This window comes from Myotis yumanensis, unplaced genomic scaffold, assembly GCF_028538775.1.
Source record: "Myotis yumanensis isolate MYYU_CA2020_CCGP unplaced genomic scaffold, mMyoYum1.0.hap1 SCAF_3, whole genome shotgun sequence".
Taxonomy (NCBI): Eukaryota; Metazoa; Chordata; class Mammalia; order Chiroptera; family Vespertilionidae; genus Myotis; species Myotis yumanensis.
This window is the reverse complement of record NW_027223754.1, coordinates 28,012,765-28,084,853: the sequence shown is the minus strand read 5'-3', so window position 1 is coordinate 28,084,853 and position 72,089 is coordinate 28,012,765. Positions and strand designations below refer to the sequence as shown.

Sequence of the window (72,089 nt, the reverse complement as noted above, 5' to 3'; positions counted from 1 at the left end):
TTATCGATTTTTGTATAAGAAAGGAAGGGAGGGAGGAAAGAAGAAGGAAGGAAGGAAGAAGAAGGTAAATTAAAAGAGAATGAAACTTTAACTTTCTACTTTGTTTTTAGAAAATTCAAATAATATAGAAGTGTATAATTAGCATATATTACTGTCTTGTAACTCTTTTTTTAAATCCTCACCTGAGGATATGTGTGTGTTTTTTTATTGATGAGAGAGAGAGAGAGAGAGAAGAGAGAAGAGAGAAATGTCAATCAGTTGCCTCCCATATGCTTGTACTCATCCCGACCGGGTGTTGAACCTGCAACCTGAACATTTTCCAACTGCAGAACAAATAAACTAAAATCTATGAGTACCTACCCCTTACCTCACCAAGTATCTTCTCTCCTTTTATCTCTGAATCCCTTCCACTTGGAAGGACATTCATTGGTGTAGTGCTCTGCATGGTCTTCTATGCTGAATACGTACAAAGGCCTGCCTCAGTGGGAGACGACCAGTGACTAGCTGAGAAAGCTTTCTAACGATGGGGTTCAGTGTTAGAAAGGTGATTGGCTACAAGTGTAAGTCACAATCTCCTTTATCAGCGTACCCTTTGTAAAGCTGATAATTTGGTCTCCCCTAAAACCTAACTCCATTGTTTTCTTTTTCAATTGATTTTTTAATTGGATGGGGAACATGAATGCTATACCTTGAGCCCTGTCAACCAACTAAGTCATTATATTAACCCTTTTTTTTGTTAGACTTTTAGTCTTCCTTTTTCCCTCTCTTCACCAACAACTTCCAGATCAGAGATCATGTTTGGTTTTTACTCTTTCTTTAGCAATCTGAAAGGTACAATAATATTTCTTTTTTGGAAAAGTTAGAAAATAGTTTTTTCTCACAACATCACATTATCTATAAACCAAAGACATCTTGTCATATTCCCAAAGTTATTAAATCTGAAAAACACGTGTCAAGATGTACCTAGAGACACTTTAAACCTCAGAAAAGCATGTCCATTCATTCATACTGGTATTTAAGAGCATTTGAATATACTATGCTAAACCTAATTTTTATTTTGCACTGCCAAGCTCTTTTTGGCTAGCTTAAGTACATAATATAAGAATGATTTTTAAAGAAAATAATTTATGCCTATGAAGAATTTAATTATGTTTAAGTATCCTTAATCAATTTAGACATACTCATTTCCATTAAACCATGTAAGTTGATTAGTTTTCTGAAAATAATTAAACCAACTTTATTATCAGATAAACTTCATATTGTATTATCAATTTGACTGACCCCTTTGATTAGTCTGAATTAGTGAAGTTTAGTATAGCATTTCATATCTGAAAAAATGGGATGTTCCAGAAAGATCATCATATAAACATCAATTCAAATTCTAAGTACCTGCTATGAGCCAAGAATTATGTTTGGCATTTTCTCAAAATTTTCCTCAGAAGATGAAAATCTAGTTTTTACTTAAAAAGACATAACTCTAAATTTAAACCTGACTGGTGCTTTTGAAAAATAATTCATTTTGCCACTGTAAAAAAAGCCGCATATTCTCTCTTACAAGTGGTAGAAAGAGCCTCAGAAAATAAAAAGGATCTGGAATATAGACCTCCAAATTTATTTAATAAAACTTTAGGAAAAAAACACTGAGAAAAATGCTGACAAGTGAATAAAATAAAATCTCTTCTTAGTATAGAGCACAGGTTACTACAGTTTATGGGCCACATATGACCCAAACCTGTTTTTGCACACCCTGCAAGCTAACAATGGTTTTTACATTTTTAGATTTAAAAAAATAAGATGAATGACAGTTCATTGTACATGAAAGTTATATTAAGTTCAGATGTCAGTGTTCATAAGCTTTTATTGGGAAATAGCCATGCTCACTCACTTATGCATCATCTGACTGCTCTGGCTCTACAATGGCAGCATTCAGTTATTGCGACAGGTCTGGTGAACACAGCGGGTGGGTTAATACTTCCCAGGCAAGGTCTTTTAACGTGTCTTTAAGTGGTTTTGAAGTGTGTGATGGTGCGTCATCATGAAGCAAAATTACTTTGCTGTGTCTTCTGGCACATTCTGGTTGTTTCATGATCAAAGCGTGGTTCAGATTGATTATTTGTTGTTGGTAGCATTCAGTATTAACTGTTTTACCTGATTTTAGAAGCTCATAATACACCACACCTTCCTGATCCCACCAAATGCAGAGCATTGTCTTCTTTCTGAAGCGATTTGGCCTTGCAGTCGATGTTGATAGTTGACCTGGATCAACCCATGATTTTGTGCATTTGGAATTCTCAAAATAAATCCACTTTTCATCGCCAGTCACAATTTGATGCAAAAAAGACTTTCTTTCGTGCTGTTGAAGCAACATTTTACTGATGACTTTTCGGTTTTCCATTTGTCTTTCGTTCTGTTGATGTGGCACCCATTTTCCATCCTTTAAAATCTTTCCCATTGCTTGTAAATGATCAGAAATTGTTTGCTGAGCATTGTTTAATCTTTCTGCAAGTTGTTTTTGAGTTTGACAACCATCTTCATCCAATAATGCTTATAATTGTTGGTCTTCAAACTTTTTCGGTTGACCTGGACGTTCTTTGTCTTTCACATCGAAACCATCACTTTTAAAGCACTTAAACCAGCGTTCACAAGTATCTTGAGATGAAGCATATTCACCATAAGCTTCCTGAAGTATACAATAACTTTCAGCAGCACTTTTATTCAAAATAAAGTAATGAATTAAAACTTCCCGCAAATGCTCTTTGTTTGGCACGAAATTCAACATTTTTAAGCATAAAAATATCTATGATGTTAACACCTTCAGCAAATTTGATATATGAAGTTTTGAAGCTTGTTGTCAATACAACAAAATAGCATACATATCAAATCGCATACATATCAACATACGTGTAACTCCATCTATTGAAAAAAATCCGCATTATTAACCGGTACACCATGGTATGTAGTCAATACCTCAAGAGAAAAGGGTAAAATAAATTCTAGCTTTAAAAAGACCACTGGGACAATTATTTATGTGTTCCAGAAATAAATATAGATGATTCAGATGCTCCAAAATTATTCTTACCCTTCTCATTTAAATAAATAAATAAATAATCTATTTCCCTATATTTTTCTGTTTATCTCTTTTGTATCTCTTTTGTACTCTCCTTCATGTAATTGTCATAATTTTGTTGTTTATCACATTCTTATAACTTCTTCTAAAAAGGGGGATGGGATGCTGTTCTTACTGTATAGAAGTGACTTCTATATTCTTACTTTTCTTATTTGTTTTTAGTCTGTTTAAGTACCATCTACTACTTCCAGATTCCACATTTAGACTTTCTGCTTTACAGACTTTCTATCACTTCTCTGTACCCCTTCCCAGTCCTGTTCCACCTCCACAACTTCCATTTTCTGGTGGATTTCCTTCTCCATGACTCAGTCTGTTTTCTCTTCTCCTTCTCCTTCTCCTTCTTTTTTTTAGCATTGAACCTCACCAGCACCTGCTCATCTAATCTCTAGTTTCCACCCTCAGATCCAGGATCCTATCCAAATGCAAATTCTTCTCCCACACCCAAACACACCTGCCAACTGCTCAGCACCACTTCACACCATCCGAACGCCTCTCTGCCCCTGCTGCAATTAAGCCACCATCACTTCTGTGAGCATATGGTCCCACACTGTGTCCTATTCCCTGTATCCGGGAAGACATGTCCTGCCAAGGACACATGAGGAGCAGACACTGGCACTGCTACTTCGTTTTCTTTTATGTGAAACTACAATACGTTAGAGGCAATTTAAAAAGATTCTTTTGATATTATTAGATTGCAACCTGCTCTAGAGCAGACAAACCTTGCCAAAAAAAAAGATTAGTAATTGAGGATTAAAGGGAAAAAAAAGTAAAAATAGATAAATTGGACTACTTCAAAATTAAAAACTTCTGTACATTAAAGGACACAATCAACAAAGTGAGAAGATGACCTAAGAAATGGGAGAAACTATTTGTAAATACTATATCCAATAAAGATTAATATCTAAATATATAAAGAATTTTTACATCTCAACAATACGAAACCATATAACCCAAGTAAAAGTTGAACAAAGGATTTGAATGTATATTTCTCCAGAGTTTATATACAAGTGGCCAAAAATCATGTGAAAAGATGCTCAACATCACTAAACATTAGGAAAATCAAAGTCAAAATTACAATGATACTATCATCTTATACCCATTAGGACAACTACTATAAAAAACACACAAAATAAATATTGTCAAATAACATGGAGAAACTGGAAGGCTTGTGCATTATTGGTAGGAATGTAAATTGAATATCTGCTTTGGAAAACAATATGAAGATTCCTCAAAAAATAAGAAATAAAATATGATCTAGCATGTCCATTTCTGAGTATATACTCAAAAAAAATTGAAAGTAGGATCAAGAAAAGATGTTTGGGTATTCATGTTCATAGCAGCACTAGTCTACTAGTAAGTGTCCATCGATGGATGAATGGATAAACAAAATCTGGCATATACTACAATGAAATATTATTCAGCCTTGAAAAGGAATGAAATTCTGACACATGCTAGTACATGGATAAGCTTTGAGGACATTACACTAAGTGAAATAATTTGATCACACATGCACACACACAAACACCCAAACTCCTTAAGGTTCCCCTTAAATGAGGTATCTGGAGTAGTGAAATGAACAACAACACGAGGTAGGATGGCAGCTGCATGGAATTGCCGGTAAAGGGAATGAGGAGTTGTTGTTTAATGTCTATAGTCTTTCAGTTTTGTAAGATATAAAACATCTGGAGATTGGTTGCACAATAGTGTGAGTATACTTAACACAATTGAACTGTATAGTTGGAATGATTAAAACGGTAAATTTTAAGTTATGTGTATTTTAGCACAATTTAAAAAAGTTGATAGAGGCTAAGAGCCTCTGGTTTTGTAATATAGTTCACATGCCACTCCCATGCAAACCCCTTCCTAACCTTAATACCCCTCATCCTATATAATAAAAAGGTAATGTGCAAATTGACCCTAATAGCAGAACGACTGAGAATGACTGGTCACTATGACACACACTGACCACCAGGGGCAGACGCTCAATGCAGGAGCTGCCCCCTGGTGGTCAGTGCGCTCCCAAGGGGGAGCTCTGCTCAGCCATAAGCCAGGCTGACTGCTGCCAATATAGCGGTGGTGGTAGGAACCTCTCCCACCTCCTCAGCAGCGCTAAGGATGTCCGACTGCAGCTTAGGCCTGCTCCCCGCTGGCAAGTGGACATTCCCTGAGGGCCCTCGGGCTGCCAGAGGGATGTCTGACTGCCAGCTTAGGCCCACTCCCCCTGGGGAGCGGGCCTAAGCCAGCAGGTGAACATTCCCTGAGGGGTCCCAGACTGTGAGAGGGCACAGGCCGGGCTGAGACCCCCCCCCCACCCCAAGTGCACAAATTTTTGTGCACCGGGCCTCTAGTCCTTTTATAACAAGTAGTGAGCCAATTTTCATGAAAGGGAACACAGTGAGCTTTGGCATTTGCCTGTGACCTTAACCAGTGATCTCCAGGACCCTGGGCTTGATAAAGTATGCAGTAAGGCCCAATCTTGATGGCTCAGAGCCATAAATATGGTCCCCAAATACCAAGATTACAAAAATACGCTTAGGAAAGGTGTAGGACCCTGTTCTAATTATATCCCAGTCACAAAGAAAAACTGTGAAACATTCCAAAGCTCAATCCAGAATGTGGGCTGACATCTGGTGGAGTATGCCCATCCCCAAAAGCACTTCACATCAGGGGAAAAGACTCTTAGCAACAAAATAAAAACGAATGATGTCCATGTCCACTGCAAGGGAATTCTATGGCCCTGGAATTCCCTCTGCCTGGAATACTCCACCCTCATCCCATCTCCTGTTTAAACCCCATTCATTCTTCAGGTGGTAGCTTAGTCATTTCTCCCCTGAGAAGCCTTCCCTGACCACCGCCTCCCCCATCCACTCACACACGCTTAGTTAGATCCCCTCTTCTGAGCTTCAGTCACATCCTCTTACTTAACCTTTTGTAGTTCACACTTGTTTACTTCGATTTGACTTGTTTACTTCTTGTCTTCCCCACTAAACTGTGAGTCCCATGGTAGCAAGGATCAGGTCTATCATATTCATCACGGTTACCAGCAACCAGCACAGTGCTGTTCCTACTCAATGGACATTTCTGAGCGCCTCTGTCTTAGACTCTCTTCTGGCAGGGACCCCACCACTGTCTCCAGTAGAGATGTGACGCCGAGAGTGATGAGTGGAGAAAGATGTTTAGAACTGTCCTCACAGTCTTCCAAGAGTCCCCAGTTTTTTCCACCCCCAGGATGCTGAGGCTCCTTCTGCCAATCATCCCACAAGGTGCTTCGAAGTGCAAAAGCATTCGTATTAAAACATTGATCATTCTTTCCTTGAAAAAGGCTTCTCTTCCTCTGACACCCGCACAGCAATTTCAATCATTCCCCCAGCTGCTTTCTCTCTGTGACAGGATGTCTCCATCTGCCAGGACTGGGTTCACTGCCTTCCCACAGAACAATCAGGCGCGGCTACGCACTGCCCAGGGCGCTGGCACTTCAATGAACCACATTCTCTCTTTTCACATGTTGCTATTTTCGTTTTTTCATTATTAATAGAGTCTTTTCTACTCATCAATATTTCAGATATTTCATCCACCCTATGCCTGAAGACAGAGATGAGGTAGAGGACCTTCCCAGAGGGCAATTACGTATCTGTTGCCGGGAGCGGTTTGTATATGCACAACTCAGTTGCAGACCCCAGAACTGAGTTATGAAGGCAGAATTTGGGGCACCAGGAATTATGTAACCCATTACTACCATCTCAGTGTCAACAACATGATTTAGTTTGGCTTAAAATCTAGGTAAAATTTTACAAAGCCATTTCCCACAACTATCACGGGACCAGTCACCTACAGAGCACCGAAAGAACCCAGATAAAAAAGTACCTACCTCCACCTTATCATTATTCCTTAATACTTCTTAAAGCAGATGCTGCCTGTTTGTCAAATACATTTGGCACTTCCTTTCACTCAGTGTGGAATTTTTAATGTTCCTCCTGGCAAAGAAAAATCAGAGGTGGACAGTATTAAAGCAGTAAAAATTTTTATTTGGGACTATTGCCATAGGGAGGAAGAGAAGACAGTATAGAACCAGGCTCAGTTGTGAATGCAGCATGGAAAAGTGGGAATTGGCAGTCAAGGAGCAGGGTGGGGGTTAGAAAATATGCAATCACTGAAAGGAAACATCAAGGGTAATGGAGACCCTGACTAGACTGGCCTAACAGTATCTCTGCTGATGACAGCAAGGGTGATCGAACCTCACCTGGGAGGTGGTGGAGGATGAGGAACCCAGTTAGATGCTGAGGGTGCTCAGAGATGGAGGATGGGAGACTCTGGATAAATTGACTTAATAGGGTTCTTGCTAAAACAGAATTTTACAAGGGAGAACACAGATGGGCCTAGAACAGGGGTGGGCAACCCCTGGCACGTGTGTCAAACATGGCACGCCAGTAACTTTTGCTGGCACGTGAAACCCTCTCTTATAATCTTCCATTTACAATTTTTGAGAACATTTGAATGACTTAAATGTTAAATTACAAGGAACTGGCAAGACACTTGATGTTATGTCTGGTTACAGAAAGGCTTTTGAAAAGAAACTGGAAGTCTTTAAGAGGGATGTGGATGGTGAGAGATTTAGATATTTCCCAAACCTCAAGAGGCACATCAAAGACCTCCCAAAAGATGACAGAACAGACTATCAAAGCCTTCAAAAGCTGTTTTTAAACATCATCGAGTCAACTATTGAGCAGTTCTTCTCAAGATTTGTGAAATTCAGAGAACTGGAAGAGACAGCAAAATTCATGAGGTTTCCAGACAGCATGAAACTGGAGGAACTAAACTTACAAATGTTTTCATGGATAGACATGGGTGACTTTGAAATGCAGTTGATTGAATTTCAGAGTAGCTCAATTTGGAAGCAGAAATTTATTGTCCTTAGAGTTGACTTGGAAAACATTGAAAAAAAGCGATTAGAGACAGGAGTACCAGAGAGAAGTGTCAAAAACAAACTACTGAGGACTTGGAATGCCATTCCAGAAAATTTTTCCTGTTCAAAAAACTTTGCAACAGCGTTACTCTCCATGTTTTCATCCACATACACTTGTGAATCTTTGTTCTCAGTGATGAATTTTGTTAAGTCTCGTAATAGGAGTAGCCTGATGGATGAAAGTAGTAGCTCATGCATATCTCTAAAGGTCACAAAATAAAAACCTGATGTAAAATCTCTGTCATCAGTGATGCAGCAGCAAAAGTCCCACTGATAATATCAAATGGAGTCATAAAGTTTTCTGTCAGACTATCAGTGTACATGTATACATTAAAAAATAAATGTATTTTTCATCATCATATACTGTGTTTTTGTCGCTCGAATGAATTTTATTATTTCTTCAAGGCTCTTCACATACATACACCTTAAGAGATATCAAGTAGGTGTAACATGTTCTCAAAAAATTAGGGTTGGCACACAAAGGAATTTTGAGTCAGAGGTTTTGCTGGTTTTGGCACGCACTCACAAAAAGGTTGCCCACCCCTGGACTAGAAGAAGGTTCAGGAGGCTGATGACAGTTTGATCAAAGGATTTCTGTCACTCTCTATCCTCTGCTGCCGATTGCATGGCACACAGAGAGTGCTTACTAAGTGTTCATAGGCTGAATTTCATTGAACTCTTAGATTTGTGGATTAAGAGTTTATGGTATTCAACATTTATTCTGGACCTGCCTTTCTATTTCCTAATTTTTTCTGACTCACCCATTACCCTGCCTCTCCCTCGGAACTTGGAGTCTATAGAGAGGAGTCTTCATTGTGGAAAATGAGATTACCAGAATATCTATATTTCCAGAATAAGCATATTTTAAAGGATAGTTGTTGTTTTTTTTAAGCATTGTGCCTACAATAAGATTTAAAACTTGCAGCTACAGAAGCTCTGATTACCAATCATTTTGAAGTGAATCTTTTCATTTGGAACAAATAACTTTTTATAAAATAATGCCACTTGCTTTTAATTTCCTGATGTCTTCTGTATGTAGGAAAGGTGAGTGTGATCTTGCCAATGTGTGTTCCATTAGCAGAGGGACCTATACAGAGTTAAGTGAAGCCAGCTCTCTATCCACGCCATGAGATGCTTCAAAGAGAAAACCCATTTAAATTAAAAACCCAGTTAAATTAATTCCAGTATAACTCAGGTTTTTCATCTATATCAATGGAATCAATGTAAAGGTTTATTCTTTCAAAGTTTAAACATCTGACATTGTTGTAAATTATTCTGTAAATTCAATTAAAAATTTAAGACTGAAAACAAAATTGTGTGCTTGTGTATTTGTGTTGATTATACTAATTTATGCTTTGGTAACACAGAGTCTGAGAAAAAAAATATGCTTACTAAAGTAAGCAATCTAGGGAGCAGATATTTATACTCATATTTGGTTGTAGTGCACATATACTTCATACTTGTGTTCAGATAAGCTTATGATATTTTATTAATCAAAGAGAAGTTGTACTTCCCAATATTTACATAAGTGTACCCAGAGTTAGACTTACTAAACTACAAAATTATTGCCTAATTAACTTCCACCTTCCCTCTCTCTCTCTCTCTCTCTCTTTTTTTAAATTTCCTTCTTTAACATTATTCCAGAAGTCCTGGCTAATGCAAAAACCTAAGGAAAATAAAAATAAGTACTGATATATAAACATCTCAATCATCCTCTTAGGAGAGACACATGTATATACATGCATCTGTGCACAAAAAGAGGGGGGGTGCTGTAATAAACGGAACTGAAAGTAACCTCACAGGGTGATCTCATCATAAATTCCTACCTGGCAGGTCATGGTGGGTAGTCACACACCAGGCATAGAACTTCTTTAGTAAAAGGTTTAATCTTTGCTGAAAGCAAGCACTGTCCATTGTTTCTGGGCATTAGGTTAACTAAACACCTTGGAAATGCCTCTTTTCAGACCTCTCAGAAGTGAAAATACCCTCAAGAAAACATAATTCCCCACCTCAATTTCTCCCACTTCCATGTAATCTTCTTAATGCTAAATGCACAAAAGAAGCTGCATCCCATCCAGCCTGGCTCAGTGGTTGAGCATCAACCTATGAACTAGGAGGTCAGGGTTCAATTCCTGGTCAGGGCACATGCCCGTGTTGCAGGCTTCATCCCCAATGGGGGGCATGCAGGAAGCAGCCTATCAATAACTCACTCTCATCACTGATGTTTCTATATCTCTCTCCCTCTCCCTTCCTCTCTGAGATATATGTATGTGTATGTGTGTGTGTGTGTGTGTGTGTGTGTGTGTGTGTATTTATATATATATTTATATATATGAAGGTGCAAACCACTTTTCTGAGAAGCATTTTCTCAGTCTGTTGAGATCTTGCTTCCAGGTATATCCTCTGTTTGACACAAATAAATTTATTTTTTTTAATTAAATCTTTACTGTTCAGATTATTACAGTTGTTCCTCTTTTTCCCCCCCATAGCTCCCCTCCACCCGGTTCCCCTCCCCCCCTCCACCCTCCCCCCTCCCCCCCACTGTCCTCATCCATAGGTGCACGATTTTTGTCCAGTCTCTTCCCACATCCCCCACACCCCTTTCCCCTCCAAGAATAGTCAGTCCACTCCCTTTCTATGCCCCTGATTCTATTATAATCACCAGTTTATTCTGTTCATCAGGTTATTTATTCACTTGATTCTTAGATTCATTTGTTGATAGATGCGTATTTGTTGTTCATAATTTGTATCTTTACCCTTTTCTTCTTCTTCCTCTTCTTAAAGGATACCTTTCAGCATTTCATATAATACTGGTTTAGTGGTGATGAACTCCTTTAGCTTTTCCTTGTCTGTGAAGCTCTTTATCTGACCTTCAATTCTGAATGATAGCTTTGCTGGATAAAGTACTCTTGGTTGTAGGTTCTTGGTATTCATCACTTTGAATATTTCTTGCCACTCCCTTCTGGCCTGCAAAGTTTCTGTTGAGAAATCAGCTGACAGTTGTATGGGTACTCCCTTGTAGGTAATTGACTGTCTTTCTCTTGCTGCTTTTAAGATTCTCTCTGTCTTTTGCTCTTGGCATTTTAATGATGATGTGTCTTGGTGTGGTCCTCTTTGGATTCCTTTTGTTTGGGGTTCTCTGTGCTTCCTGGACTTGTAAGTCTATTTCTTTCACCAGGTAGGGGAAGTTTTCTGTCATTATTTCTTCAAATAGATTTTCAATATCTTGCTCTCTCTCTTCTTCTGGCACCCCTATAATTCGGATGTTGGTGCACTTGAAGCTGTCCCAGAGGATCCTTACACTATCTTCGTATTTTTGGATTCTTTTTTCATTTTGCTTATCTGGTTGGGTGTTTTTTGCTTCTTCGTATTTCAAATCTTTGACTTGATTCTTGCGATCCTCTGGTCTGCTGTTGGGAGTCTGTATAATATTCTTTATTTCAGTCAGTGTATGCTTAACTTCTAGTTGGTCCTTTATCACAACCTCGAGGGTCTCACTAGATTTCTTGAGGGTCTCATTAAGTTCATCAGAAGTTTCTAGAAAATTCTTGAAAAACCTTAAAAGTGTCATTTTGAACTCTATATCCAGTAGTTTTCTTTCCTCCATTTCTGTCATTTGTGTCCTGTTTCTTTGTCTTGGCATTTTTTATGCTTCGCTGTGTCGATAGAGTGGCTTTCTGTGCTAAGTGTCCTATAGGGCCCAGTGGCTCAGCTTCCCCAATTACCTGAGGTAGACACTCTTGGTGCACAGTCTTGTTGGCTTTGTGCACAGTCTTGTTGTAGTTAAGCCTTGATTGTTGTAGGTAACACTGAGATGGATTGACTTCCAGGCCAATTGGCTGTGAGAATCAGCTGTGTCTGCAGTGGGAGAACTTCTGTGCTAGAGACACCCTTATGGGGCAAGACTTGCTTCAGTGGGGCTTTGGTGCTCACTGAGTCTGCCCCCTGAGTGTGTCCTTTATGGATCCGAGGAGCTACAATCTGGATGGTCCTACTCTGACCACCGGGTACTCTGGCTCCTGGATCTCTAAGGAGGTGCTAATCTAGCCTCTGCCTGAGGCTACCCAGCAGAAGCCAGCTGTGAAGCAATGCAAGTTGCCCTGGGGCCTTGGGCCAGCTGCAGTTTGTTAAGTAATTTTCAGATTGCAAAGGGCCGGGCCTTTCATATGCAAAAGCCTCCGTGAAAGGCTTGGGTGGGGCGGGGTCCTAGGGGATCAACAGGGTGGAGCAAGCAGATATGGCTGCTCTCAGTCCTGCCCTCAGAGGCCCTGCTTCTCAGTGTCCCGGCAATTGCTGCGAGCACCTCTGAGAGAAAGCTGCCCTCGAGTTCCGACCGATGCCAGACAGCCCCGCTTCTCCAGAGACTCGCCCAGAACTGGAGCTCAGAGCCTGAGACTCCCTCCTGATTGAAAAAGACAATTGTGTCCTCAGCCGCCAGCCCTCTCTTCATGCGCCTCCACACCTTTGTATTTTATTTCCCCACCGCACCTCCTCTGAGTCTCGGTATGCTTTTCTCTTTCCTCCTAGTTGTAGAATTTCCACTCAGCTAGCCTTCCTGTGGTTCTGGATCATGTCCGTTCTGTCTTTTAGTTGTATTTTTTAAGTGGTTGTGCGAGGCAGCAATCTCCGGTGTTTACCTGTGCCGCCATCTTGGTTTCTCTCAAATAAATTTCTATAAACACTCTTTACAGATTTGGATGGTCTTATTTCAACAGAATACAGTTGATTTTTATTATGCATCCTCTAACAGTGGTTCTCAACCTTCCTGCTGCAACCCTTTAATACAGTTCCTCATTTTGTGGTGACCCCCAACCATAAATTTATTTTCGTTGCTACTTCGTAACTGTAATTTTGCTACTGTTATGAATCGTAATGTAAATATCTGATATGCAGGATGTGTTTTCAGGGGTTGCGACCCACAGGTTGAGAACTGCTGCAAGGGAGAAATAAAGGGATTTTATATAATAAGCATCTTATGGAAAACTTTCCCAATATCCATTTGAAACATTATTTCTTCTCCCCAATGTTCCACACTCAAGGCAGCGAATAAAAATTTCCTCTGCTCTGTCACCTGCGGAGGCTCTGTCCCAGCACACTGCTCTCCTCACTTAGCTCCTCTGCCCTTTTGAGGCAACCACACCTGAAACAAATTCCCTAAAATAGTTGAGGGCCACATGATTCATTTTCACAAAGAAATTTTGGAAACAGTAGTTTTTTTCTCACCCTGAAATCGCCTGTAGGGTGAAGTTTCCAGTGGAGGAGGCCCATTTCTCCCATCTATTAAAACATAATTTTTAGATCCTAATTTGGCAGTTAACACGATATTTCTTGGTGTTTTAACAGGGTGCTTGGAGACATACACATACTGGTTAATTGACAGCTTGTTGCTTCTTGGTGAAAAGTGAGAGCTGCTATGCAGATACTCAATAATGAGACTGTATATACACTCAACCATCCACATCTGGCAGAATAGGCTTATGAATTACTGAATGCAAAACATTTAACCATCAGTGCTCTGAAGTTTAGAGAGAAAAGAAACCTATATAATGAAACCCTAATATGCAAATCGACTGAACAGTGGAATGACCGGCCGCTATGATATGCATTGACCACCAGGGGCAGACGCTCAATGCAGGAGCTTCCCCTGGTGGTTGGTGTGCTCCCACAGGGGGAGCACTGCTCAGCCAGAAGCTGTGCTCATGGCTCACAGCTCACGGCTGATGAGGCTGGTGAACGCAGTGGCGATGGCTGGAGCCTCTCCTGCCTCTGCTGCAGTCAGGCAGTAAGGAGTGAGGGGTCCCGGACTGCAAGAGGGAACAGGCGGTGCTCAGGGACCCGCCATAGTGCACGAAATTTCATGCACCGGGCTTCTAGTGTGAAATAATGCCATTGTCTCTGGAAACTGTGCGTGTATGTGCATATGTGTGTGTGCGCAGGCATGTACATTCTGACATGTGTGTTCTATGTCCTCCTGACTGAAAGATAATGAGTTCACTACTCACTTGGAAAGTTATTTTACAATACCCCCAAGTATCTCCTTTTATCTCATATAAGTTTCCAAATAATGAATGTAAATTTCTTTTCTTTTTAAATATATTTTTATTGATTTCAGAGAGGAAGGAAGAGGGATAGAGAGACAGAAACATCAATGAGAGAGAATCATTATTCAGCTGCCTTCTGCACTGCCTCCCGCACACCCCACACTGGGGATTGAGCCAGAGCCTGCCACCTAGGCATATGCCCTGACCGGCAATTGAACCGTGACCTCCTGTTTCACAGGACAATGTTCAACCATTGAGCCATGTCCGCCAGGTGACCCCACTGTATGACAGACAGTGTGCTAGGTGCCTTGGCTTTGTATTTTTTAGGACACAGGAAAATGCCATAAAATGAACCAAAAAATTCAAAGGGCACTACAATATGGCTTGTGTTATATTTAGGGATGACTTTCAGAATCCACAAACCTATTCTCTTTATGACTGAGAGCCCCACTTATCAAATATCCAGATGAATCTCAAATATTGATCAATTAAAAAGAAGACATTTCAGAGAGAAGGCCGAGTGGGTGGTGGGTGGGAAGTGATTAATGGAGAAACTTATATGCATATATGCATAACTCATGGACACAGACAATAGAGTGAAGGCTGGGAGGGGAGGTGCAGGGTGGAGGGGGTCAATGGGAAAAAAACACAAATAAAGGGGACATCTGTAATGCTTTCAACAATAAAGATAAATTTTTAATATAGAAGACCTTCATTTTATGAAACCAATGAATACAAACTAGAATGCAGAAACACCTATTTTTACTGGGTTTAAATAAGTATCTACACGAATAAAAGACAAAGATGCTAATTGACCATACCTTCGCTATGCCCACCAGCCAATCAGAGCGAGTATATGCAAATTAACCCAACCAAGATGGCGGTTAATTTGCATATGCCAGCTGGGAGCAAAGACTGAAGACAACATAGAAGGAAGCCAAGTGCTGCAGAAGGGAGCAAAGTGGAGGTGGTGGAGACAGGAATGGAGCCAAGGCGGCAGAGGCGGGAGGCGGGAGCGGAGCCAGGGTGTGGCGGGCGGTGGGTGGCGGGAGGCAGCGGGCAGTGGGGAGGCAGAATAGGCCCTTGATGTCAGGGAGGGGCGGTACCTGAGCACTTGGTGCAGAGGGATAGGACAGGGTCCATGGGAGGGAACAGAGCCGAGCTGCACTCACACTCAGCCTCGGACTTCAGTTTCCTGGTGTGTCAGGTGGCCCTCCCCACCCGCACCAGGTTGCAAGGTCCGGGCTCCAGAACTGGCTCAAAAGACTGAGAGCCTCCAAGGTGGTTGGGAAGGCAGTTGCAGGGGAGGTGGGGGGGTGTGTGAGGCCGGTGGGCGAGCGGATTGGCTCTAGGTGGGACAGCAGGGCTCCCGGATTGGCTGGATTCGACAGGGCGGGGCTAACCTTTGAGAGGTGCAGGGGGGAGTGTAAGGGAGTGTGCACTCGCGTGTGCCACCGGCCTGCCTGCTTTACTCTTACACGGTGACTGTGGTGGTGGCAGCGGTTACTACCCGAGCAGAGGCTGGTGGAGCAGGACATCCCGGCATCCTGATACCAGATGGCATGGCCTGCGGGTCATGGCCAAAGAGGAGGGCGCCGAGAGCAGCTCCACAATGGGGCTGCTGCATACAGGCATCCTCCAAGTGGGCGAATGCCAGGCCCAGGGAAGGTGAGAACCTGGCACCTGGTGGAGGGCAAGGGGCGGCAGCGTCCGCGGAGCATGCGAGGTGTTGGGGGCAGTGGACATGGCCCTGATGGCAGGCTAGGCCTAGGGGACCCTACACGTGCATGATTTAATCGTCCGCTGGGCCTCTAGTATAAAATAATTCTTTATGATATATGCTCTCTACCTGTCCCATGGGTTTCTTGCAATTCTTATTATTCTTAGAATGCCTTAAATCAGTTGTTACCACATGCTATGGTTTTTGTAGTGGGTTATTATGCAAACATGTTTTATAATTAATATTTACATACATGAATGATTCAATTGTTGATTAAAGACTACAAGAAGAGACAAAACTGTTGGTAAGTTAAAAATTACTTTTGAGAAAAATGGGTTTTGAAAACAATCTGGTGAGCTCTTCTTCAACTTGGACTGATTTAGAGCAATTTATTAGAGCAGTTTTGTTCATTCCCAAGTGATTCACAGGTTACCAGTTTAAGCAAGTATAATAATTTTAATCAAAGTACTGACAGTGTCAAAATTAAGACTAAGATTATCACTAATACCAGAAATACTTGGAAATACCTCCCCTACTGTCTTGCTCAATAGAATGAATTTGTTGGCTTCTCTTTGGTACTGCTTACTGAACCTTCTGATATCATGTTAGAAATCGCACAGGGTTCAGAAAGTCAACTTGTCCAAAACAGAATTAAAAACTAGCCAGGCAAATGTTAAAACTTGTTATAAAGCTAAGTAGCTAAAATAACATGATGCTGGGGCAGGAAGAGAAACAGATCAATGAAATACAAGAGAAATATCTTCAAATACATGTAAGAATATACAACAGAATAAAAATCACATTTCAATTAAATGGGGAAAAGACAGATGATGCAATAAATGGTTTTGGGCAATTGGCTAGCCCCGTGGTCGGCAAACTGCGGCTCGCGAGCCACATGCGGCTCTTTGGCCCCTTGAGTGTGGCTCTTCCTAAGCCTTAGGAGTACCCTAATTACGTTAATAACAATGTACCTACCTATATAGTTTAAGTTTAAAAAATGTGGCTCTCAAAAGAAATTTCAATCGTTGTACTGTGGATATTTGGCTCTGTTGACTAATGAGTTTGCCGACCACTGGGCTAGCCATTTGGGGAATAGGGTGAGATGGATCTCTAACAAGAGCCAAAATAAATTCCCAGACAGATCAAAACATTACCTGTAAAAATGAAATCATAAAGAAAAATCTAAAATATATAAATGAATATGTTGACAATGATAAGATAAAGGAAACTTTAAACATAAAGATCATAAGTTTATAATTCTGTGAAAAGTGCCATTGGTATTTTGATAAGGATTGCTTTGAACCTGCAAATTGCTTTGGGTAATATGGACATTTTAACAATATGAATTCTTCCAGTCCATGAGCATGGTCTATCTTTCCATTTATTTTGTGTCTTCATTGATTTCTTTCAGGAATGTTACAGTTTTTTGAGTACAGGTCTTTAGCCTTATTTAAATTGATTCCTAGGTATTTTATTCTTTTTGATACAATTGCAAATGAGACTGTTTCTTAATTTTCTTTCTTTTTTTTTATCTCTTTATTGTTGAGAGTATTACAGATATTGCCCCCCTCTACCTGGATCCCACCCCGCCCCAGTCCTTCACAACCCTATTTATTGTCTGTGTCCATGGGTAACGCACATATGCATATAAGTTCTTTAATCTCTTCCCGCCCCCCTCCCCACTTCTCAGTTTATTCCATGTTTCCCTGACTCTGGTTCTATTTTATCCATTAGATTATTTTGTTCATTAGATTCCTTGTTTGTTTATTTTGATTTTTAGATCCAATTATTGATGGATATGTATTTATTGACTATTTACTGTTTATATTTCTTCTTCTAGACTTAGTATATAGTATCATGTCATCTGCACATGACAGTTTTACTTCTTCCATTCCAATTTAAATGTATTTCATTTCTTATCTGGAAAAAGTGGGAGTGGAATTTTTGTTTTGTTACTGATCTTAAAGAAAAAGTTTTTAGCTTTTTACTGTTGAGCATGATGTTAGCTATGGTTTGTCATATATGGCCTTCATTATGTTGAGGTATATTGCCTCTCTCCCCACTTTGCTGATAATTTTTATTATAAACTAGTGGCCCAGTGCACAAAAATTTGTGCACTTGGGGGGCATCCCTCAGCCCAGCCTGCCCCCTCTAACAGTCTGGGAGCCCTCACAGGATGTCCTACTGATGTCCCTGTGAGGAGCTGGCCTAAGCCGAAGTCTGGCCTCCCTCTGTGGAAGGCAACTGGCCGATCAGGTATATAGATACTTTCTGAAGGCAGCACAGACTCCTTCCTTATTTCTTTCCTCTGCGGTTAGAGAATAGGGGACTAAAAGTGCTGGGGTCCAACCCCAGCGGGTCCAGGGGTCCCCAAAGGTGTGGACGGAGTCGGCGAAGAAGGAATGACATGAAGGCAGTGTTCAGTTCATCAGCAGAGTTGGGTTCTCTAGCCAGGATCTCCAGCCAGGTTCGGTCGCCAGGTTCTTTAGCCAGGTTCTATCCAGGTTCTTTTGCCATGTTCTGTCTAGGTTCTCCAGTGAAGTTCTGTAGCCAGGTTCTGTCCAGGATCTTTTGCCATGTTCTCTGGCTAGGTTCTGGTTAGGATCTGATGAGGTTCTGATGAGGAGCTGATGAGGATCTGATGAGGAGCTGATCTTTATTGTCTTGTTACATCCGTATTTATACCAGCCGATTTTAATCCTGTCAATTTCTATTACAAAGGTTAGGGCGTTTCTTATCTCCATTCCAGGGAGTAAAGATTATGTAGCTTAACTACCCGCCTGGCAATTAAGGGGTTGTATCCCCTCCCTAACCTCAGGGAAAAATCCCCACCTGGGGAAACAACCTTTCTCGGAGAGGTGACCTTGGTTAAAACACATAGCACCAAGAAGGTGAGCAAACATATTAAGAACAGTATGCCATATATGCCAGGTCCCTTGAAACAGCAAAGATGGACCGGCTCCCGGCATAAAAGGTGGACACAGAACTGTGGCCGGGCCTGGGGCTCTTGTAGGCAGCAGAAAGAAGGAGAGGGCAGGGGAAATTCTAGACATGGTTTTCTTCAATTGTCCTCCCTTCATCCGGGCCCCTTGCTCTATTCTCCCCTTGTTGTGGTGGACGCTTGGGCCTTGGACTGACAGGAGCCCAGCGATGGTGAAGTTCAGCCCCCTCACTTCTCAGCTGAACATACAACCACCTCACATTCCAAGTGGAGCTGTTTTCAAGTGGCTACAGTGCTGGCAATTCATGCCTCCTGGCCTTTCCCCTCTGGGGCTTCCACCATGGGTCAGTTGCAAACTTCACCGAGACACCGAAGCAACTGTGCCCTGGTACTTCTGCACCGGCCCCTGCCCGGGCCCACACCAGGAGGATCCCAGCTGAGGTCCCCTCCCTGCACCCAGCGCCCTCCTCCCGTTCTACTACTGAGGGAAGGGAACAGCTCACCTTCTCTGGACCCTGCCAACCTGGCAGGCTGAGGCACAGGCCAGGCGGTGCAGCCGAGGGTGCTGGTGGCTGCGAGCCTTCTCCCCCTCCCTGAAGTGTGGGGTGGGGTTGCAGCAGCTCACAGCCGCCCCTGGGCACCATGCATGGAGATACCACTCTCCACTGAGCCACCATCTGCCCAGGACCTGTGGGGGTTGGGGTGGCCTCGGGCTCCCACTGGCCCCACTGTAGCCAGACTTGGCTTGGCCGGCCACCCCCACTGCCGGAGGGCTGTGCATGCCCCATGGGCCTCATTGCCCTCATGAATCCCCGTGGTCTGGCGATCCCATCCCAGGAAGTGGCCATCCTGATTGCCATAGCTCACTCTCCGGTGCAGTTGGGCCTGCCCAGCAAGCATGTAGGCAGGAGCTGGGCCTCTGAGGGGAAGGAGGAGGGATGTGGGCCAGGGCAGAAGTGGGGAACTTGGTGGTGTAAACACAGCCCCTCCCCCACCTCGTGCTAGATCCTCGCTGCACTGCATTCCCCAACCACTGGGTGCCTCTGCCCAGCACTGTGCTCTCGGACCTGGGGTGGGGATGAGGGACCTGGAGCTGCGGCCTGAAGGCAGCCCTTGCTGGCCTGAATCACAGTGGTTGATCAGGGAGGGATGCGGGGTGCCAAATTCGCCTCTCTCTCTCTCTCTCTCTCTCTCTCTCTCAGAGGGCCCCGTGTCTGGGCGGGCAGGCGGGGCTCAGGCCCCGCTCACCATTGTATTGCTGCCTGCTCTGTTGCTGCTGAGGCGGTGGCGGGGACTGCTGACCTGGCCCAGGCCCCTGGCCAGCCTCCTGCGCCTGGACCCCAAGCAGCAGCGGAGCTTCCAGCAGCCAAAGCAGCAGCAGCAGCCAGCTGGGGGGCAGCGGCGGTGGTGGCCAGAGTCCCAGCTCCCCTCTGCCATGGCCCCCTGGCACAAAGTTCCCAGCTCCCGGCGCCAGCGGCTGGGGACTTCTTAGGTGCCTCCTCCTCCCCACCGCCCTCGCTTCATGAATCGCAAGTTTCCCCAGAGGCAGCGGCTGCAGGACACAGAGCAAGAGTCAGGGGAGCAGGCTGAGTGTGGCTCGGGCTGGACAGAGAGCACCGGCGCAGAGGAGATCTCCTCGGCGGCAGGGGGAGTCGCTGCCCCCTGGGAGATCTCCTCCGTGGGCGGTGCCCTCCATCAAGCCCGAGCCAGAGCTGCGCTTGGCCCACTCCCCTGTCTCCTGCTCTGGGTCCTGCAGCCGTTGCCTCCGCGGAAAATTGGGATTCATGAAGCTTGGACAGCTGGGAGAGCCGGGTGGCTCCAGTGCTCCAGGGTTGCCGCCTGCCTTCCTGGCCCTGGGCTGGATGGCTCCTGGCGGGCCTGCGGGGCTCATGCTAAGGCAAGCAATGCTGCCGATTCCCCGCCCACCCCCGGTCGCACACAGGAGTGGGCCCCCTGTCTCTGGTAGGCAGTCGAAGTGATCCGCACCGCTTGCCTTGGCCCCAGCCCCCGCCCACCCCGCCCCATCACACATGGGAGTGGGCCCCGTGTCTCTGGTAGGCGGTGGAAGTGATCAGCACCGCTTGCCTTGGCCCCAGCCCCCGCCCACCCCCGGTCGCACACAGGAGTGGGCCCCCTGTCTCTGGTAGGTGGGGGAAGCAATCGGCACCTTGCCTTGGCCCCAGCCCCAGCCCGCCTGTGGATCGCACAGGGGAGTGGGCCCCGAGTCTCCAGTGGGCGGGAGAGGGCTCCGGTGTAGTGATCAGCACGCTTGCCTTACCCCCAGCCCCCGCTAGCCCCGATGGTTCACGGGGGCTGGATGGCGGCTTGCGCTGCCCCTGCCGGCAATATGCAAATTAGCCGCCATCTTGGTTGGCGGTTAACCGCCATCTTTGCTGACAGCTAATTTGCATATTGCCCGTGATTAGCCAATGGGAAGGGTAGCGGTCGTACGCCAATTACCATGTTTCTCTTTTATTAGATAGGATAGATCCTAGATTTTGTCAAATGATTTTTCTGCATCTATTGATCATGACATAATTTTTATCCTTCATTTTGTTTATGTGGTATATCATGTTAATTGATTTGTGGATATTGAACCAACTTTGTATCCTGGGAATAAATACCATTTGGTCATGGTGTATGATCCGTTTTAACATATTGTTGGATTTGGTTTGCTAATATTTTATTGAGGATTTTTACATCCATGCTCATCAGGGATATTGGCTTATCATTTTCTTTCTTTCTTTTTTTGTAGTATCTTTGTCTGGCTTTCTTTCTTTCTTTTTTTTTTAGAAGACTAATTTTTTTTTATTTTTTTATTTTTTGCTGAAAGTATTACAAAGGGTATTACATAAGTGCCCTCTTTATCCCCCCACCCTTGACAAACCCCTGCCCTCCCTTACCCCCCAGTGTCTTATGTCCATTAGTTATGCTTATATAGATGCATACAAGTCCTTCGGTTGATCTCTTACTCCCCTCCCTCCTGTCCCCCAACCCTCCCTGGCCTTCCCACTGCAGTTTGACAATCAGTTTGAGGCAGCTCTGCCTCTGTATCTATTATTGTTCAAAAGTTTGTAATGGTCTTTATTATCCATGAATGAGTGAGATCATGTGGTGTTTTTCCTTCATTGACTGGCTTATTTCACTTAGCATAATGCTCTCCAGTTTCATCCATGCTGTTGCAAATGGTATGAGTTCCTTCTTTTTTACAGCAGCATAGTATTCCATCGTGTAGATGTACCACAGTTTTCTAATCCATTCATCTACTGATGGGCACTTAGGCTGTTTCCAGATCTTAGCTATGGTGAATTGTGCTGCTATGAACATAGGGGTGCATATATCCTTTCTAATTGGTGTTTCTGGTTCCTTGGGATATATTCCTAGAAGTGGGATCACAGGGTCAAATGGGAGTTCCATTTCCAATTTTTTGAGGAAACTCCATACTGCCTTCCATAGTGGCTGCACCAGTCTGCATTCCCACCAGCAGTGCACAAGTGTTCCTTTTTCTCCACATCCTCTCCAGCACTTGTCGTTTGTTGATTTGTTGATGATAGCCATTCTGACAGGTGTGCGATGGTACCTCATTGTTGTTTTGATTTGCATCTCTCGGATGATTAGTGACTTTGAGCATGTTTTCATATGTCTCTTGGCTTTCTGAATGTCCTCTTTTGAGAGGTGCCTATTTAGCTCCTTTGCCCATTTTTTGATTGGATTGTTTATCTTCTTTTTGTTAAGTTGTATGAGTTCCCTATAAATTTTGGAGATTAGGCCCTTATCAGATATGACGTTGGCAAATATGTTTTCCCACGAGGTGGGTTTTCTTGTTGTTTTGTTGATGGTTTCTTTTGCTGTGCAGAAGCTTTTTATTTTGATGTAGTCCCATTTGTTCAGTTTCTCTTTAGTTTCAAGTGCCCTAGGAGCTGTATCAATGAAGAAATTGCTTCAGCATATGTCTGAGATTTTGTTGCCTTTGTATTCTTCTAGAATTTTTATGGTTTCCTGTCGTACATTTAAGTCCTTTATCCATTTTGAGTTTATTCTTGTGTATGGTGTAAGTTGGTGGTCTAGTTTCATTTTCTTGCATGTATCTGTCCAATTTTCCCAACACCATTTATTGAAGAGACTATCTTGACTCCATTGTATGTTCATGCCTCCTTTGTCAAAAATTAATTGAGCATATTGGTTCGGGCTAATTTCTAGACTCTCTATTCTATTCCACTGATCTATATGTCTGTTCTTGTGCCAGTACCAGGCAGTTTTGAGAACAGTGGCTTTGTAATACAGCTTGATATCTGGCATTGAGATCCCACCTACTTTGTTCTTTCTCAGGATCGCTGCAGCTATTCGGGGTCTTTTTTTATTCCAGATGAATTTTTGGAGAGTTCGTTCTAGATCTTTGAAGAAGGCCATTGGTATTTTAATGGGAAGTGCATTGAATTTATAGATTGCTTTGGGTAGTATGGACATTTTAATGATGTTGATTCTACCAATCCAAGAACATGGTATGTTCTTCCATCTCTTTATGTCTTCCTCTATCTCTTTTTTCAACGTCCTGTAGTTTTCTGAGTAGAGGTCTTTTACCTCTTTAGTTAAGTTTATTCCTAGGTATCTTAATTTTTTTGGTGCGATGGTAAATGGGATTGTTTTTATAATCTCTCTTTCTGAAAGTTCACTATTGGTGTATAGAAATGCCTCAGATTTCTTGGGGTTAATTTTGTATCCTGCTACATTGCCAAATTCATGTATTAAGTCTAGTAGTTTTTTGATGGAGTCTCTAGGGTTTTGTAGGTATAATAGCATGTCGTCTGCAAATAAGGACAGTTTTACTTCCTCTTTTCCAATTTGGATGCCTTTTATTTCTTCTTCTTGTCTAATTGCAATGGCTAATACTTCCAGGACTATGTTGAACAGGAGTGGTGAGAGTGGGCATCCCTGTCTTGTTCCTGTTCTTAGGGGAAATGGTATTAGTTTTTGTCCATTGAGTATGATGTTGGCTGTGGGCCTGTCATATATGGCTTTTATTATGTTGAGGTATGATCCTTCTATTCCCACCTTGCTGAGAGTTCTTATCAAAAATGGGTGTTGGATTTTGTCAAATGCTTTTTCTGCATCAATTGATATGACCATGTGGTTTTTTTCTTTCAATTTGTTTATGTGATGTATCACGTTTATTGACTTACGGATGTTGTACCATCCTTGCATCCCTGGGATAAATCCTACTTGGTCATGGTGTATGATCCTTCTGATGTACTGCTGGATCCGATTTGCTAAGATTTTGTTGAGGATTTTGGCATCTATGTTCATGAGGGATATTGGCCTGTAGTTCTCTTTCATTGTGTTGTCTTTACCTGGTTTTGGTATTAGGGTGATGCTAGCTTCATAGAATGTGCTTGGAAGTTTTCCTTCCTCTTGAACTTTTTGTAGTAATCTGAGGAGGATAGGTTTTAGTTCTTCCTTGAAAGTTTGATAAAACTCCCCTGAGAAGCCGTCCGGTCCTGGGCTTTTGTTTGCTGGAAGCTTTTTGATGACTGCTTCAATTTCTTCCATAGTTATTGGCCTATTGAGATTTTTTTATTCTTCCTGATTGAGTTTTGGAATGTTGTATTTTTCTAGGAATTTGTCCATTTCCTCCAGGTTGTCTAGTTTGTTGGAGTAGAGTTGTCCGTAGTATTGTTTAACAATCATTTGTATTTCTGTGGGGTCTGTTGTCATTTCGCCTCTATCGTTTCTGATTTGGTTTATTTGGGACCTCTCTCTTTGCTTCTTGGTGAGCCTGGCTAGGGGTTTGTCAATCTTGTTTATCCTTTCAAAGAACCAGCTCTTGGTTTCATTGATTTTCTGTATTGTTTTTTTGGTCTCTATGTCATTTATTTCTGCTCTAATCTTTATTATCTCCTTCCTTCTGCTCACTCTGGGGTTTTCTTGTTGCTCTCTTTCTAATTCTTTGAGTTGAAGAGTTAGATGATTTACTACCATTTTTTCTTGTTTTTTGAGGTAGGCCTGTAGAGCTATAAACTTCCCTCTCAGGACTGCTTTCATTGTGTCCCATAGGTTTTGGATTGTTGTGTTTTCATTGTCATTAGTGTTCAGGATGTTTTTAATTCCTTCTTTGATCTCATTGGTAACCCAATCAATATTTAATAACATGCTATTCAGCTTCCAAGTGTTTGAGCATTTTGGGTTGTTTTTATTGTAGTTTATTTCTAACATTATGCCTTCGTGGTCTGAGAAGATGCTTTTTATGATTTTAATCTTCTTGAATTTGTGGAGACTTTGCTTGTGACCCAATATGTGGTCTATTTTTGAATATGTCCCATGAGCACCTGAGAGGAATGTATATTCCATGGCTTTGGAGTGGAGTGTTCTGAAGATGTCAATTAAATCCATCTGATCTAGTGAGTCATTTAGGATTGCTGTTTCTTTGCTGATTGTTTGTCTAGTGGACTTATCCAGTGATGTCAGTGGTGTATTAAAGTCCCCTACTATGATTATATTGTTGTCTATCTCTCCTTTGATATCTTCCAGGAGTTTTTTTATGAATTTGGGTGCTCCTGCATTGGGTGCATATATGTTTACCAGGGTTATATCTTCTTGTTGTATTGATCCCTTTAGTATTATGAAGTGGCCTTCCTTATCTCTGGATATGGCCTTCACTTTGAGATGTATTTTGTCCGATATAAGTATTGCTACCCCAGCTTTCTTTTCCTTTCCATTTGCCTGAAAGACATTTTTCCATCCCTTCACTTTCAGTCTGTGTGAGTCCCTTCTAATGAGGTGGGTCTCTTGTAGACAGCAGATGTATGGGTCATGTATTTTTATCCATTCAGCCACTCGATGTCTTTTGGTTGGAGCATTTAGTCCGTTTACATTTAAAGTTATTATTGAAAGGTACTTGTTTGTAGCCATTTCTTTTTGTGTGTGTGGCTGTTTTCTTTCTGAGGTTGTTATTTCTTCTATTTACACCAGTCCCTTTAGCATTTCTTGCATGGCTGGCTTGGTGGTGATAAACTCCCTTAGCCTTTTTTTGTCTGTGAAGCTTCTTATTTCCCCTTCAATTTTGAATGATAGCCTTGCTGGATAGAGTATTCTTGGATTCAGTCCTTTGCTTTGCATCACTTTGTAGATTTCTGTCCATTCTTTTCTGGCCTGATGTGTTTATGTTGAGAAATCATTTGATAATCTAATGGGAGATCCCTTGTATGTAACTTTCCTTCTCTCTCTTGCAGCCTGTAAGATTCTCTCTTTGTCCTGAACATTTGCCATGGTAATTATGATGTGTCTTGGTGTGGATCTTTTTCGGGTTCACCTTTTTTGGGACTCTGGGCTTGCGTGACTTTTTTCTTCCCCACCTCAGGGAAGTTTTCTGATATTATTTCTTCGAATAGGTTTTCTAATCCATGTTCATCTTTCTGTTGTTCTGGCACCCCTATTATTCGTATGTTGTTTCGTTTCATGTTGTCCCAAAGCTCCCTTAGGCTCTCCTCCTGTCTTTTAATTTTTTTCTCCATTTGCAGTACAGTTTGAGTGTGTTTTGCTTCCTTGTCTTCTAATTCACTGATTCGGTCCTCCACTTCTCCCAGTCTACTGTTGATACTTTCAATGGTGTTTTTTATTGCAGCTATATCGCTCTTCATTTCTTCTTGGGTCTTGCAAAAGTTATTGATCTTTTCATCTGTTTCTTCTTGCTTCTTGCATAAGTAGTTGATTTTTTCATCTGTTTCTTCTTGCTTCTTGCATACATAGTTGAGTTTTTCATCTGTTTCTTCTTGCTTCTTGAACATCCGGTGCATGTACTCTAGGACCCTTATTCGGAATTCTTTTTCCGTCATGTTGCATATCTCTGTCTCACTTAGCTGCTTTTCTGGCGAGTCCTCCTTCTCTTTCCTTTGGGCATTTCTTTGTCTACCCATGTTTGATCTCACTGACATATCTAGTTGTTGAGTCGTTCAGTGGCTGCTCCCTGGGTGGCAGTGGCTGCTCCCTGCGTGGCAGTGGCTCCTCGGGTTGTGGTTGCTCCTTGGGCGGTTGTGTTAGCAGCGGCTCCTCCGTTGATAGCAGGGCCTCTGGTGGGTGCTGTTCACAGCTGTGGTGGCTCTTCTGGCTGCTGGAGGGAGGCTTCACACACAGCAACTGTTCCCCAGACAGAGCGTGTGGTGATCAGGAGGCTGCTGTTGCTTGGATCTGCTGCGTTGATTTAAAGGCACAAAATACAACACAACAAGGCACAACGTACCAGGCACTGAACACGAATGTATTTACAATATTACTAACCCCAAATAAAGGTGGCCGCCCGAGCTAAGGGAGTTAGGAGATAAGGAGGAAAGAAGAGAAACAGGTAGAAGAGAAAAAAGAAAGAAAGAAAAAAAGAAAAAAAAGGAGTGCAAAAATGAAATTGGAAAAAGGGAGGGGAAAAAAGAAGAGGAAAGAAAAAGAAAAAAAAAGAGAAAAGAGAATGAAGTATAAAAGGGGAAGAGACTATTTATAAGAGGAGAAAACTCCTATAGATCCGCCACTAATACCACCAAATTACAGCAACAGATTCCTGGAGATGAATACAAACTACAAACAACCAATAATATCAAGCGACGCAAGGGAAAACAGAAGCACAGAAATAACCGGGGGGGGGGGGGGGGGGAAGGGGCAGAAAAATAAAAAGAATAAGCAGACTAACCTCACAAACAATCCTAAAAAAAACCCCAATATACTCGTCAATCAAGCAAACAACAATAAAACAATAGAGAGAGAAAAGAAGAAGAAGAAGAAAAAAATTTGGATAGTGAAGGAAGATAGGGGAAAGGTGTATAAGGATTTAGAGCAGGGGATTGGACATAGGATATATAAGTAGGATGAAATTTATTTATTTATTTATTTATTTATTTATTTTTGCTAAAAGTATTACAAAGGGTATTACATAAGTGCCCTTTTTATCCCCCCACCCTTGACAAACCCCTGCCCTCCCTTACCCCCCAGTGTCTTATGTCCATTAGTTATGCTTATATAGATGCATACAAGTCCTTCGGTTGATCTCTTACTCCCCTCCCTCCTGTCCCCCAACCCTCCCTGGCCTTCCCACTGCAGTTTGACAATCAGTTTGAGGCAGCTCTGCCTCTGTATCTATTATTGTTCAAAAGTTTGTAATGGTCTTTATTATCCATGAATGAGTGAGATCATGTGGTGTTTTTCCTTCATTGACTGGCTTATTTCACTTAGCATAATGCTCTCCAGTTCCATTCATGCTGTTGCAAATGGTATGAGTTCCTTCTTTTTTACAGCAGCATAGTATTCCATTGTGTAGATGTACCACTGTTTTCTAATCCATTCATCTACTGATGGGCACTTAGGCTGTTTCCAGATCTTAGCTATGGTGAATTGTGCTGCTATGAACATAGGGGTGCATATATCCTTTCTAATTGGTGTTTCTGGTTCCTTGGGATATATTCCTAGAAGTGGGATCACAGGGTCAAATGGGAGTTCCATTTCCAATTTTTTGAGGAAACTCCATACTGTCTTCCATAGTGGCTGCACCAGTCTGCATTCCCAGCAGGAGTGCAGGAGGGTTCAAGTAGGGTGAAATTTAGACAGGGGGTAGAAAGAATAGAGAAAATCTAAAGCTGGATTGGGGTAAGTGAAACAGGACAACAAAAGGGAAAAAGTGGGGAAGAGGGTTTAGCACAGAGGCAAGTTGAGGTAGAGAAAAATGTTGCTAAAGTAACGATGAAAATAGAATGGAGAACATTAGTCCCAAAATAAAATAAAGACAAAATAAAATGACACTTTAAAAAATGGTAAAATGGTAGTGGTAATAATACTAGTTAAAAATAAAAATGCAGTAGTTGAAAGGGTAAAATCAGGTGATGGGGAAAAAAAATGTTTTCTTATTTAACAGGTGAAAAAGTAATTTAAAAAAATAAAAATAAAAATGTGCAGTAATGCAGGTGCTTCAGATCTTCTACTTTTCTTTTTGGCACGCCCGGAATTCAGGAGAATGTTGAATTTCCCTCTGATACACTGTTCCTCCTTGTTGTAAGCCACAGTCCTGATTTGAAGGCAGGCCATATTGGCTCCCGTACAGATACTGCCTTATCTGTATTTACAGAAGAGTCATTCCGTGGCTCTGCCTCTGGGTGGCAGTGTGTCTGGATTGACCTCCTAGGCTATAAGTTCTCTCTGACCAGGAGTTCTCTATTGTACCTGAACCAGCTCCGCCCAGAGCTGGCTCCCCAGGCGCCACTCCCAGCTCTGTTTCCCAGGCTCCCCAAAAACGATCTTCCCCTACAAGCTCCGCTAGCGATCCCAACTGGGCAATCACATGCACTGGGATCAACAATCAAACTCACAGATTTAAGAGGAAGTGTGTAAACAAGAGCCTGGGAAGCTGTGCGAACTCGCAGGGCTCCACCTTCCAGAACAGCTACTCAAGATGGCGTGGTCTCGCTGCTGGGCTGGCGCCCAGGGGGAGGTTTCAGCCTCAATCTCTAACCATCCCCATTTTCAAGGAGATCTCTGTCTTTCCTGGCTGCAGACTGTCTCTCAGCTGAAACTCCTTTGTTTGTTCGGGCTGATAGTTACCCGTTTCAGCTGCTCACCCTTATCTGCTCCAGGACAAAGCACCAACACGTCCGTCTATGCCTCCGCCATTTTTTCTATTGACTAATTTTTTTTTAAATTAAATCTTTATTGTTCAGATTATTACAGTTGTTCCTCTTTTTCCCCCCATAGCTCCCCTCCACCCAGTTCCCACCCCACCCTCTACCCCTCCCCCCCTCCCCCCACTGACCTCATCCATAGGTGTATGATTTTTTTCCAGTCTCTTCACTCTGGACTCTGTCTGGCTTTCATATTAGGGTAATGCAGGCCTTGTAAAATGAGTTTAGGAGATTTCCCTCTTCTTCAGTTTTTTTGTTTGTTTGTTTGTTTTTTAGTTTTTGTTTTTTTGGTTTTTTTTTTTTGGAATAGTTTGAGAAGAAGAGGTATTAATCCTTCTTTGAATGTTTGGTAGAATTCACTTGTGAAGCCACCTGGCCCAGGACTTTGGTTTGTTGGCAGTTTTTTGATTGCTGATTCAATTTCATTTCTAGTAATCAGTCTGTTCAGATTTTCTATTTCTTCTTGATTAAGTCTTGGAAGATTGTATGTCTTTTATTTTGTATTTTAAACTATTAATTAAAAAATCTTTATTGTTGAAAGTATTACATATGTTCCCTTTTCCCACCCATTGACCCGGTCTAGTCTCCTCCTCTCCACCCCCTGTCCCTGCCCCAGGCCTTCACCACCCTATTGTCTGTGTCCAGGAGTTATGCATATATGCATACAAATTCTTTGGTTGATCTCTTCCCACCCACCCCTATCTTCCCTCTGAGGTTTGGCAGTCTAGTCCATGCTTCTATGTCTCTGGATCTATTTTGTTCATCAATTAAGATCGAATGTCTTTTTTATTCTTAAATATATTTGTATTGATTTCAGAGTTAAGTGGGCACCAGGTCTTTGAGAATCTTCTCTTTGGTTCCACAACTCTTCCACCCACCTCATGTGGCCTTGCATTCATGGCTGCATTCACCTCCTCCACAATGGCACACATGACAGACCCAAACCTCTGGAGCACTCGGTGTTTGGATGTCTCATCACCACACAGTCTGTGAGCGTCCCCATTGCTCAGAGAGGTTTCTCAGATGCTCACAGGTTGTTTCAAAGCTCAAACCTCTGATAAAGAGCTTCTGCAGCGGTTCCAGCTTTTTGGGAGACTCTGACTTAGAGAGGATGACTGCGGGAGGGGCGGCAGTGTTGTTCATGCCCCAGAGTAGTCCCACCTAAGCAGGTAGAACTTGAGGGCATTTATCCTTCAACTCTCATCAGCCAGGGCTGAGTGGTGTTCCCAGGAGCACTAAGTTGCACCTCCATCTAGCCTGCGTGAGCACAAACAAGAGAAAGGCCTCCCCAGTCCATGCAATAGGACAGGAGAGCTATGAACTAGAACCATTTGTGCCCAAAAGAGGGCATGAAACAACAACTGTGTCACATAGATTTTAAAACATAGTCTAGGGGGAGATGCATAAGTAACAGCAAGAGTTATAGAGCAATATCATTACTGTGAATTAAAAACACAAGCAGAAACACCACCACACTACCATAGACACATCACACTCATACCATATATGCAGACTCATTTCAATCACCGTATATAGGGCCTTGTGGGGTGGGGAGTGATGAGTGGGACTGAGGATGGAAGATGAAAGGAAAGAGAATAGAAACTGAGGGGCCTCATGGAAATTGATGACAAAACAGTATCATAACCCAAGAGAGTGAGTTAAAATATCTATTTTCTGCCGCTTCTAGCTTAATGGATCTGCTTTTCCTGGACCCTCCCAAACCCACATTACACATAGGACATCTGGCTTCAGGTTCCTTGAAAGCAGGAACTGTGCCAAACCCAGGACATATTTCTGACAGCCTGTGGCTGGGGCTCATTATGTAATATAGCTCTCTAATCTTCTCCAATGACTTGATTTGAAAAGGAGGCACACAAGGTCAACCTAAGGCCCCACACCTACATTTCCCAGAGATCCCTGGGTGCCTCTACCATAAGTAGACTCCAGGGAAGGAGAAGTTTGGGCAGCTCACTTCTTGCGCTGGCTCTGCAAGTGGGAGGACTGCAGTCACCCTGGTCCTGGTGTGGGCTCTAGCAGACTTGGTAACTAACTTTTTTATGCTTTGAAACTGGGGGTTCATCCTATCTCCAATGTGAGTCCAGGAGACTAGATACTGCACCATTCCTGAATTTCAAGTCCAAAGGTGTTTCAAAAAATTCTGACATGCTTTATAGTGTAATGGTGGAAATAACAAACATTTGGGCCAACTGTCTGGATTGGGGTCATAGCCATACCACATCCTCGGTGTGAGACCTGGGCATAGCTCAAAGTCAGTTTCTCTGCCAGTAAAATGAAGCTCGTTAGACGAGGGAGTCAATAAGGTTACACAGAGAAAGGATAGTCTCTTTAATACATAGAAAACTGGACAACTATGTGCAGAAGAATGAAATTGACCTTTATCTCACACCACTCACAAAATTAACTCACAAGGTTTAAAGAGTTAAAGGTACTCTCAAACTGTAAAACTACTAGAAAATACATAGGGGGAAAGCTTCTTGACTTTGGTTTTGGCACTGATTGTTTAGATATGACAACAGAAAGCTCAAGAAACAAGAGCAAAAATCAACAAGTGGGAATATTTTAAACCAAAAAGCTTCAGTCAGCAAAGGACATAATCAGAACATTAAAAATGCAACCCATAGAATGGGAGAAAATATTTGTAAACCATCTATCTGATAAGGGGTGTATATCAAACACATACAAGAAACTCATACGTATGCAGACTGGTGTGGAGTTTCCTTAAAAAACTAAAAATGGAACTCTCATTTGAACCAGTGATCCCACTTCTAGGAATATATCCCAAGAAACTAGAAACACCAATCAGAAAGGATATATGCACCCCTATGTTCATAGTAGCACAATTTACCGTAGCGAAGATCTGGAAACAGCCTAGGTGCCCATCAGCAGATGAGTGGATTAGAAAACTGTGGAATACTACATTGTGTAATATACACAATGGAATAATACACTGTGGAATACTACACTGTGGTAAAAAAGAAGGAATTCTTACCATTTGTAACAGCATGGATGGAACTGGAGAGCATTATGCTAAGCGAAATAAGCCAGTCAGAGAAAGATAAATATCACATGATCTCACTCATTTGTGAAATATAATGAACAACATAAACTGATGAACAAAAACAGATCCAGAGACAGAGAAGCATCGGTCAGACTGTGAAACCTCAGAGGGAAGGTAGGTGAGGGTTGGGGTAAACGGAAGAGATCAACCAAAGGACTTGTATGCATGCATATAAGCTAACCAATGGACACAGACACCAGGGGGGTGAGGGCATGAGTGAGGGGTGGGTGGGCAATGGGGGCATAAGGACACATATGTAATATTTTAATCAATAAAGAAAAAAAGAAACTCATACAATTCAATTGAAAAAAAAAACCACAACCCTGAATAATCCAATTAAAAAATAGATGAATAACTTGAATGGGCATTTTTCTATAAAAGTATTACCAGTGGCCACCACGTTCATGAAAAGATGCCTAATGTCACAAACTTCAGGAAAATGCAAATCAAAACCACAATAAGAGGAAACAAAGATGGTGGCATAGGTAAACACTGGAAATTGCTGCCTCCCACAACAAATTCAAAAATACAACTAAAAGACAAAACAGACATCATCCAGAACCACAGGAAGGCTGGCTGAGTGGAAATTCTACAACTAGGAGGAAAGAGAAAAGCACACTGAGACTCAGAGGAGGTGCGGTGTGGAAGTAAAGAGCAGAGGTATGGAGGCGCACACTGAAAGGGCTGGCAGCTGAGGAAGAGGCGCACGTGGAGAGGGCTGGAAACTGAGGACACCGTTGACTTTTTCAATCGGGAGAGAGTTTCAAGCTCCCTACTGCTCTAAACTCCAGTTCCAGGTGAGTCTCTGGGGACCCAGACTCATACGGGAAGACACTGGACTGTCTGGATCAGGCAGAACTGGAGGGCGGCTTTCTGTCAGAGGTGCTTGCAGTGATTACTGGGACACTGAGACATGGGGCCTCTTAGGGTAAGAATGGGAAGCAGCCATAGCTGCTTGCTCTGCCCTGTTGATCCCCTGAGACCCCACCCCACCCAAGCTTTGTGCAGAGGCATTTGCATACGAAAGTCCTGGCCCTTTGCAAGTTGAAAATTACCTAACAAACTGCAGCTGGGTCAGAGAGACCCAGAATAACCAAAAGCAGGCCCAAGGCCCCACAGCAGCTTGCATTGCCTCACAGCTGGGCCTCATCTGGGCACCTCCAAACCCCAAACAAAGAAGAGGAACTCTCCATAGCTCCTGCTGGGTAGCCTCAGGCAGAGGCTAAATTAGATCCAAGAGCCAGTGTACCCAGTGGTCAGAGTGGGACCATCCAGATTACAACTCCTCAGATCCATAAGGGACACACTTCAGGGGGCAGACTCAGTGAGCACCAAAGCCCCACTGAAGCAAGTCTTGCCCCAGAAGGGTGTCTCCAGATCAGAAGTTCTCCCACTGCAGACACAGCCGATTCACACAGCCAATTGGCCTGGAGGTCAATTCCTCCCAGTGATACCTACAACAATCAAGGCTTAACTACAACAAGACTGAGCACAAAGCCCACAAAGGGGTGCACCAAGAGTGTCCAACTCAGGTAATTGGGGAGGCTGAGTCACCGGGCCCTATAGGACACCTAACACAGAAAACCACTCTATCAACACAGGGAAGCATAAAAAATGTGGAGACAAAGAAACAGGTCACAAATGACAGAAATGGAGGAAAGCAAACTACTGGATATAGAGTTCAAAACCACAGTTTTAAGGTTTTTCAAGAATTTTCTAGAAACCACCGATAAATTTAGTGAGACCCTCAAGAAATTAGTGAGACCCTCGAGGTTATGATAAAGGACCAACTAGAAATTAACACATTGTTTGTGGGTAGTTTTTATCGCGCGCTAACAGGTGGCTCTACTTCTTAAAGTCAACGTAAAATGTATAAATATGTTTCCCGCATATTAAGTGTTAAGCATACACTGACTGAAATAAAGGATATTATGCAGAGTTCCAACAGCAGACTAGAGGATCGCAAGAATCAAGTCAAAGATTTAAAATACGAAGAAGCAAAAAACACCCAACCGGAAAAGCAAAATGAAAAAAGAATACAAAAATACGAAGATAGTGTAAGGAGCCTCTGGGACAGCTTCAAGTGCACCAACATCAGAATTATAGGGGGACCAGAAAATGAGAGACAGCAAGATATTGAAAACCTATTTGAAGGAATAATGACAGAAAACTTCCCCTACCTGGTGAAAGAAATAGACTTACAAGTCCAGGAAGCACAGAGAACCCCAAACAAAAGGAATCCAAAGAGGACCACACCAAGACACATCATCATTAAAATGCCAAGAGCAAAAGACAGAGAGAATCTTAAAAGCAGCAAGAGAAAGACAGTCAATTACCTACAAGGGAGTACCCATACAACTGTCAGCTGATTTCTCAACAGAAACTTTGCAGGCCAGAAGGGAGTGGCAAGAAATATTCAAAGTGATGAATGCCAAGAACCTACAACCAAGATTACTTTATCCAGCAAAGCTATCATTCAGAATTGAAGGTCAGATAAAGAGCTTCACAGATAAGGAAAAGCTAAAGGAGTTCACCACCGCCAAACCAGTATTATATGAAATGCTGAAAGGTATCCTTTAAGAAGAGGAAGAAGAAGAAAAAGGTAAAGATACAAATTAGGAACAACAAATATGCATCTATCAACAAATGAATCTAAGAATCAAGTGAATAAATAACCTGATGTACAGAATGAACTGGTGATTATAATAGAATCAGGGACATAGAAAGGGAATGGACTAACTATTCTTGGGGGGAAAAGGGGTGTGGGAGATGCGGGAAGTGACTGGACAAAAATCATGCACCTATGGATGAACACAGTGGGTGGGGAGTGAGGGTGGAGGGTGGGGTGGGAGCTGGAAGGAGGGGAGTTATGGGGGAAAAAAGAGGAACAAATGTAATAATCTGAACAATAAAGATTTAAAAAAAATAAAAAAAAATAAAATAAAATGCCAAGAGCAAAAGACAAAGAGAGAATCTTAAAAGCAGCAAGAGAAAGACAGTCAATTACCTACAAGGGAGTACCCATACAACTGTCAGCTGATTTCTCAACAGAAACTTTGCAGACCAGAAGGGAGTGGCAAGAAATATTCAAAGTGATGAATACCAAGAACCTACAACCAAGAGTACTTTATCCAGCAAAGCTATCATTCAGAATTGAAGGTCAGATAAAGAGCTTCACAGATAAGGAAAAGCTAAAGGGGTTCATCACCACCAAACCAGTATTATATGAAATGCTGAAAGGTATCCTTTAAGAAGAGGAAGAAGAAGAAAAGGGTAAAGATACAAATTATGAACAACAAATATGCATCTATCAACAAGTGAATCTAAAAATCAAGTGAATAAATAATCTGATGAACAGAATAAACTGGTGATTATAATAGAATCAGGGGCATAGAAAGGGAGTGGACTGACTATTCTTGGGGGGGAAAGGGGTGCGGGGAATGTGGGAAGAGACTGGACAAAAATCATGCACCTATGGATGAGGACAGTGGGGGGGGGGTGAGGGCGGAGAGTGGGGTAGGAACCAGGTGGAGGGGAGCTATGGGGGGAAAAAAGAGGAACAACTGTAATAATCTGAACAATAAAGATTTAATTAAAAAAAAACACAATAAGATATCACCTGAAATTGTTAGAATGTCTATTATATAAAGACAAGAAACAACCAGTATTGGTGAGGTCATGTGAAGACAAAGAAATCCTTGTATATGCTGGTGAGAATGTACAGCAACTATAGAAAACAGTATGGAGGTTTCTCAAAAAATTAAAAATAGAACTATCATGTGGTCCAGCAATCCAACTCTAGGTATACTGCCAAAGGGAATGAAAACAAAATTCTGACGAGATACCTCTACCCCCATGCTCATTGCAGCATTACAGAAAACTAGAAGCCTGTTGCAGGTACATTCCTGCAAGAATAGGGCTTTGCTCCCATCTCTGCCACTCCTACCCAGCCCTTCTCTGCCGCTTCTCTCCCGCCTGTCTCTGCCGCTTCTCTCCCACCTGTCTCTGCTGCTTTTTCCCGCCGGTCTCCACTACCTCGGCTCCGCTGCTTGGCTTCCTTCTACAGTGTCTTCAGTCTTTGCTATCAGCCAGTATATGCAAATTAGCCACAATCTTTGTTGGCGATTAATTTGCATATTGCTCTGATTATCCAATGGTGGGTGTAGCGAAGGTACGGTCAATTTGCATCTTTGTCTATTATTAGATAGGAGAGTCAAGAAATGAAAACATCCCAACTGTCCATCCAGCCATATGAAAGAAGAAAACCATAGCTTTTGCCACAACATGGATGGATCTTAAGGGCATTATGAGGCTAAGTGAAATAATTTAGACAAATAATGTCAAATACTTTATGTTTTCATTTATATGTGGAATCTGAAGAAAGCCAACCTCATGGAAACAGAGTAGAATGGTGGTTGCCATGAACTACAGGGGCGGGGGTTAGGAAAAGTGGGGTGATGTTTGTCAAAGGGTGCAAACTGCAAGCTAGAAGATAAATAAGGTCTAAAGAATCTAATAAACAGCATCTTAACTATAATTAACAATACTATATTATATACAAAAGGAAATAAAAAGAAAGTTGGTAAGAGAGGAAATCTTAAATGTAATCACGAACACCAAAAAAAAAAAAAGTTACAAAATGGTGTTAACTAATCTCATTATGGTAATCACTTTGCAATATAAATGTATCTAATCATCACATTATACACCTTAAACTTACATATCTTATATGTCAAAAATAACACAATAATGAAAACATTTCTTATTTAAAAATACATTTTAAAAATCTTTAAAAGAATTATAATTACAGATGTTTATAACCACTTTAACATTAGTATTTGTCTGTATATACTTAAAATATATTACTATCATTAACCTACTAAAGGAAATCCAACTGCAAATGTAACAGTATGTGTTTTTGTTTTCTTTTCCTTGCCATAGGGGATCATGGACATCGAAGCATATTTTGAAAGAATTGGTTATAAGAACTTTAGGAACAAAGTGGACCTGGAAACATTAACTGACATTCTTCAGCACCAGATCCAGGCCATTCCCTTTGAGAACCTTAACATCCACTGTGGGGAACCCATAGAATTGGGCTTGGAGGCTGTTTTTGATCAACTTGTGAGGAAGAACCGGGGTGGGTGGTGTCTCCAGATCAATCAACTTCTGTACTGGGCTCTGACCACAATTGGTTTTGAGACCACAATGCTGGGAGGCTATGTTTACAGCATTACAACTGAAAAATACACCAGGGCTATCATACATCTCCTGCTGATGGTGAAGGTGGGTGGCAGGAACTACATAGTTGATGCTGGGTATGGAAGCTCTTACCAGATGAGGCAGCCTCTGGAGTTAATTTCTGGGAAGGATCAGCCTCAGGTGCCGTGCATCTTCCGCTTGACAGAAGAGGGAGGAACGTGGTACCTGGAACAAATCAGAAGAGAGCAGTACGTTCCAAACCAAGAATTCCTTAATTCTGAACTCCTGGAAAAGAAAAAGTACAGAAAGATCTACTGCTTTACGCTTGAACCTCAAACAATTGAAGATTTTGAGTCTCTGAATTCATACTTTCAGACATCTCCAGCATCTGTGTGTGTAAAAGACTCTTATTGTGCCGTGCACACCCCAGATGGAGTTTACTGCTTAGTGGGTTTTACTCTCATGCATAGAAGATTCAGTTACAAGGATAATATGGATCTGGTGGAGTTTAAGACACTGAATATGGAAGAAGTAGAGGAAGAGCTGAAAAAGATATTTAATATTTCCTTGGAGAAAAAGTTTGTACCCAAACACAGTGCATCATTTTTTACCATTTAGAGCAATGAGTAATAAAGTGGATCAGTCCCCAAAGTCAAAGGAAGAAAAAATAAATGAATGGGACTACACCAAACTCCAAGGCTTCTGCACAGTGAAAGAAACCGACAAAACAAAAACACAACCAGCCTAAAGGGAGAAGATATTTTCCAACAATACCTTTGCTAAGGGGCTTATATCCAAACTATATAAAGACCTTATACAACTCAGGAACCAGAAAATCTAATTAGAAATACTTTCAACAATAAAGTTAAATTTTAGAAAATGAGCAGAGGACCTGAATAAACACTTCTCCTAAGAAGACATAAAAATGGCCAATAGATGTATAAAAAAATGCTCAAATTCACTAGGTATTAGGAAAATGTAAATCAAAACCTTATGAAAGGGAGGGGGGTTAGTGCTGGGTGAAAAAGGTGAAGGGGTTAAGCAACAACAACAACAACAATAACAAAACTTATAGACAAAGACAACTGCATGGTGATTTCTAGAGGTGAAGGAGGTGAGTGAGGTAGAAGAGGATGAAGGGGGATCTATGGGGATAAAAAGAGACTTGACTTGAGCCGGTGAACACACACTGTGATAGACAGACGATGCATTATAGAATCGTACTCCTGAAACCTATATAATTTTATTGACCAATGTCACCCCAATTGGCTTAATATTTTTAAAAAGAAAAAGGAAAAGATCCAAGATAGTTAATGCTGCTGAGAAATGAAGAATTATCACAAATATAAACTTCTAATTTGGTAATGAGGACATCACTGGTGACCTTAACAAGAGCATGCTCAGTGGGTAAGTGGGGATGACAGCTTGATGAAAACGAACTGACGAGAATATTCAAATAAAGAATTAGAAACAGTACTTATTAGTCAGTGAAGACTGTACTTTGTAGAATATGAGCCTACGGGTCCAAACAGGAACATAAAACTATAATATATTTCTGTGTGCTTACACACCAAACTCACAGTAGTCAGTTGTTCAGAGGAGGCTCTAGCTTTCTATGTAACGCTTTGCTTTTTACCTTTTTTTTTTTTTTTACAAGTAAAGTGCACTGGATTACTTATATCAGCCTTCAGAGACTTTTAGTATTTACCTATATCCTTTCTCTTCCTTGTGGGTACATGGCTAGATCACATTTTCAACCCTCACAGCAGTTTGGTAGAACCATGTGACTGAGATCCAACCAATGGAATGTGATAACAAATGATAGGCACAACTTTCAGCCTAAACCATGAAGGCTTCCCACCAGTGAGCTCACTGCTCTCTTTCCCCACTGGCTGATGGAAGAGACACTGAGGACACAGAGAAAGTGGGGCCACAGATGAAAAGATCTGGGATCCCTGAACAACTGTCGGGTACAACATGGGTGGTAATATGGGTGAAAAATAAACTCTTCCTGAATTTTTCGGTGTTTCTTTCTTTGCTTCAGTAGCTGGCTTCATTTACCTTAACTAATGTGATAAATAAATACATAATTAAAATTATATTTTATCAGTATAAAGTGGATTTATAAAAATAAAGAACTATTTTTATTATGACATAGGAAAAATGAGAATTTGGGGAAGAAGAATGAGAATTTGGGGAAGTCTTTACTGTATCTAAGTAAACTGATCAATTTATTGCTCAAAGCAGGACACTTCTGAGAATGAAAGGGGAAACCACACATTACTATGCCAGGATAACAGGTATAAACCGGGACTGCCCCAGGCGGAGAAGCACAGTCATTTTACTCAAAAACCCATCCAAGATCTCATTATTAAGCAGAGAGTGTTTTTTCCATATATATCGCTTTAAAACAGCAGGTCAAAGGAAAGGTTATGGACCCAGAGGTCCATGAACTGGGCCCAGATCTTAACCAAGGACCTTGGACTTGCCAAATCACACTGTTCTCAACCATCACAAGAACTTCACGGAGAGCAAAGCTTTGGTCCTATTATTGTTCAATGATTGCAGCCAACCAAGGAGCCTGGTAATTGCAGGAAACTCTGATATCTGCCAGCTCTAGAGTTAGTCACTTAGAGTGGTTCTGAACATGGGCCGGGAGGCACACTGTGTGAGGAAGGCCCCACTCTACCACTTCCCAATTAGGTGACCGTGAGCAAGTTATTAACCAGTCTGGGCTCCACTTTGCCTGTGGAGTGGGAAGAAGGAGAATACTTCCATTACAGGATTGTTACTGAGCATGCAATGAGATAAATAAGGTAAAGTGCTTTTAAAAATGCCTGGCACTGAAAACACTCCGGATGTGTCAGCCATATTGACTGTGGTTGTCAGAAACGATCTGAAATGCACATCTCATTATCCTGCTGGGTACTAGATGCATGAGTGTCCAGTGACCATAAGATGAGGACTCTTAAAGAGACACAGGAAGTTTGAGGCCTATATAGTCATAACCCTAAGTCAATTGTTTCAACGCTGGTAGATAAAAGGAAAATGTCTCCAAAGGAGCATTTTCAGACATTTCCCAATGGACCTTGCTCTGCCCCACGTTACAGCCAGCGCATCTCTCCCCACTGAGACGGGGTGGACATGGCCTCTTCTTCCCCAGGCCTGTCTGCTTTGTCTGCAGCTCTCGCCTGACTAGAACCTCTGTGCTCATGTGGGGTCTGAAGGGCTGTGAGGTCTCACTGTGTCCCACTTGATCAGCCTGCCCACTGCTGCCCTCCCCTCCTCCTCCAGGACTCCCAGAGCAAAGTTTCTGAGACTTTACAAACTACATTTCCCCTTTTTACTATAACAGAATTTCCTTCTACTCAACTCTGTCCTTTAACATCCTCTCTGCTCTTACCACATTCATTTCACTTTTTACTCAAGTTTCAGCACCCCTGACTAGAAGGTCCCAGAAACCACGACTGAAAGTCATGATTCTAAATTGATCCTGACTATCCCCAGACTCATGAAATTTGCTGCTTTTCTCAGATTGAAACCGGACACAATGGGTTTAGGCCACCTGTCACTACTGGAGCCAAATTAAGCAGAGACAGGGTTGAATCATATATGAGTGTTTATTCTAATAACGCTGGTAGTATGGGAGAGCAGTCAGTCACCCTGCGAGTTCTGCTCTGATCCCCCCTTGCCAGTTGGCTGATTATATAAGCTTGAGGGAGAAGATAGCTACATGCAGCTGTGAGCTGCAAGTGTAACAGAGAAAGCAGAGGGTAGGGTCTGTGGTTGGGCCCTCAGGAGTTCAAAGTCTGATAACAAGGTGGCTAATCTTTTACGATGTTACACAAGCTCAGCCTGTTCCTGAGGCAAACTCTTAGAGGGGGGCAGGGTCCGGGCACAGCAATGGAATCAAAGCATGTTCTGTCCTTGGTCTGTCCTCAAAGTCTATCTTTTATGAGTAATGGACCCATCAAGCATCTTATCTGTTTATGGCCTTGTTTCATCCTCCAGTTTCCCAGGGTCTGTAAGAAAACCTCTTACCTATAGTAAGGTGAGCAATTATAAAACAACTGTGGCTCTATTCTTATTACATGCCCTTCCCCACTATCAACATCACTATGGTCATGTCCACTAAACAAAATCATGTCTGAAGTAGAAATATTATTTCACAATTACTTTGAACATTTCAGTTAAAATCCAAAAAACCCAGATCATTCTGGAAATAACACAAAATTATGCAAAGCATTTACCAGAATAGGTCAAATATTTATACAAGAAATTGCTCCTTAAACTCATCTACAAATTAGACATTCCAGCACTTTTTCTATTTCCTAAGAAAGTATTTTTAATTTCCACTTGGGGAACACAGTTTCAAGGTGAAAATTATTCCTAGATTCTGGCTTACTGCACACTATTAAAAATAATAATAACAATTTTAACCAAATGTCAGTAATACAAAGGCATACGTATACATATGGGGAAAAGAGAAAACATGAAAAAAAAGTTACTCGGTAATAAAATCTCCACTTGGAGCCAGTGTCCACCATGAATGCCTTTTTCAGATGAGGTCAGAGAAAAGAAAGCATTCCTTCCTCCTGCCTTTACAAAAATAAAAGTATTTTCTTCAGCAAGGAAAAAGAAAGTAGGTGAGTAAAATTAACTCATAGTGGAATGTTTACACTACACACACTAATTCTAGTGCTTATTTATTAAAAAACACAATCAGCATTCTTTCAAACTGCCTGTGTCAGGGTGAAGATGGAGCCTTCCTTCGTGTTTTCCTCATTACTACTGCCAGCCACCTCTGTATCTCTGTCCCTCCTACGGTGAGGAGAGTGCTAGGTGACAGTTCATATATTTCCCTGTTTTGCTCTCCTTCCATGAAGAAAACATAGGAAGTAGTGAGATTTTGCTTGAACGTTTGAATGGCCACTCTGCTGGAGGCAGGAGACATTCTGGAGCCCACAGAAATCCCTGCCCTATCACCCCAGCTGTTACTGCCCTCAGACACCAGGATCCATACCTTGGGTCTGACTCTCCCTTATGATCTCAGATTCCTGGGACAGTTCTTTTTATTATTATTATTTTTCTTTTTTTTTATTGCTTAAAGTATTACAAAGGATATTACGTATGTCTCCTTTATTTCCCCCCCGCCCTTGACAATCCCCCGGCCTGCCCTACCCCCCAAGGTCTTATGTCCATTGGTTATGCTTATATGCATGCATACAAGTCCTTCGGTTGATCTCTTACCCCCCCCTCCTGCCCCCCAACCATCCCCGGCCTTCCCGCTGTAGTTTGACAGTCTGTTTGAGGCAGCTCTGCCTCTGTATCTATTATTGTTCAAAAGTTTATTATGGTCTTTATTATCCATAAATGGGTGAGATCATGTGGTATTTTTCCTTCATTGACTGGCTTATTTCACTTAGCATAATGCTCTCCAGCTCCATCCATGCTGTTGCAAATGGTAAGAGTTCCTTCTTTTTTTACAGCAGCATAGTATTCCATCGTGTAGATGTACCACTGTTTTCTTATCCATTCATCTACTGATGGGCACTTAGGCTGTTTCCCGATCTTAGCTATGGTGAATTGTGCTGCTATGAACATAGGAGTGCATATATCCTTTCTGATTGGTGTTTCTGGTTTCTTGGGATATATTCCTAGAAGTGGGATCACAGGGTCAAATGGGAGTTCCATTTTTAGCTTTTTGAGGAAACTCCATACTGTCTTCCATAGTGGCTACACCAGTCTGCATTCCCACCAGCAGTGCATGAGTGCAGGAAGGTAGGGAGGGAGAGAGTGTGAGAGCGCAAAGAAGTGATAGAGGAGTGTGTGGACCTGTGTGGTGTGTGTGTGTATGAGCTAGGGACAGTTAGATTCTGCAGGTCTTCTAAGGGGCTGCTAAACCAGGCACAGGCCCAGGGACCGCAATTCTCTGGGCAGGAGGCAGCACCAAGCACCAGTGACTTGACTGTGTTTCTTATCACTTCTGCCTGAGATCCTGATTCCCTGTGCATTCATACTAAGAGCCAATGACTCCAATTTCCTGGTGCAAGGGCACACGGACCCTGATTCTCAAGGCGAGGTCGCGAGAAGCAACAGAGACTCTGATGCTGGATTCTTGGGGAACTCTGACTCCTGGCGCACGCTAGGGGGTGCTGATTTTCAGCACGCTCCAGGGGGGTCTCTGTTTCAGCACGGTGCAGGCAGGGTCCCTGATTCTAAGGGCGCGCACGAGGCCAAATGGAGCACTGGCAACACTGACCCTGAGCGAAGTGGTTCAAACCAACCCACAACAACCACACATCTTAGTGTCAGAGCTCTTCAGTGACACTAGGGTGGTGAGAGGCTCCCACTGCACATGGCCCAGGCCCACACAACTCGATGTTTGAATCATCGGGAGATAATCAGAATGAAGAGACGACACAACACCCAGAGGAAAGACAATGAGGAGTCGCCAAGAAAGGAAATTAATGAAGTTGAAGCATGCAACATGACAGAAAAAGAATTCAGAATAATGGTTATACAATTCATTCACCGGATGGATGAGAAAATCAACAACCTATGCAAGAGTCAGGAAGAAATGAAAAGTGATATAGCTACAATCAAAAACACCATGGAAAGTTTCAACAGCAGACTAAAAGAAGCAGAGGACCGAATTAGTGAGTTAGAAGATAAGGCAGAGAAACAAGCTCAATCTGAACAGCAACTGGAGAAAAAAATTAAAAAGCAGGAGGAGAGCCTAAGGGAGCTTTGGGACAACATGAAACGAAGTAACATACACATAATAGGGCTGCAAGAAGGACAAGAAGAGCAGCAAGGATTAGAAAATCTATTTGAAGAAATAATGACAGAAAACTTCCCAGATATGAGGAAGAAAAAAGTTACACAAGTACAGAGAGTGCCAAGCAAGATGAACCCCAAAAGACCCACACCAAGAGACGTCATAATTATGATGGCAAATGGACAAGACAAAGAGAGAATCTTAAAGGCTGCAAGAGAGAAACAGAGAGTTACCTACAAAGGATCCCCCAACAGATTATCAAATGATTTCTCAACAAAAACACATCAGGCCAGAAAAGAATGGACGGAAATTTACAAAGTGATGCAAAGCAAAGGACTGAATCCAAGAATACTCTATCCAGCAAGGCTATCATTCAAAATTGAAGGGGAAATAAGAAGCTTCACAGACAAAAAAAGGCTAAGGGAGTTTATCACCACCAAGCCAGCAATGAAAGAAATGCTAAAGGGACTGGTGTAAAAAGAAGAAATAAAAGGCTCAGATAGAAAACAGCCACACAAAAAAAGAAATGGCTACAAACAAGTGCCTTTCAATAATGACTTTAAATGTAAACAGACTAAATGCTCCAACCAAAAGACATCGAGTGGCTGAATGGATAAAAAACCATGACCCATACATCTGCTGTCTACAAGAGACCCACCTCATTAGAAGGGACTCACAGAGACTGAATGTGAAGGGATGGAAAAATATCTTTCAGGCAAATGGAAAGGAAAAGAAAGCTGGGGTAGCAATACTTATATCGGACAAAATACATCTCAAAGTGAAGGCCATATCCAGAGATAAGGAAGGCCACTTCATAATACTAAAGGGATCAATACAACAAGAAGATATAACCCTGGTAAACATATATGCACCCAATGCAGGAGCACCCAAATACATAAAAAAACTCCTGGAAGATATCAAAGGAGAGATCGACAACAATACAATCACAGTAGGGGACTTTAATACACCACTGACATCACTGGATAAATCCTCTAGTCATACAATCAGCAAAGAAAGAGCAATCCTAAATGACTCACTAGATCAGATGGACTTAATAGACATCTTCAGAACACTTCACCCCAAAGCCACAGAATATACATTCCATTCAAGGGCTCATGGGACAGATTCAAAACTAGATCACACATTGGGTCACAAACAAAGTCTCCCAAAATTCAAGAAGATTGAAATCATACCAAGCATCTTCTCAGACCACGATGGCATAATATTAGAAATGAACTACAATAAAAACAACCCAAAATACGCAAACACCTGGAAGCTGAATGGCATGTTATTAAATATTGATTGGGTTACCAATGACATCAAAGAAAAATTAAAAGCATCCTGGAAACTAATGACAATGAAAACATAACAATCCAAAACCTATGGGATGCAATGAAAGCAGTTCTGAGAGGGAAGTTTAGAGCTCTACAGGCCTATCTCAAAAAACAAGAAAAAGTGGTAGTAAATCATCTAACTCTTCAACTCAAAGAATTAGAAAGTGAGCAACAAGAAAACCCCAGAGTGAGCAGAAAGAAGGAGATAATAAAGATTAGAGCAGAAATAAATGACATAGAGACCAAAAAGACAATACATAAAATCAATGAAACCAAGAGCTGGTTCTTTGGAAGGATAAACAAGATTGACAAACCTCTAGCCAGGCTCACCAAGAAGCAAAGAGAGAGGACCCAAATAAACAAAATCAGAAATGATAGAGGCGAAATAACAACAGACCTCACAGAAATACAAATGATTGTTAAAAAATACTACGGACAGCTCTACTCCAACAAACTAGACAACCTGGAGGAAATGGACAAATTCCTAGAAAAATACAACCTTCCAAAACTCAATCAGGAAGAATCTAAAAATCTCAATGGTCCAATAACTATGGAAGAAATTGAAGCAGTCATCAAAAAGCTTCCAGCAAATAAAAGCCCAGGACCAGACGGCTTCACAGGAGAGTTTTACCAAACATTCAAGGAAGAACTAAAACCTATCCTCTTCAGAATACTACAAAAAATTCAAGAGGAAGGAACACTTCCAAGCTCATTCTATGAAGCCAGCATCCCCCTAATACCAAAACCAGGTAAAGACAACACAATGAAAGAGAATTACAGGCCAATATCCCTCATGAACATAGATGCCAAAATCCTCAACAAAATCTTAGCAAATCGGATCCATTAGTACATCAGAAAGATCATACACCATGGCCAAGTAGGATTTATCCCAGGGATGCAAGGATGGTACAATATCCACAAATCAATAAACGTGATACACCACATAAACAAATTGAAAGAAAAAAACCACATGGTCATATCAATTGATGCAGAAAAAGCATTTGACAAAATCCAACACCCATTTTTGATAAGAACTCTCAGCAAGGTGGGAGTAGAAGGATCATACCTCAACATAATAAAAGCCATATATGACAGGCCCACAGCCAACATCATACTCAATGGACAAAAACTAACACCATTTCCCCTAAGAACAGGAACAAGACAAGGATGCCCACTCTCACCACTCCTGTTCAACATTGTACTGGAAGTATTAGCCATTGCAATTAGACAAGAAGAAGTAAAAGGCATCCAAATTGGAAAAGAAGAAGTAAAACTGTCCTTATTTGCAGATGACATGATATTATACATAAAAAACCCTAAAGACTCCATCAAAAAACTATTAGACTTAATAAAAGAATTCGGCAATGTAGCAGGATACAAAATTAACGCCAAGAAATCTATGGCATTTCTATACACCAATAGTGAACTTTCAGAAAGAGAGATTATAAAAACAATCCCACTTACCATCGCACCAAAAAAATTAAGCTACCTAGGAATAAACTTAATGAAAGAGGTAAAAGACCTCTACTCAGAAAACTACAGGACGTTGAAAAAAGAGATAGAGGAAGACATAAAGAGATGGAAGAACATACCATGTTCTTGGATTGGTAGAATCAACATCATTAAAATGTCCATACTACCCAAAGCAATCTATAAATTCAATGCACTTCCCATTAAAATACCAATGGCATATTTCATAGACCTAGAACGAACTCTCCAAAAATTCATCTGGAATAAAAAACGACCCCGAATAGCTGCAGCGATCCTGAGAAAGAACAAAGTAGGTGGGATCTCAATACCAGATATTAAGCTGCATTACAAAGCCACTGTTCTCAAAACTGCCTGGTACTGGCACAAGAACAGACATATAGATCAGTGGAATAGAATAGAGAGTCCAGAAATCAGCCCGAACCAATATGCTCAATTAATATTTGACAAAGGAGGCAAGAACATACAATGGAGCCAAGATAGTCTCTTCAATAAATGGTGTTGGGAAAATTGGACAGATACATGCAAGAAAATGAAACTAGACCACCAACTTACACCATACACAAAAATAAACTCAAAATGGATAAAGGACTTAAATGTAACACTGGAAATCATAAAAATACTAGAAGAATCCAAAGGCAACAAAATCTCAGACATATGCCAAAGCAACTTCTTCACCGATACAGATCCTAGGGCATTGGAAACTAAAGAGAAAATAGACAACTGGGACTACATCAAAATAAAAAGCTTCTGCACAGCAAAAGAAACCATCAGCAAAACAACAAGAAAACCCACTGCGTGGGAAAACATATTTGCCAATGTCATATCTGATAAGGGCCTAATCTCCAAAATTTATAGGGAACTCATACAAGTCAACAAAAGGAAGATAAACAATCCAATCAAAAAATGGGCAAAGGACCTAAATAGACACCGTTCAAAAGGGGACATACAGAAAGCCAAGAGACATATGAAAACATGCTCAAAGTCACTAATCATCTGAGAGATGCAAATCAAAACAACAATGAGGTACCATCTCACACCTGTCAGAATGGCTATCATCAACAAATCAACAAACGACAAGTGCTGGAGAGGATGTGGAGAAAAAGGAACACTCGTGTACTGCTGGTGGGAATGCAGACTGGTGCAGCCACTATGGAAGACAGTATGGAGTTTCCTCAAAAAGCTAAAAATGGAACTCCCATTTGACCCTGTGATCCCACTTCTAGGAATATATCCCAAGAAACCAGAAACACCACTCAGAAAGGATATATGCACCCATATGTTCTTAGCAGCACAATTCACCATAGCTAAGATCTGGAAACAGCCTAAGTGCCCATCAGTAGAGGAATGGATTAGAAAACAGTGGTACATCTACATGATGGAATACTATGCTGCTGTAAAAAAAGAAGGAACTCTTACCATTTGCAACAGCATGGATGGAGCTGGAGAGCATTATGCTAAGTGAAATAAGCCAATCAATGAAGGAAAAATACCACATGATCTCACTCATTCATGGATAATAGAGACCATTATAAACTTTTGAACAATAATAGATACAGAGGCAGAGCTGCCTCAAACTGATTTTCAAACTGCAGCGGGAAGGCCGGGGATGGTTGGGGGGCAGGAGGGAGGGGGGGTAAGAGATCAACCGAAGGACTTGTATGCATGCATATAAGCATAACCAATGGACATAAGACCCTGGGGGGTATGGGAGGCCAGGGGATTGTCAAGGGCGGGGAGAAAATAAAAGGACACATATGTAATACCCTTTGTAATACTTTAAGCAATAAAAATATTTAAAAAACCAAAAGAAGGTGAGTATGTGACTGCTGGGGTTGAGAATGTCTTGGCTGGAAATAAAAACATGAGGCTGTAAACAGATGGTAACTTGAACAATGAAAGATCAGGAAGTCAAGTGTGAAATTACTGTAGAAAAAAAAGAAAAAAAAAAGGGCTGAAAGCAATGATAAAAAAAGATTAAGGGATGGTCCATTAAAGAAGAGCTTACAAAAGAGACTGAACAAGCAGAAAGAGAGATGAGAAGAAAGGGTACAAGTGAAGGAGGGAATGAACACAGAGTCAAATCACCCTGGAAAACTGAATTTAGGATTGAGGATTGGTAATTAATTTAACAACAAGAAGGCCATTGGTGACTTCAGCAAGAGCAGTATCAGTCAAGTAGAGTGGGTGGGACTCATATTACATTCATCTGTAGGAGGGAGTAGGGGTGAAGGAGTAGAAATAACAAGTTAAAATTTTTAGTACAAGAAATTTCCTGTGAAACATGTAAAGAAATAGCTAAAAGCAGACTTGAATTTGATGGGAAGGTTTTTTTTCTTGTTTGTTTTTTTTTAAGGTACCTAGGAATAAACTTAGCAAATCGGATCCAGTAGTACATCAGAAAGATGCTGGCTTCATAGAAAGAGGTAAAACATGTTTTACCTTGAACATGTTTGCAAGTCAACAGGAAGGAGACAGTAAAAAGGAACCAGTTGGATTTATAAGAGAAAAATGAGATACTCAATTGATAAAATCCCTGAGTGATATGGCCAGATGGGATTCAGAGCAGGATTAACCTGGAGCAGATGGGATATGTCCTTCATGATAAGAAAAGGAAAAGAGAGTGTGTAGGAAAGGAAATAAGTCTGTGGTTTGGGAGACAGGAGAGTGAGCACATCTGATAGCTTTTATAGTCTCTGTGACAATGGAGGTGAGCCCTCTGCTCAGAGTGATGGGATAGGGTTTTGAGGCATGCGGACAAGTTCTGACATAGTCCCTGCAGAAGATGAGCAAGAGCTGATTAGAGAAACACAGACAGGGCGACACTGAGGGCCACACTGATGTTAGGACCACAATTATAAAGCGACACAGCTTTAAATTGTTGCATTTTCTGCAGTGGCCCTCGCCAGTTTAGGGGCACATTTGTAGAAAACATACAAAACATGGCTAGTGCCTTTTCCAGATTTTCTACACTTTGGTCAGTGTGATCATTTGTCTCTTTCCTAAAAACTCAATCATCATTTCTGTGAGATTTTAAAACTTAATTAGGATGAACTCTCCATAGTTATTCTTTATGAATCAATAATGCTATCCTTTACAGAATTTTCATTTTCTTTCTCTAATTTTCCCTAACATTTCTGAAAACTAGAATACCCTATGTATTAGCTTCCTTTGGCTGTTGTAACAAATCACCACAAACTTGGTGCTTAAAACAACACACATTTGTATTCTTACAGCTATGGAGGTCAGAAGTCTGAAATCAGTTTCATGGGGGCACACCCAGCCTCCAGGGAAGAATCAGGTACCTTGCCTTTCCCAGCTTCTTAGAGCCATGTTCCTTGTTTCTCTTGGCTCATGGTCTCTTCATGAGTGGTCACATTGCCGCCTTCTTCTGTCGCATAAAATCTCCCTCTGCCTCCATTTTAAAAGGACACTTGGAATTGTGTTTAGGGACCACCTAGATGTTTCAGTGTAATCTCCTCACCTCAAGATCCTTAACTTGGTCACATCTGCAGTCTCCTTTACTGTGTAGCTAGCATACACGGGTTCCAGGGATTAGGAGCTGGATATCTTTGGGAGCTATTATTCAGCCTTGCCGGAAGCTGGTTCATCCTTGCTGCTTGACACAGTCGCTGCAGGGAAGAAACATCTGCACAGCATATGTTTCAAAGGACCTGGCATACTGTTCTTAATATGTTTGCTCCCTTTCTTAGCGCTATGTGTTCTAACCAGGGCCACCTCCCCGAGAAAGGTTGTTTCCCCAGGTGGGGATGTTTCCCTGGAGTTAGGGATAAACAGGGCTAAGGAAGGGAATAAATCAGTAAAACCCTTTAACTGAGTGCCAGGCAGGTAGTTAATCACCTTAACTATGAACAATCATGCTTAAGCTACATAATCTTTACTTAGGCCACAGAATAGGATAATCTCCTTCAGTTACTTCCTTGTAGCTTAACAGAACAGTAGAGTAGTGACTTTGGAATGGAGATAACAAATTAGCCCTAACCTTTGGAATAGAATGGATAGGATTAAGATCATGGCGGCATAGGTTAACGCCAGAGTTTGCTGCCTCGAACAACCACTTCAAAAATACAACTAAAAGAGGGAATGGACATCATCCAGAACCACAGGAAGGCTGGCTGAGTGGAAGTTCTACAACTAGGAGGAACCGAGAATCAGAGGAGGCGCAGTGCTGAAGTAAAATACTAAGGTTCGGAGTGCGCGCGGCGCGGGCTGGTGGCTGAGGGCGCGGTTGACTGTTTCAATCCGGACAGAGCCTCAGACTCTGAGCTCCAGATCCAGGCGAGTCTCTAGGGACCCAGACTCAAGCGGGAGAAGTGGGACTGTCTGGCTTCGGTCCCTCTGAGATTTGCAGCGGTTGCTGGGACAGAGAGGCAGAGTCCCTGGGGACGGACTGAGAGCAGCCATAGCTGCTCCCTCCTTGATCATGAGGGACCCGCCCCGCCCAAGCCCTGCACAGAGCCATTTGCTGGATAGCCTCAGGCAAAGGCTAGATTAGCACCTCCCTAGAGGACAGAAGTTCTTCCACTGCAAACACAGCTGATTCTCACAGCCAGTTGGCCTGGAGGTCAAGTAGTAATTACCTACAACAATCAAGGCTTAACTACAACAAGACTGCGCACAAAGACCACAAGGGGGTGCACCAAGAGTGTCTACCTCAGGTAATTGGGACACTTAACACTGAAAGCCACTCTATCGACACAAGGAAGCATACAAAATTGCCGAGACAAAGAAACAGGCCACAAAAGACAGAACCGGAGGAAAGCAGGCTACTGGATATAGAATTCAAAACCACACTTTTGTGGTCTCTCAAGAGGCTTCTAGAGGCTGTCGATAAACTTGATGAGATGTACAGGAAATCTAATGAGACCCTCAATGGTGTGATAAAGGACCAACTAGAAAGTAAGCATACACTGACTGAAAAAAAGAATATCATACAGACTCCCAACAACAGACCAGAGGATCACAAGAATCAAGTCAAAGATTTGAAATGCGAAGAAGCAAAAAACACCCAACCGGAAAAGCAAAATGAAAAAAGAATCCGAAAATACGAAGATAGTGTAAGGAGCCTCTGGGACAGCTACAAGCGTAGCAACATCAGAATTATAGGGGTGCTAGAAGATGAGAGAGAGCAAGATATTGAAAACCTATTTGAAGGAATAATGACAGAAAACTTCCCCTACCTGGTGAAAGAAATAGACTTACAAGTCCAGGAAGCGCAGAGAACCCCAAACAAAAGGAATCCAAAGAGGACCACACCAAGACACATCATCATTAAAATGCCAAGAGCAAAAGACAAAGAGAGAATCTTAAAAGCAGCAAGAGAAAGAGGCTCAATTACCTACAAGGGAATACCCATACAACTGTCAGCTGATTTCTCAACAGAAACTTTGCAGGCCAGAAGGGAGTGGCAAGAAATATTCAAAGTGATGAATTCCAAGAACCTACAACCAAGAGTACTTTATCCAGCAAAGCTATCATTCAGAATTGAAGGTCAGATAAAGAGCTTCACAGATAAGGAAAAGCTAAAGGGGTTCATCACCACACAACCAGTATTATATGAAATGCTGAAAGGTATCCTTTAAGAAGAGGAAGAAGAAGAAAAAGGTAAAGATACAAATTATGAACAACAAATACGCATCTATCAACAAGTGAATCTAAGAATCAAGTGAATAAATAGTCTGATGAACAGAATGAACTGGTGATTATAATAGAATCAGGGGCATAGAAAGGGAGTGGACTGACTATTCTTGGAGGGGAAAGGAGTGTGGGAGATGCGGGAAGAGACTGGACAAAAATCATGCACCTATGGATGAGGACAGTGGGTGGGGAGTGAGGGCGGAGGGTGGGGTGGGAACTGGAAGGAGGGGAGTTATGGGGTAAAAAAGAGGAACAAATGTAATAATCTGAACAATAAAGATTTAATTATTAAAAAAAAAGAAGTAAAAAAAAAATCAACAGAACTAGATGGAGATGGGATTTAAGGCAAAGGTCAGATAGGAAACTATGGATAAAAAAGAAGGAACTGTAGAAGGTCAAGGCAGGACCCAAAACATACCATGATGTGACTATAGAGCAGGGGTGGGCAACCCCTGGCATGCATGCCAAACATGGCACGCCAATAACTTTTGCTGGCATGTGAAACCCTCTCTTATAATCTTCCATTTACAATTTTTGTGGACATTTGAATGACTTAAATGTTAAATTACAAGGAACTGGCAAGACACTTGATGTTATGTTGGTTACAGAAAGGCTTTTGAAAAGAAACTAGAAGTCTTTAAGAGGGATGTGGATGGTGAGAGACTTAGATATTTCCCAAACCTCAAGAGGCACATCAAAGACCTCCCAAAAGATGACAGACAGACTGTCAAAGCCTTCAAAAGCTGTTTTTAAACATCATGGAGTCAACTATTGAGCAGTTCTTCTCAAGATTTGTGAAGTTCAGAGAACTGGAAGATACAGCAAAATTCATGAGGTTTCCAGACAGCATGAAACTGGAGGAACTAAACTTACAAATATTTTCATGGATAGACATGGGTGACTTTGAAATGCAGTTGATTGAATTTCAGAGTAGCTCAATTTGGAAGCAGAAATTTATTGACCTTAGAGTTGACTTGGAAAACATTGGAAAAAAGCGATTAGAGACAGGAGTACCAGAGAGAAGTGTCAAAAACGAACTATTGAGGACCTGGAATGCCATTCCAGAAAATTTTTCCTGTTTAAAAAACTTTGAAACAGCGTTACTCTCCATGTTTTCATCCACATACACTTGTGAATCTTTGTTCTCAGTGATGAATTTTGTTAAGTCTCGTAATAGGAGTAGCCTGACAGATGAAAGTAGTAGCTCGTGCATATCTCTGAAGGTCACGAAATATAAACCTGATGTAAAATCTCTGTCATCAGTGATGCAGCCACAAAAGTCCCACTGATAATATCAAACGGAGTCATAAAGTCTTCTGTCAGACTATCAGTGTACATGTATACATTAAAAAATAAATGTATTTTTCATCATCATATACTGTGTTTTTGTCACTCGAATGAATTTTATTATTTCTTCATAGGTACATACACCTTAAGAGATATCAAGTAGGCATAACATGTTCTCAAAAAATTAGGGTTGGCACGCAGAAGAATTTTGAGTCAGAGATTTTGCTGGTTTTGGCACGCACTCACAAAAAGGTTGCCCACCCCTGGACTAGAAGAAGGTTCAGGAGGCTGATGACAGTTTGGTCAAAGGATTTCTGTCACTCTCTATCCTCTGCTGCCCATTGCATGGCACACAGAGAGTGCTTACTAAGTGTTCATAGGCTGAATTTCATTGTACTCTTAGATTTGTGGATTAAGAGTTTATGGTATTCAACATTTATTCTGGACCTGCCTTTCTATTGCCTAATTTTTTCTGATTCACACATTACCCTGCCTCTCCCTGAGAACCTGGAGTCTATAGGAGAGGAGTCTTCATTGTTGAAAATGAGATTACCAGAATATCTATATTTCCAGAATAAGCATATTTTAAAGGATAGTTGTTGTTTTTTTAAGCATTGTGCCTACAATGAGATTTAAAACTTGCAGCTACAGAAGCTCTGATTACCAATCATTTTGAAGTGAATCTTTTTTTTGGAACAAATAACTTTTTATAAAATAATGCCACTTGCTTTTAATTCCTGATGTCTTCTGTATGTAGGAAAGGTGAGTGTGATCTTGCCAATGTGTGTTCCATTAGCAGAAGGACTTACACAGAGTTAAGTGAAGCCAGCTCTCTATCCACGCCATGAGATGCTTCAAAGAGAAAACCATTTAAATTAAAAACCCAGTTAAATTAATTCCAGTTAAATATAACAGGTTTTTCATCCATATCAATGGACTCAATGTAAAGGTTTATTCTTTCAAAGTTTAAACATCTGACATTGTTGTAAATTATTCTGTAAATTAAAAATTTAAGACTGAAAACAAAATTGTGTGCTTGTGTATTTGTGTTGATTATGCTAATTTATGCTTTGGTGACACAGAGTCTTAGAAAAAAATATTCTCACTAAAGTAAGCAATCTATGGAGCAGATTTCTACTCATATTTGGTTGTGGTGCACATATACTTCATACTTGTGTACAGATAAGCTTATGATATTTAATGAATCAAAGAGAAGTTATACTTCCCAATATTTACATAAGTGTACCCAGAGTTAGACTTACTAAACTACAAAATTATTGCCTAATTAACTTCCACCTTCTCTCTCTTTTTTAAAAAAAATTTCCTTCTTTAACATTATTCCAAAAGTCCTGGCTAATGCAAAAACCTAAGGAAAATAAAAATAAGTACTGAGATATAAACATCTCAATCATCCTCTTAGGAGAGACACATGTATATACATGCATCTGTGCACAAAAAGAGGGGGAGTGCTGTAATAAACGGAACTGAAAGTAACCTCACAGGGTGATCTCATCATAAATTCTTACCTGGCAGGTCATGGTGGGTAGTCACACACCTGCCATAGAACTTCTTTAGTAAAAGGTTTAATCTTTGCTGAAAGCAAGCCCTGTCCATTGTTTCTGGGCATCAGGTTAACTGAGCACCTTGGAAATGCCTCTTTTCAGACCTCTCAGAAGTGAAAATACCCTCAAGAAAACATAATTCCCCACCTCAATTTCTCCCACTTCCATGTAATCTTCTTAATGCTAAATGAACAAAAGAAGCTGCATCCCATCCAGCCTGGCTCAGTGGTTGAGCATCAACCTATGAACTGGGAGGTCAGGGTTCAATTGCCGGTCAGGGCACATGCCCAGTTTGCAAGCTTCATCCCCAATGGGGTGCATGCAGGAAGCAGCCTATCAATAACTCACTCTCATCATTGATGTTTCTATATCTCTCTCCCTCTCCCTTCCTCTCAGATTATATATATATATATATATATATATATATATATATATATATATATATATTGTGTGTGTGTTTATATATATATATATATATATATATATATATATATATATATATATATATATAAATAAATAATATATGAAGGTGCAAACCACTTTTCTGAGAAGCATTTTCTCAGTCTGTTGAGATCTTGCTTCCAGGCATATCCTCTGTTTGACACAAATAAATTTATTTTTTTAAATTAAATCTTTATTGTTCAGATTATTACAGTTGTTCCTCTTTTTCCCCCCCATAGCTCCCCTCCACCCGGTACCCCTCCCACCCTCCACCCTCACCACCCCCCTCCCACTGTCCTCATCCATAGGTGCACGATTTTTGTCCAGTCTCTTCCTGCATCTCCCACACCCCTTTCCCCTCCAAGAATAGTCAGTCCATTCCCTTTCTATGCCCCTGATTCTATTATAATCACCAGTTTATTCTGTTCATCAGATTATTTATTCACTTGATTTTTAGATTCACTTGTTGATAGATGCATATTTGTTGTTCATAATTTGTATTTTTACCCTTTTCTTCTTCTTCCTCTTCTTAAAGGATACCTTTCAGCATTTCATACAATACTGGTTTAGTGGTGATGAACCCCTTTAGCTTTTCCTTATCTGTGAAGCTCTTTATCTGACCTTCAATTCTGAATGATAGCTTTGCTGGATAAAGTACTCTTGGTTGTAGGTTCTTGGCATTCATCACTTTGAATATTTCTTGCCACTCCCTTCTGGCCTGCAAAGTTTCTGTTGAGAAATCAGCTGACAGTTGTATGGGTACTCCCTTGTAGGTAATTGACTGTCTTTCTCTTGCTGCTTTTAAGATTCTCTCTGTCTTTTGCTCTTGGCATTTTAATGATGATGTGTCTTGGTGTGGTCCTCTTTGGATTCCTTTTGTTTGGGGTTCTCTGCGCTTCCTGGCCTTGTAAGTCTATTTCTTTCACCAGGTAGGGGGAAATTTTCTGTCATTATTTCTTCAAATAGGTTTTCAATATCTTGCTCTCTCTCTTCTTCTGGCACCCCTATAATTTGGATGTTGGTGCACTTGAAGCTGTCCCAGAGGATCCTTACACTATCTTCGTATTTTTGTATTCTTTTTTCATTTTGCTTATCCAGTTGGGTGTTTTTTGCTTCTTTGCATTTCAAATCTTTGACTTGATTCCTGCGCTCCTATGGTCTGCTGTTGGGAGTCTGTATAATATTCTTTATTTCAGTCATTGTATGCTTAACTTCTAGTTGGTCCTTTATCACAACCTCGAGGATCTCTCTAGATTACTTGAGGGTCTCATTAAGTTTATCAGAAGTTTCTAGAAAATTCTTGAAAAACCTTAAAAGTGTGGTTTTGAACTCTATATCCAATCGTTTGCTTTCCTCCATTTCTGTCATTTGTGTCCTGTTTCTTTGTCTCGGCATTTTTTATGCTTCGCTGTGTCGATAGGGTGGCTTTCTGTGCTAAGTGTCCTATAGGGCCCAGTGGCTCAGCCTCCCCAGTTACCAGAGGTAGACACTCTTGGTGCACCCCCTTGTGGGCTTTGTGCACAGTCTTGTTGTAGTTAAGCCTTGATTGTTGTAGGTAACACTGAGATGGATTGACTTCCAGGCCAATTGGCTGTGAGAATCAGCTGTGTCTGCAGTGGGAGAACTTCTGTGCTAGAGATACCCTTATGGAGCAAGACTTGCTTCAGTGGGGCTTTGGTGCTCACTGAGTCTGCCCCGAGTGTGTCTTTTATGGATCTGAGGAGCTGCAATCTGGATGGTCCTACTCTGACCACCGGGTACTCTGGCTCCTGGATCTCTAAGGAGGTGCTAATCTAGCCTCTGCCTGAGGCTACCCAGCAGAAGCCAGCTGTGAAGCAATGCAAGTTGCCCTGGGGCCTTGGGCCAGCTGCAGTTTGTTAAGTAATTTTCAGATTGCAAAGGGCCGGGCCTTTCATATGCAAAAGCCTCCGTGAAAGGCTTGGGTGGGGCGGGGTCCTAGGGGATCAACAGGGTGGAGCAAGCAGATATGGCTGCTCTCAGTCCTGCCCTCAGAGGCCCTGCTTCTCAGTGTCCCGGCAATCGCTGCGAGCACCTCTGAGAGAAATCTGCCCTCGAGTTCCGACCAATGCCAGACAGTCCCGCTTCGCCTGTATGAGTCTGGGTCCCCAGACACTTGCCCGGAACTGGAGCTCAGAGCTTGAGACTCCCTCATGATTGAAAAAGACAACCGTGTCCTCAGCCGCCAGCCCTCTCTGCATGCGCCTCCGCACCTTTGTATTTTACTTCCGCACCGCACCTCCTCTGAATCTCGGTATGCTTTTCTCTTTCCTCCTAGTTGTAGAATTTCCTCTCAGCTAGCCTTCCTGTGGTTCTGGATGATGTCCGTTCTGTCTTTTAGTTGTATTTTTGAAGTGGTTGTGCGAGGCAGCAATCTCCGGTGTTTACCTGTGCCGCCATCTTGGTTTCTCTCAAATAAATTTCTATAAACACTATTTACAGATTTGGATGGTCTTATTTCAACAGAATACAGTTGATTTTTATTATGCATCCTCTAACAGTGGTTCTCAACCTTCCTGCTGCAACCCTTTAATACAGTTCCTCATTTTGTGGTGACCCCCAACCATAAATTTATTTTCGTTGCTACTTCGTAACTGTAATTTTGCTACTGTTATGAATCGTAATGTAAATATCTGATATGCAGGATGTGTTTTCAGGGGTTGCGACCCACAGGTTGAGAACCGCTGCAAGGGAGAAATAAAGGGATTTTATATAATAAGCATCTTATGGAAAACTTTCCCAATATCCATTTGAAACATTATTTCTTCTCCCCAATGTTCCACACTCAAGGCAGCGAATAAAAATTTCCTCTGCTCTGTCACCTGCGGAGGCTCTGTCCCAGCACACTGCTCTCCTCACTGAGCTCCTCTGCCCTTTTGAGGCAACCACACCTGAAACAAATTCCCTAAAATAGTTGAGGGCCACGTGATTCCTTTTCACAAAGAAATTTTGGAAACAGTAGTTCTTTTCTCACCCTGAAATCGCCTGTAGGGTGAAGTTTCCAGTGGAGGAGGCCCATTTCTCCCATCTATTAAAACATAATTTTTAGATCCTAATTTGGCAGTTAACACGATATTTCTTGGTGTTTTTACAGGGTGCTTGGAGACATACACATACTGGTTAATTGACAGCTTGTTGCTTCTTGGTGAAAAGTGAGAGCTGCTATGCAGATACTCAATAATGAGACTGTATATACACTCAACCATCCACATCTGGCAGAATAGGCTTATGAATTACTGAATGCAAAACATTTAACCATCAGTGCTCTGAAGGTTAGAGAGAAAAGAAACCTATATAATGAAACCCTAATATGCAAATCGACTGAACAGTGGAATGACCGGCCGCTATGACGTGCATTGACCACCAGGGGCAGACGCTCAATGCAGGAGCTGCCCCAGGTGGTCGGTGTGCTCCCACTGGGGGAGCACTGCTCTGCCAGAAGCTGTGCTCATGGCTCACAGCTCACGGCTGATGAGGCTGGTGAACACAGCGGCGATGGCTGGAGCCTCTCCTGCCTCTGCTGCAGTCAGGCAGTAAGGAGTGAGGGGTCCCGGACTGCAAGAGGGAACAGGCGGTGCTCAGGGACCCCCCATAGTGCATGAAATTTCACGCACCCGGCTTCTAGTGTAAAATAATGCCATTGTCTCTGGAAACTGTGCGTGTATGTGCATATATGTGTGCGCGCAGGCATGTACATTCTGACATGTATGTTCTATGTCCTCCTGACTGAAAGATAATGAGTTCACTACTCACTTGGAAAGTTATTTTACAATACCCCCAAGTATCTCCTTTTATCTCATATAAGTTTCCAAATAATGAATGTAAATTTCTTTTCTTTTTAAATATATTTTTATTGATTTCAGAGAGGAAGGAAGAGGGATAGAGAGACAGAAACATCAATGAGAGAGAATCATTGTTCAGCTGCCTTCTGCACTGCCTCCCGCACACCCCACACTGGGGATTGAGCCAGAGCCTGCCACCTAGGCATATGCCCTGACCGGCAATTGAACCGTGACCTCCTGTTTCACAGGACGACGTTCATCCATTGAACCATGTCCGCCAGGTGACCCCACTGTATGACAGACAGTGTGCTAGGTGCCTTGGCTTTGTATTTTTTAGGACACAGGAAAATGCCATAAAATGAAACAAAAAATTCAAAGGGCACTACAATATGGCTTGTGTTATATTTAGGGATGACTTTCAGAATCCACAAACCTATTCTCTTTATGACTGAGAGCCCCACATATCAAATATCCAGATGAATCTCAAATATTGATCAATTAAAAAGAAGACATTTCAGAGAGAAGGCAGAGGGGGTTCTGGGTGGGAAGTGATTAATGGAGAAACTTATATGCATATATGCATAACTCATGGACACAGACAATAGAGTGAAGGCTGGGAGGGGAGGTGCAGGGTGGAGGGGGTCAATGGGAAAAAAAAACAAATAAAGGGGACATCTGTAATGCTTTCAACAATAAAGATAAATTTTTAATAAAGAAGACCTTCATTTTATGAAACCAATGAATACAAACTAGAATGCAGAAACACCTATTTTTACTGGGTTTAAATAAGTATCTACACTAATAAAATACAAAGATGCTAATTAACCATACCTTCGCTATGCCCACCAGCCAATCAGAGCGAGTATATGCAAATTAACCCAACCAAGATGGCGTTTAATTTGCATATGCCAGCTGGGAGCAAAGACTGAAGACAACATAGAAGGAAGCCAAGTGCTGCAGAAGGGAGCAAAGTGGAGGTGGTGGAGACAGGAATGGAGCCAAGGCGGCAGAGGCGGGAGGCGGGAGTGGAGCCAGGGCGCGGCAGGCGGTGGGTGGCGGGAGGCAGCGGGCAGTGGGGAGGCAGAATAGGCCCTTGACATCAGGGAGGGGCAGGACCTGAGCACTTGGTGCAGAGGGATAGGACAGGGTCCATGGGAGGGAACAGAGCCGAGCTGCACTCACACTCAGCCTCGGACTTCAGTTTCCTGGTGTGTCAGGTGGCCCTCCCCACCCGCACCAGGTTGCAAGGTCCGGGCTCCAGAACTGGCTCAAAAGACTGAGAGCCTCCAAGGTGGTTGGGAAGGCAGTTGCAGGGGAGGTGGGGGGGTGTGTGAGGCCGGTGGGCGAGCGGATTGGCTCTAGGTGGGACAGCAGGGCTCCCGGATTGGCTGGATTCAACAGGGCGGGGCTAACCTTTGAGAGGTGCAGGGGGGAGTGTAAGGGAGTGTGCACTCGCGTGTGCCACCGGCCTGCCTGCTTTACTCTTACACGGTGACTGTGGTGGTGGCAGCGGTTACTACCCGAGCAGAGGCTGGTGGAGCAGGACATCCCGGCATCCTGATACCAGATGGCATGGCCTGCGGGTCATGGCCAAAGAGGAGGGCGCCGAGAGCAGCTCCACAATGGGGCTGCTGCATACAGGCATCCTCCAAGTGGGCGAATGCCAGGCCCAGGGAAGGTGAGAACCTGGCACCTGGTGGAGGGCAAGGGGCGGCAGCGTCCGCGGAGCATGCGAGGTGTTGGGGGCAGTGGACATGGCCCTGATGGCAGGCTAGGCCTAGGGGACCCTACACGTGCATGATTTAATCGTCCGCTGGGCCTCTAGTATAAAATAATTCTTTATGATATATGCTCTCTACCTGTCCCATGGGTTTCTTGCAATTCTTATTATTCTTAGAATGCCTTAAATCAGTTGTTACCACATGCTATGGTTTTTGTAGTGGGTTATTATGCAAACATGTTTTATAATTAATATTTACATACATGAATGATTCAATTGTTGATTAAAGACTACAAGAAGAGACAAAACTGTTGGTAAGTTAAAAATTACTTTTGAGAAAAATGGGTTTTGAAAACAATCTGGTGAGCTCTTCTTCAACTTGGACTGATTTAGAGCAATTTATTAGAGCAGTTTTGTTCATTCCCAAGTGATTCACAGGTTACCAGTTTAAGCAAGTATAATAATTTTAATCAAAGTACTGACAGTGTCAAAATTAAGACTAAGATTATCACTAATACCAGAAATACTTGGAAATACCTCCCCTACTGTCTTGCTCAATAGAATGAATTTGTTGGCTTCTCTTTGGTACTGCTTACTGAACCTTCTGATATCATGTTAGAAATCGCACAGGGTTCAGAAAGTCAACTTGTCCAAAACAGAATTAAAAACTAGCCAGGCAAATGTTAAAACTTGTTATAAAGCTAAGTAGCTAAAATAACATGATGCTGGGGCAGGAAGAGAAACAGATCAATGAAATACAAGAGAAATATCTTTAAATACATGTAAGAATATACAACAGAATAAAAATCACATTTCAATTAAATGGGGAAAAGACAGATGATGCAATAAATGGTTTTGGGCAATTGGCTAGCCCCGTGGTCGGCAAACTGCGGCTCGCGAGCCACATGCGGCTCTTTGGCCCCTTGAGTGTGGCTCTTCCTAAGCCTTAGGAGTACCCTAATTACGTTAATAACAATGTACCTACCTATATAGTTTAAGTTTAAAAAATTTGGCTCTCAAAAGAAATTTCAATCGTTGTACTGTGGATATTTGGCTCTGTTGACTAATGAGTTTGCCGACCACTGGGCTAGCCATTTGGGGAATAGGGTGAGATGGATCTCTAACAAGAGCCAAAATAAATTCCCAGACAGATCAAAACATTACCTGTAAAAATGAAATCATAAAGAAAAATCTAAAATATATAAATGAATATGTTGACAATGATAAGATAAAGGAAACTTTAAACATAAAGATCATAAGTTTATAATTCTGTGAAAAGTGCCATTGGTATTTTGATAAGGATTGCTTTGAACCTGCAAATTGCTTTGGGTAATATGGACATTTTAACAATATGAATTCTTCCAGTCCATGAGCATGGTCTATCTTTCCATTTATTTTGTGTCTTCATTGATTTCTTTCAGGAATGTTACAGTTTTTTGAGTACAGGTCTTTAGCCTTATTTAAATTGATTCCTAGGTATTTTATTCTTTTTGATACAATTGCAAATGAGACTGTTTCTTAATTTTCTTTCTTTTTTTTTATCTCTTTATTGTTGAGAGTATTACAGATATTGCCCCCCTCTACCTGGATCCCACCCCGCCCCAGTCCTTCACAACCCTATTTATTGTCTGTGTCCATGGGTAACGCACATATGCATATAAGTTCTTTAATCTCTTCCCGCCCCCCTCCCCACTTCTCAGTTTATTCCATGTTTCCCTGACTCTGGTTCTATTTTATCCATTAGATTATTTTGTTCATTAGATTCCTTGTTTGTTTATTTTGATTTTTAGATCCAATTATTGATGGATATGTATTTATTGACTATTTACTGTTTATATTTCTTCTTCTAGACTTAGTATATAGTATCATGTCATCTGCACATGACAGTTTTACTTCTTCCATTCCAAATTTAAATGTATCTCATTTCTTATCTGGATAAAGTGGGAGTGGAATTTTTGTTTTGTTACTGATCTTAAAGAAAAAGTTTTTAGCTTTTTACTGTTGAGCATGATGTTAGCTATGGTTTGTCATATATGGCCTTCATTATGTTGAGGTATATTGCCTCTCTCCCCACTTTGCTGATAATTTTTATTATAAATAGATCCTAGATTTTGTCAAATGATTTTTCTGCATCTATTGATCATGACATAATTTTTATCCTTCATTTTGTTTATGTGGTATATCATGTTAATTGATTTGTGGATATTGAACCAACTTTGGCATCCTGGGAATAAATCCCATTTGGTCATAGTGTATGATCCGTTTTAACGTATTGTTGGATTTGGTTTGCTAATATTTTATTGAGGATTTTTACACCCATGTTCATCAGGGATATTGGCTTATCATTTTCTTTCTTTCTTTTTTTGTAGTATCTTTGTCTGGCTTTCTTTTCTTTTCTTTTTTTTTTTTTTGGAAGACTAATTTTTTAAAAATTATATCATTATTGTTCAGATTATTACAATTGTTCCTCTTTTTTCCCCCCATAGCTCCCCTCCACCCAGATCCCACCCCACCCTCTACCCTTACCTCCCCTCCCCCCACTGTCCTCATCCATAGGTGTATGATTTTTTTCCAGTCTCTTCACTCTGAACTCCTTCTGGCTTTCATATTAGGGTAATGCAGGCCTTGTAAAATGAGTTTGGGAGCTTTCCCTTCTCTTCAGTTTTTTTTTTTTTTTTTTGGAATAGTTTGAGAAGGAGAGGTATTAATCCTTCTTTGAATGTTTGGTAGAATTCACTTGTGAAGCCACCTGGCCCAGGACTTTGGTTTGTTGGCAGTTTTTTCATTACTGATTCAATTTCATTTCTAGTAATCAGTCTGTTCAGATTTTCTATTTCTTCCTGATTAAGTCTTGGAAGATTGTATGTCTTTTATTTTGTATTTTAAACAATTAATTAAAAAATCTTTATTGTTGAAAGTATTACATATGTTCCCTTTTCCCACCCATTGACCCCTTCTAGTCTCCCCCACCCCACCCCCTGTCCCTGCCCCAGGCCTTCACCACCCTATGGTCTGTATCCAGGAGTTATGCATATATGCATACAAGTTCTTTGGTTGATCTCTTCCCACCCACCCCTATCTTCCCTCTGAGGTTTGGCAGTCTAGTCCATGCTTCTATGTCTCTGGATCTATTTTGTTCATTAATTAAGATTGAATGTCTTTTTTATTTTAAAATATATTTGTATTGATTTCAGAGAGAAAGAGAGAGGGAGAGAGAGATAGAAACATCAATGATGAGAGAGAATCATTGATCGGCTGCCTCCTGCATACCCCCTACTAGGGATCAAGCCTGCAACCCGGGCATGTGCCCTTGACCAGAATCAAACGCGGGACCCTTCAATCTGCAGGCCGACACTCTATTCACTGAGCCAAACCAGCGAGGGCTAGATTGTATGTCTTTTAATTAGTGCATTTATACTATTCACATATAAGTGGTTACTTAATAGTTGGATTCATATCTATCATATTTTTAACTGTTTATTGTTTGTTGCATTTTTTTCCTGCCTTTTCTGCCTTCTTAGTTTTAATATAACATCTTAGGATTCCATGTCTGTCTTCTCTTAGCATATCAATGGTACTTATTTAAAAAATGTTTGCATTACTTGCCCAAGAGTTTGCAGCATACTTTCACAACTAATCTGGTAATGCTTCATATATAATGCAGATATTTTATAATACTGTATAGTATTCCAAATCCTTCTTCACATCCTTCATTACACTTATCATTCATTTCAATTACCAATTAGCCATAATCACACAATACATCATTGCTATTATTATTTTGAACAAAATATAGTCCATTCTGCATATATTGTTTAAAACATGTTTTATTAAATTTAATATATATTTTATTAAATATATATTTTATTAAATTTCTTTTCCGAAACCATGCAAGCAAAAAGTGAAATATTTAAAGTGTTGAAAGAGTCCTCTGGTGTGGCTCAGTAGTTGAGCGTCCACCCATGAAACAAAAGGTCACTGGTTGGATTCGTAGTCAGGGCACATGCCTGGGTTGCAGGCTCAATCCCCAGTGAGGGGCGTGTAGTAGGCAACTGGTCGATGTTTCTCTCTCAATGATGTTTCTATCTCTCTCTCCCTTCCTTTCTCCCTCAAATCAATAAAACATTTTTTTTGAAAAGGAGAAAAGTTCAATCTTCTCTCTTAAAAAAAGCTTTTACTTTTCTTATTTTTAATTTACCTAATAGATAACAGCTAGGCCTTGGTAGCAGCTAGGCCCTGCCACCACTGTGCTTGGCTGAGTTCACAAATCTGTTGTAACCTGTAGCTTCCCTGTAATGTCTCTGGCTCTCTTCCCCTGCTAACATTTGTTTCCTGGAAGTCATTAAAACCTTCTGCCACTGCTATAGCTGCTGCTGCTGCTGCACCTGCCATAGCCACCTTGGTTTCATAGTTTGGCAAAGTATAGGCTTCCACCACCATAGAGGCCAGAGCTTCTGGCTCCAAAGTTTCCTCCTTTCAGTTTAATGAACAAACTGAACTACCTAGCAAAATAGAGACAGTCTCATAGAGAGCAGGCAGACAGCTCAGGGGTTGAAGGGGAGGTAGGGGAGAGGGATTGAGCAAAAAAGAGAACTCATGGACATAGAGGACAGTGTGGTGATTGCAGGGGTGAAGGGGGATGGGTGGAGGTGGAAGAGGGCATAGAGGAAATAAATGGTGATGAGAAAATAAAATAATCAAAGTTTCCTCCTTTGGTGGGTCCAAAATTTGAAGATTGATCATTGTAATTGCTGAAATCCTTGTAGCTTCTGCCACCTCCAAAATTGCTTCCACTAACACTGCCAAAGCCGCCCTCTGCCTCCTCCATGGTTATAGCTGTCACAGCTGCCACTCTCGCTATAGCCACTGCCCTGGATTCCATAACCCTGTCCACCACTTCCACAGGTTCTGCTTCCTCCAGAGTAACCAGGGAACCTCTTCCATAGCCACCATCATTACCAAATCCACTGGAGCCATCCCACTGCGACCGTATCCACCACCATCATGGCTGCCACCAAAGCCACCTTGACCACTGAAGTTTCCCCCATGATCAAAGTTGTCATTCCCACCTAAACCACCTCCACAACCTACTCCGAAGTTTCCAGAACGACTTTGACCTCTTTGGCTGGATGAAGAACTAGCCATCTCATCTTTTGCTTAGACAGGGCTCTTCTTACTTCACAGTGGTGGCCATTCACAGATGGTCTTTCTGAATGACAACCTTGTATACAGAGTTATGATCATCAAGGGTTACAAAGGCAAAGTCTTTCTTTTTGCCACTGCCCCGGTCAATCATGATTTCAATCACTTCAATTTTCCCATACTGTTCAAAATAATCTCTTAGGTAATGTTCTTCAGTGTCTTCTTTGACACCACCAACCATAATCTTTTTCAGAGTTAAGTGGGCACCATCTCTTTGAGAATCTTCTCTTTGGTTCCACAACTCTTGCACCCACCTCATGTGGCCTTGCATTCATGGCTGCATCCACCTCCTCCACAATGGCACACATGACAGACCCAAAGCCTCTGGAGCACTCGGTGTTTGGATGTCTCATCACCACACAGTCTGTGAGCGTCCCCATTGCTCAGAAAGGCTTCTCAGATGCTCACAGGTTGTTTCAAAGCTCAAATCTCTGATAAAGAGCTTCTGCAGCGGTTCCAGCTCTTTGGGAGACTCTGACTTAGAGAGATGACTGCGGGAGGGGCGGCAGTGTTGTTCATGCCCCAGAGTAGTCCCACGTAAGCAGGTAGAACTTGAGGGCATTTATCCTTCAACTCTCATCAGCCAGGGCTGAGTGGTGCTCCCAGGAGCACTAAGTTGCACCTCCATCTAGCCTGCGTGAGCTCAAAACAAGAGAAGGCCTCCCAAGTCCATGCAATAGGACAGGAGAGCTATGAAATAGAACCATTTGTGCCCAAAAGAGGGCATGAAGCAACAATTGTGTCACATAGACAGATTTTAAAACATAGTCTAGGGGGAGATGCATAAGTAACAGCAAGAGTTATAGAGCAATATCACTACTGTGAATTAAAAACACAAGCAGAAACACCACCACACTACCATAGACACATCACACTCATACCATATATGCAGACTCATTTCAATCACCGTATATAGGGCCTTGTGGGGTGGGGAGTGATGAGTGGGGCTGAGGATGGAAGATGAAAGGAAAGAAAATAGAAACTGAGGGGCCTCATGGAAATTGATGACAAAACAGTATCATTACCAAGAGAGTGAGTTAAAACATCTATTTTCTGCCTCCTCTAGCTTAATGGGTCTGCCTTTCCTGGACCCTCCCAAATCCACATTACACACAGCACATCTGGCTTCAGGTTCCTTGAAAGCAGGAACTGTGCCAAACCCAGGACATGTTCCTCACAGCCTGTGGCTGGGGCTCATTATGTAATACTGCTCTCTAATCTTCTCCAATGACTTGATTTGGAAAGGAGGCACACAAGGTCAACCTAAGGCCCCACACCTACATTTCCCAGAGATCCCTGGGTGCCTCTACCATAAGTAGACTCCAGGGAAGGAGCAGTCTGGACAGCTCACTTCTTGTGCTGGCTCTGCAAGTGGGAGGACTGCAGTCACCCTGGTCCTGGTGTGGGCTCTAGCAGACTTGGTAAGTAACTTTTTTATGCTTTGAAACTGGGGGTTCATCCTATCTCCAATGTGAGTCCAGGAGACTAGATACTGCACCATTCCTGAATTTCAAGTCCAAAGGTGTTTCAAAAAATTCTGACATGCTTTATAGTGTAATGGTGGAAATAACAAACCTTTGGGCCAAACTGTCGGGATTGGGGTCATAGCCATACCACATCCTCGCTGTGAGACCTGGGCATGGCTCAAAGTCAGTTTCTCTGCCAGTAAAATGAAGCTCGTTAGAGAGCTTACTTAAAAGGCTCATGAGGATCAAAGAAGAGGATTAAAGAGAGAATGTGTTTCAGGGAACTGAATTCCCACGTTGGATAACTGAAACAGTGATGGCCATCTCTTCTGTCCCAAAGGGTCCAGTTAGTTCTGCTGGCGGCAGGTTCATAACCATTCCTGCTCCCTCTGTATTATGTCATCAGAACTTCTTTAATCCCAAATAGCCAGGAAGGTTGGGATGCATTGTCAAACTACTGGAAGGAGACTCAGGGGGAGGATCTCCAGGAGCCATAATCTACAAGAATCCACTCCTTCACTGTCAGGCAGACTGAGGACACCCTCCCTGGCAGGGCTGTGCAGAATGCCATGGGAGAGCAGACAGCCCCAGCAGCCAGGGGCTTAAGGGCTTTCAGCTCCAGGAGCTGCTCCGCTGCTCTAGAGCAACACCCACCACAACACCTGGGTGGGCTCTTTTTTTTTTTTTTTTATAAACTGCTCCTTCCCTTTGGAAGGGCCCTCACTTTAGTTTTATGCTCACGAAACTATTGATTCAAAAGGAAGTTGTTAACTCTCAACTATCTACTCTATCCCACCCAGAGACTTACTTTGTTTGCCTATGTGCTTAAAGAGTCAGAGCCAACTTCCATGAGCAGACTATCTCTGGATCAATCAGCTTTTATTCTTCTATATTAGGCTCTTGGTTACAGTTTCATTTAAGGTGAAGAGGAAAGATCTTCAACCAAGTTGAAAATTGCTGTTGTATGTGAAAGAATTCTAGAGATGGGGAACAAGTCCATTCTGCATAGGAATCTGCTCTGCAGGGATAAACTCAATAGGGTGATTTGCAAAGGAAGTAGCATATGGAAGAGGGATAAATCAAACAGTAGGTACAACTTCAACACTGACCATTCAACAAAACAACAGGCATTGCTGTGATCTACAGGAAGAGATCACTCTTTTGTCTGATGTGCGAGGCCCTCTGAAATTGGCCTCATTCTGTGTGTCTGACCTTTCTTCCACACCACTTTCCAAAATGCACACTCATGTGTCTCAAGTCAGGTTCCCAAGATTCAGACACTCAGACAAGGATTTATGTGCAAGTAATTTACTATGGAAGTGCTCCTGGGAGTGACCATTTAAGTATTGGAAAAGTGAGACTGGATAGAGCAGCGGTTCCCAACCTCTGGTTTGCGACCCTTTGGCGGTCGAACGACCCTTTCACAGGGGTCGCCTAAAACCATCCTGCATATCAGATATTTACATTATGATTCATAACAGTAGCAACATTACAGTTATGAAGTAGCAACGAAAATAATTTTATGGTTGGGTCACAACATGAGGAACTGTATTTAATGGACCAGAAGGTTGAGAACCACGGGGATAGAGGAAGAATCCTAGAGGGCATGAGATTCATAAAAATCCCCAGCTTCAGCTTGAGTTTCAGTGTGGCTATGAATTATGTCTTAGACTTTGCCAGACACAATGCAATGTTATAATACCTTGAGTCAGAAACTCATTCACGCAAAGCTGCACTGGCATGACAGGCATTCCCTGGCTTGCCAGCTGTCTGCATAGGAAGGAAAAGCAGCTCCAGGAGTTCTTAGAGGTCCTCCAAAGAGAGGCTAGGGTGCAGGTCCTTACGCATGAGGACACAGAAGCCAGTCCAGAGGCACAGTGAAATGGTAAAAGACATCTGAAGGGACCTGGGTGGTACAAACAGAATTCTCCTCATAGTAAACTCAGTCCTGAAGCCTCGTCAATCCCATGTGCCCCTCTAGGTACACTGAGCATGCTCTGTTCCTTACCCCTCTGTACCTGGTGGAGGCCAGTAGGTCTAATGGGTTTCATTTACTTTAGACAGAGAATACCCTCTCCAACTCCCTTCAGGCTCCACTCTGCCCCAATTATTATACGGGATGCTTCCTGCCTTTCCAGTTCAGTCATTTAACCAGATTTCGTTCCAGTGTTAAGCATGCTTGATCAAATTTTCCTAGAAATTTGGTATCTTTGATTTTTACATTTCATTTTTTGCTTTTGGAGAGTTACTCCTGGGTCTTTCTTCTTTCCTGAGATATACTCAACATTGAGCTCAGATATTGATTCACTAGAACATCTGTCTTATTGATGCAGGTCATCTGCTTAGACTCTTTCTACTTTAATCATATCACATACATAAGCACATTTCCATTTACTTAATCATCACCTTTAACTAAGATTAATATACAACATCATTTCTGGCATGGCAACTTTGAAGATCTGAGTTTAAATACTAGATAAATGAGTAATCTTGGGGAAATAATTTCAATCCATGAACTTATAACTTCCTCTTCTTAGAATTAAATATAAGTATAGGTATCAAATTCTGAGATTTGACCCTAGAAAATAGTATTTAAAAAATAGTAATTACTATTAATCAATTATTTGTTTACTTGTATTTTTATTTCTAAAAGTTTTGTAACATCTTTAGGAGAAAGCTAATCAGCACAAATAATTGTAATTACATGTTAGAAAAATCATATTTTCTAGCATTGAGAAAAATATAAAGGATAAAACTTTATTAACATTTTCCAAACTCTCTTAAATTGCATAGAAAAAGACTAGAAATAAATACACCAAATTATTGATTATAATTTTTTCTTAGTGTTGAAATTAGGAAAATTTTTTCTCTTCAAAGAATTCGGAATTTTTTTAATGTATCATAAGGACTTAAAAAATGTTTCTCTAGGATTGGACAGTGGTCGGCAAACTCATTAGTCAACAGAGCCAAATATCTACAATACAACGATTGAAATTTCTTTTGAGAGCCAAATTTTTTAAACTTAAACTATATAGGTAGGTACATTGTTATTAACTTAATTAGGGTACTCCTAAGGCTTAGGAAGAGCCACACTCAAGGGGCCAAAGAGCCACATGTGGCTCGGGAGCCGCAGTTTGCCGACCACGGGGATAGGACATACTTTCTAAAAGATTTCACTAATGTGCAGAAAACACATTAGAAATCAACATTAGTAAAAAAGAGTCAACTTTTACTATATATTTTTGTTCAAGTAAACATGTTAATTTAACATTTCTATTTCCATAAAACTGGTTCATTCAATACCCACAATTCTCATAACTTTTCTACTCTTAGTTTTGTAATAAAAGGAGCCAATGTTGTCCATCAGTCCTTTGCTGTGGCCTCTCCTTTCTTTTTTCATTTTGATTTCTACTTCATTGGCCAATTAGGAGGTAACACTTTATTGGGGTAGTTAGCTCATCATTCATTCATTCCTCAGGTTCTTTCGTTTCTGAGATTATCTTCACATTCATGATACCTTTGTGATTAAATGAAATGCTAGCTGAGAAAAGTATTTTGGGATCAGACTTTTCTCTTAACTTGGTAACATATTACTGTGGGATGTTCTGATGCCAGCCTGATAGTTCCTCCC

General features: G+C 41.7%; 1 protein-coding gene and 1 pseudogene across 1 annotated transcript; one reads left to right on the top strand and one right to left on the bottom strand.

Annotated features, from left to right (window-relative positions):
• Window positions 1-37,464: 37,464 nt before the first annotated feature.
• Window positions 37,465-38,337, top strand: LOC139004914 (arylamine N-acetyltransferase 1-like). Its single transcript, XM_070407409.1, has one exon. It carries the CDS (start codon window positions 37,465-37,467, stop codon window positions 38,335-38,337), a length of 873 nt encoding a protein of 290 aa, XP_070263510.1.
• A 27,795-nt stretch (window positions 38,338-66,132) lies between these two features.
• Window positions 66,133-68,611, bottom strand: LOC139005865 (heterogeneous nuclear ribonucleoprotein A1-like; annotated as a pseudogene).
• Window positions 68,612-72,089: the final 3,478 nt, after the last annotated feature.

Excerpts from the sequence above, each read along its gene's own strand:
- LOC139004914 (XM_070407409.1), top strand. The coding sequence starts at position 37,465 with ATGGACATCGAAGCATATTTTGAAAGAATTGGTTATAAGAACTTTAGG.